The 72,089-nt window shown below is 37.7% G+C and overlaps 3 protein-coding genes and 1 long non-coding RNA gene across 7 annotated transcripts; 3 read left to right on the top strand and 1 right to left on the bottom strand.

Annotated features, from left to right (window-relative positions):
* The first annotated feature begins 21,082 nt into the window (after nt 1–21,082).
* alx3 (ALX homeobox 3) lies at nt 21,083–29,161 on the top strand. Its single transcript, XM_017467405.3, has 4 exons — nt 21,083–21,725; nt 27,328–27,605; nt 27,916–28,041; nt 28,403–29,161. The coding sequence occupies exons 1-4, from the start codon at nt 21,359–21,361 to the stop codon at nt 28,751–28,753; spliced, it is 1,122 nt and encodes a 373-aa protein (XP_017322894.2). The 5' UTR covers nt 21,083–21,358; the 3' UTR covers nt 28,754–29,161.
* Nucleotides 29,162–32,238: 3,077 nt separating this feature from the next.
* Nucleotides 32,239–37,192, top strand: rbm15 (RNA binding motif protein 15). Its single transcript, XM_017468528.2, has one exon. It carries the CDS (start codon nt 32,398–32,400, stop codon nt 34,975–34,977), a length of 2,580 nt encoding a protein of 859 aa, XP_017324017.1. The 5' UTR covers nt 32,239–32,397; the 3' UTR covers nt 34,978–37,192.
* Nucleotides 37,193–39,657: 2,465 nt separating this feature from the next.
* Nucleotides 39,658–45,880, top strand: LOC108264950 (uncharacterized). The gene is made up of 2 exons (XR_006982556.2): nt 39,658–40,860; nt 44,146–45,880. It is a non-coding gene; the product is annotated as an uncharacterized LOC108264950 (long non-coding RNA).
* On the bottom strand, nt 43,999–68,885 carry slc16a4 (solute carrier family 16 member 4). 4 transcript variants are annotated; one of them, XM_017468045.3, is made up of 10 exons: nt 68,595–68,885; nt 59,837–59,971; nt 55,353–55,482; nt 55,056–55,188; nt 54,617–54,760; nt 54,249–54,410; nt 53,527–54,108; nt 49,490–49,701; nt 46,257–46,350; nt 43,999–44,561 (listed from the first exon to the last, which is right to left on the bottom strand). In XM_017468045.3, exons 2-10 carry the CDS (start codon nt 59,857–59,859, stop codon nt 44,356–44,358), a joined length of 1,686 nt encoding a protein of 561 aa, XP_017323534.1. In that variant the 5' UTR covers nt 59,860–59,971; nt 68,595–68,885; the 3' UTR covers nt 43,999–44,355. The 4 variants fall into 4 exon arrangements, with proteins under 4 accessions (XP_017323534.1, XP_017323533.1, XP_047011625.1 ...); XM_017468044.3 differs by lacking the exon at nt 68,595–68,885 and adding an exon at nt 60,359–61,096; XM_053680327.1 differs by lacking the exons at nt 43,999–44,561; nt 68,595–68,885 and adding exons at nt 44,867–44,993; nt 60,359–61,098.
* Nucleotides 68,886–72,089: the final 3,204 nt, after the last annotated feature.

Below are 72,089 nucleotides of genomic sequence, written 5' to 3'. Positions count from 1 at the left end.
TAGCTATGAAGTGTTTAGAGCACAGATACAGCATTATAACCAGAGTGAGATGGTTATAAATAATATGCAAATTTTCCATGCATTTATCCATGTTCCATACCGCTTATCCTACACAGGGTCATGGGGGAGCCTGGAGCCTATCCCTGGGAACTCAGGGAACTCAGGGACAAACTGGACGTGGTGCCAACCCATCACAGGGCACAACTGCACACACAGTCACACACTACACAATTTGGAGATGGTTCATGTCTTTAGACTAGGAGAGGAAACCAGAGCACCCGAAAGAAACCCCCAATGCACAGGAAGACCATGCAAACTCCGCACACACAGGGCGGAGGCAGGATTCAAACCCCCAACCCCAGCGATGTGAGGAAAACATGCTTGTATCTTTACTTTCAATCTTTTAGACTGACAGTTACTCTAACTCCTTATAGTAAAACCAGTCCTATTCCCATTTTATTGCTTGTTCAACAAGGACTCCGGTGATAAATGCTGGCAGTAGACAGACTAGTAATTGGCTTTCTGCCCCACGAATCTTATCTCCCTTTAGGCCGAAGCTAGAATTAATTATAGCGATATTCAAAATGTGCAACAGAAATGAACAAGTCCTCTTTGTCTGACTGTTATGAGCATTGTTTCAGAAAAAGCCAGAGATCAATGATCTATTTTTGGGCCTGTTCAGTTGAATCTCACATAAAAGCTGTCTAAGATTACTAGTTTCAACACAGATCCTGTGCATTCACTGAGATGGGCCTGGTCTGTAATGAGATGTCTGGGTGTCAGGACAAAGATTCTCTCATCCTGTCTGCCTCTTTTTCAATTAAGCCGACATGGGAATATGCATTGTCTGAGAGAGGATGAGTAGAGTACTAGTCATATATGCTATAGCTATTACAAGGACAGTGTAAATCTAAGGCCGTTTTTGCAGGACCTACAGTATTGTCACAATACAATGAAAGTACAAACCCAGGGTCTTGGGTTCAATCCTGAGATTTGGTTACAGTCTGTGCAGATAATTGTATGTTCCCGTGAGTTTGGCTGGGTTTTCTCTGGGTTCTCCATTTTCCTCACACCGTCCATAAACATAGACGCTGACAGACCGGCTAAGGTAAATTGTCTGTAGGTGTGAATGAATGTATGAATGTTTATGCATTGTTCCCTGCAATTGTCTGGCATCCCATCCATTGTGATGTCTCCTAACTTGCACCCAGTGTTACCAGGATTGACTCTGGATCCACAGAGCCATAATTAATGCTATACTTATACCTGAATCTAACTCTAACATTAACATCAGAAATCAAAAAGAAATACTTTGGTTCGTTTAAATAAAACTTTGTCCACACAAGGTCAAACCTTCCAGATATTCCTATACTTCCTATACTATGTGGACATTTGGTCCCTATGCTGCTATTGCACTAATACATAATACAAAAAGTAAAGAGACTTTTGTATTTATTTAATTATTTGTTATTATTTTGAAATAAAGGCGCATTAGGAGACATTCCCGCTTAATATTTTATGTTGGTTGGATTAGACAAGGAGGTAAAAGGTCGCAATTACAATAGACACAAACTCAGTAGTACATGCTTTAGTGCCCTCTTGTGACAGTTTTTGAACAGTTTTTATATCCCAGTGGTTCTCAAAAGCAGTTCTCAGGGACCTCCAGATAGACAAAGAACTGAGTTGGAGAATCACTACATAATTTGAACCTCACGTTACATGAACATCTGTATCTATATTCAATTAAAGTTTATATGTGTTTAATTTAGGGTTTCGGGTGTTCACTCTCTTAAACAGCCTCTTAATAACCAAACTTAACATATTTACAGCAGTTTCATGCTCTATCAGGTTCTCCTTCGGATTTGCATGTCTGTGAAATATTCTTCCAAATCCTGTGCTGCTGCTGTTTGATTGTCTCAGCCTTAAAGGTCACTTCAGTGATTGAGAACATCCACACCAGGGAACAGGCATTTACATCACTCATTCTAATCTGTGCCTTGAGTTTCCACTGCAGCAAATACATTGCTAAAGCAGGGCTGCACCTTACAAGATTGGACATGGTCTTGTAAGAATTTATTTAGGATTGTGATTAACAGGCATTTACAATGACTATTTAGTTTAACCTCTTAAACTCCTGACTAACATTCCTCACTCTTGTAACAACATACCATTCCTATTAGTGTTACTGTAGTTACTGAATTAATAATATTGGAACTCTGTTTTTGGATGAATGACAAGTCGAAAGAGGTTAAATTGTACATTCTCTAGATTTCAACATTACGCTGGTGTTCAAGATAATAGACTTTACTTCAGTGTCTGTTTTGCGATGTCAAGTAAATGTCAGGCTAGATTTCATCAGAGAATTCCATTGTTTATGTGTGTTTTGTTGAGCTTCCTGAAAAATTGAAAAAAAAATTTCCTGAAAAAAATTTCAGGATTACTTCCTGAAAAATGACAGATCCGCACACACACACACACACACACACACACACACACACACACACACACACACACACACACTTCCATATGTTTTTTTTATTTCTTAGTATCCACATCTCTCTCTTCCCTCTCATCCATGACAAATGATAGTGTCACAACATGGGTGATTTGCCATCCCTCCTCCGCCCTCTTTCTCTTCATGACTTATTGTGCTATTGATTTCACATCTACTCCTGCAAATGAAGACATCCCCTAGTGTCTTCTTTAGGCTCTGCATCTCAGAATTACACCCTGGCCCAGGTTCAAAGACTTTTATCAAATACAATGACATTTAAACTCAGACATCCATTGAAACCACCGTATTGTTTTATGATTCATTCTGAGCACATGGATGAAGATCTCCTGGCTCAACTTCTGTGAGCTGATGTTTGTATTCAGGATATGATATACTATGGACAAAAAAAAATGGTAAACTTGGAACATTTATAGAGATGGCTTTCAAAGTGGGGAAAGAGGGGGAGAAATAGGGAAAGAAAAAAGTGAAAACAGCATCTTTTTTACATTAGACCTTGTCCGCTGATGTATTCATGAAAACAGGCAATATTGCACCATTATGGTTATAAGCGACCTTTGTCTATGTGTTGCGCATAGTGAAAAGCACCATAAAGAACTCAATGGTCTTTTAACTGATATACAGTTTTATGTTTCGTAAACACCCAGCTTCTTTACCTCAAGTAGGCTGGTCATTATAGAGAATGATTATAGACATATATCTCATGCCTGGCTCGTCTCGCTTTTTGAAGTAGCGACTCCTGGGTTTTGGCCTTTTCAGTTTAGAAGATTCATTATTACTCAAAGGCAGTGACAAAGAATAGGCTTTCCATCATAAACTGAATGGTTCCAGTGTATGTATGGAGTTTTTTAGGCCTCAAATTGAAGTTAAAAGTTAAAAACTGCAAACTAACCTTTTCACCAAGCCACAGCATAGAATGTTTCCTTAAAAGGTGCTAATAACAATTATCAGCAACATGTCAAGCTGCATGTTTTATAATGTTTGATTTCTGTATGTAGGGAGTATAAGGTGTGGTGTGTTCGAAATTTAGAGAAATGGCTGTTGACATATGTATAAGTCTTACTGAGTGAAGATTTATGGTTGTGATACAGTCTGTTAAATGAATGACTGCAACCCTGACCTTAGGTACAAAATATACCAACATTATAAGCTGAAAGTGTATTATAGTATTATAGGTACAGTATATACATTACAGTCAGGTACATAAATTTTTGGACATTGAACAAGTTGTTATTTTAGCTGTCTACCATTATTATTGGAGCTGAAATTAAATAATTTAAACAGCAGACATTCAGCTTTAATTTGAGGGTATTCATGTCTAAATCAAGTGAACAGTATAGGAATTACACCACTTTTTATATGTGCCCATCCCTCCCTTTTTAAAGGACCTAAAGTCATTGGACCAACTAAAAGAATCATAAATTAAATTGTCATTTTTAGTACTTGCTTGCAAATCCTTTCCAAGTCTGGAACCCATAGACATCACCAGATGCCTTTACTGCTGTTTGCAGTTTTATCTATCTATCTATCCAATATATATATATATATATATATATATATATATATATATATATATATATATATATATATATATATATATATAGTGTGTGTGTGTGTGTGTGAGTGTGTGTGTGCCCCATATTCAGCAAGCTGCGATGCGCTGTGTGTTCTGACATCTTTCTAACATAGCCAGCATTAGCTTCTTCAGCAATTTGTGCTACAGTAGCTCGATGGGATTGAACCAGACAGGCTGGCCTTTGCTCCCCACGGACATCAATGAGCCTTGGGTACCCATGAATGCTAGCTCACTGCTTGTCCTTCCTTGGACCACTTTTGGTAGATACTAACCACTGCATACCAGGAACACCCCGCAAGATCTGCCGTTTTGGAGATGCTCTGACCTAGTCATTTAGGCATCACAATCTGGCCTATGCTTGCCCATTTTCCCTGCTTCCAACACATCAACTTTAAGAACTCATAGTAAAATCCCATATTAAGCCAATTCTTATACTTTCGACTTTCTAAAAACATTGTTGTTTTTTTTCATCGAAAAGTAGTAAAGAACCTGCAAAGTTATATTCAGCATGCAGTGTGAAGTGTTATGAAGTAGGGATGGGTGATATGGACTTAAAATTATATCACGATATTTTCTGGTATTTATTGTGATAACAATATCAGTGACGATATAAATAAAGTAGTATGCACAACTGTTTTTGGCTACAAGTGATAGCTGTGATCTTGACAGCCTCAGAAACACAAACATTGAACTAAAAATAAAACAGATTTTCTGTAACCAAACCAGTTCAAGATTGTAGAGGTAGCTCCTCGTTTAGTGATAAACTCCTCCTCAGCTTCACGTCTGCCTGCCGCCATACTTTTTTTCACTCTGCACGTGAGCTGCGAATGGGTCACAGACCGTCGCTCACAGAAACATGTCATCACGGAAAGACTAATTCTTATTGTGGGGAGAATTTCTACCGGTATATTGCAAATGATAAGATATCGCCCATCCCTATTATGAAGTGTTACTTTGATAACGTTCTGGCTTAACTTTTCACATATATGCAGTTGTACTTTATATCTAGTATAATAAATCTCACCACATAGTGTCCCTTGTTCCACCTGCCCAATACTGTCTCTCCTTGGTATGAAATGTTACACAATACTAGTGGAGAATATGTATAATGAATATATCTTGATCAGTCTAAATCGCAGTTAAGGGGTGGGCTTGTGAAAAAGACTACATTTGCAACCAAGAGTCATACACTTTGGTTACTTTTGGTTAATTTTGACAGAATATCCGAAATGAAAGGACCAGCAATAGATTGTGTGGGTGTATAGTAAATTATGGAATAGTTGTTGGTGCAATTATTGACAGCTGAAATGCCAACATTTAACTATTTTTTTTCAGTGGAGGTCAGCTCAAGACCTAAATACAGCTAGGATATTCACAGTAAACAAATGGAATCCTCTCCCTCAAACACTGTAACGTATAAAAGTGTAAAATACCTGGAGGAGTCGATTTCTAGAAGAGCATTTGTGTATACTTTTTTTTATACACACTTAAAATGAATTCTCTGAGCATCTCCAGTTTCAGATTGAATGTGACTCTCTTGAATGTTTATGGAGGGATTGTCCTAAGAGCAAAATACATTTGTCATAATCTGGGAACATATCATAAAGCAGATCCATTGAATGGAAGCTTATGATAGGAAGATTGAAGCATAAAATGCAGCTGTGCCCAGAGTTGTTACAATGTGCAAGTTTACAGATCTTTAATAGATTGAAACCAGCATAGAGATGCAGACTGAAAATAGAAAAAATCTATAATTGTACGCTTGTGTAGTGCCAGTTGAAGATCATCCAATTGTATCAGTTGTATCATATTTAAATGAATGGTCTATACACTTAATACATAAGGCTATGATTTAAAGTACTGCTTTGTGAAGGTCAGTGAGAGTCTTGACTCCACAAGCTCAACATGCCCTTACTAATAAAACAATAAACATGAGCTAAAACCAAGGATTTACCCCCACCCAAGCTACCATTCCAGAAAACCAGGGGTCATCCCTCAGAGACCCCTGCCTTTCATCCTTATATCAGTTCACTGCCACACACCAACACTCGTAGACACATTCATGTATGCATAAATGCACTAAGTATAACTTGAATGAAGGCATATATTTGTGCTACCAACACATGTTACCAGTCATACACTGGTCATGTTACTATAGTCATACAAACATACAGTGTATACAAATGTCCTACTTCTACCTGCATGTTTTCAAAGGTCTGCAGTAAACCTTTATTTACGCTTTGCCCTCCATATGTGATATCCTAAAGTGTTTGAAATTGAAGCCCATTCATGGAGGGGGGCCGATACACGGTCCCAAACACCAATATTCTGCGCTCCAGGGCCAGCTTGAAGAAAAAGAGTACAATTGGATTAGATACCAAAATACGACCCGTGTTTGTTTTAATCAATCTGGTGACACAGGGAGCTTTTGAAAGCACTGGGGAGAGAGAGTTTCGAGGGAGGGAGAGTTGAGGGAAGTGTAGGGGGTGTCCACCCTGCAGGTCTGATACAGCATTTGGAGGCTGGAAACTGAGGCCAGCCGTCTGGGGGGTTGCTGGCCATTGAGAGGTCATAGACAGTGGTCCTCCATGTAGGACAACTTCTGAGTGTGTACCTACATGACTACATTTAGTGCCAGCTAATGATATTTAACAAAAAACTATAATCACTATCAAGGCAAGTAATGTGATCTATAAAACTATTTTCATTAATGTTGTATTTATCAGATTTTGTATCAGCGCCAAGACATTCCAATCAGTTGAAACATGAGGTTGAAGATCTCTGTTGGGTGACTTTTTCCTGTGGATCTGATTGCTTGCACTGTTTTCTTTTCTGTCATTCTGTCAAGTTCAATGGATTGGCAGTTTCAGGTGGCCATTACTCACTATTCCTTATCAGGGGTGAAAATATTTGAGTAACTGTACTTTGATACTATACTTAAATATTATTTTGGCATATTTTACTTTATCGATGTTGAATACTCTGAGTACACTTACTTAATGACATTCTAAGAAAAAACAACAACTACTTTTACTTAACATTTTGTTTAGACCTTCAAAGTACTTGTTGTAAATCTCAAAGGCCTGTGCTTCTCTCATTGCTATAACAATTCATCATCTGCTCTGAATTTCTCATGCTAAACATTGTACTTAGCATTATAGCAATCCATATAAGCATAATCAAAGATTTTATAAAATGACGTGGCTTCTTTGCCTCCTAGGAAAGCATGAATTCCATAAAATTTGACAAAGAATGCATTTTGTGGTTTGTTTTGCTACTTTTTAGCATTAACTTGCTATATTTCATTAAAATAACCTGTTTTGTTAGCTAATGACAGGTTAGACTAGCATTGATTAGTCTAATATAACTGGATAGGTAGCAAGCCAAATTCTAGCTGACGGAAAATGTATTCAGGCAAAATGGCATAGTTGCTTAAAAGCAAAAATCATCTAACATCATTAAATTAATTATAAGCAAATTTAGCAAGTAGTAAAAAGTAATAAAAGCTTATTTTCACATAATGTTAATTTCATCATTTAAAAATATTTTCGTCTGGATAGTTGTACTTTTAATTAAGATTTTGACACTTATCTATGCTTTCATCCATCCATCCATACATACAATTTCTGTACCGCTTATCCTTACTGGGTCATGGGGAACCTGGAGCCTATCCCGGGGGCATGGGGTACAAGGTGGGGGAGACTCTGGAAGGGGTGCCAATCCGTTGCAGGGCATCTATACTTTCACTTTAGTATAATTTCTCAGTACTTTGTCCACCCCTGTTCCTGATGCAGAAAATAAAACACAACAAACACACTTTAGAGTATTGTTGTTTTTTGAGCATTCAGTGAAGAATTCCTGAGCCTCAAGCATTCACATCAATGTGAAAAGCCTCTCAGAAGACCTTTCAGGTACGTTCTGCTTGCATGCTTGCTCAGAACTCCAAAACACTGAAGCCACAGTCCAGGTTCCGCTTGGTGTAACAGTATCCTTTCTGCGGAAGTGCAAATCCTGCTGCTGCAGAGCTTCCATAAATTAGATTTTCTGCTGTGCTCCAGGCCTGCAGATCTCCCGAATGCTCTTAGCAGTCTGAGGCCTTATCATTATCGCTATGCCTGAGAACCCCCTCAGACTGGGTTGATGATACTTTGCTTGCTGTATTGCATGAATATCCTGGATTGGACTGAGAGTATTTACAGATTAGTTGACGCCAAGAGAATTGAGGAAATTTTTATACAGTGATGGCTGTGTATTTATTTTCAACTCTGTGTAGAAAATGTTCCACCATCAAAGCTGCCTTTCGAACGGCATCTGCTTCCAATATCTCTAAGTGCTGAGTATTTCCAAACAGTTTACCTTTTGGTACGACCAGTATGAAACTTAAGGTCAGCCACTGCCTTTTAGAGAAAAAAGTAGATGGGCAGATTCAGACAGTATGGTAGTAATGTTCCGCAGCCGAGTTCTTTGATCTGGCTCTCTCTGTTACTCCAGTTTATACTCTATCTGGACAGTGGTTGGGGTTTATGTGCAAAGCATCTTCCTTTGTAATATGCTTAAATTGTGTGTATACTGTATACCCAATACTCATCCATATCTGGCTTGTTCGTTACACATGTTCACACAGAGAAATGCATTTTGGTTTCATTTTTTGTCCCTTCAGTCATTGGTAACTTGCTGGAGTCTATCTCATGCTGTCTACATCATGTCTTTTGTAAAAGAATAAATAAGCTATTTTTCACAGACCTATGAATCTAGTACTTGGGCACTGGATACATATGAAAGGTTGTATTATGGCGAGTGTCTTGGTGGCGCTGTGAGGGGTCATACTGAGCAGTTCTGCCCTGAGGCTTTCAGGATGAGGATAGGCTGCAGGGCCACTGAGGATGACCCACACTGTTCTTAGGCAGCTTGGCTTACACAGCTGCCATGCATATTGCTGAACTCCTATTTTATGCTCTCTCTTACACATTAAGGTATCAACGCATTACATTATTTATCAGTTCTGTTTTTTTTTTTTGTAGTTGAGGGTGTTAGTGTATTGTAGAGTTTTATCACACTGCAATGCAGTGGATTAGGGGTTGCTAGTTACTACTAGTGCGGAGCTGTCAACTAGCTGGGTAGTGGGAAAAAAACAGTAAGGCAGATGGTAAGGAAACTGATAGAAAGGACAGAAAGTAGGCAAAATGTACTTTTTTAGCCTGTGTGACTGTGTGCTTTTGGAGCCACAAGTTGCACATTACTATCAAATCCCACTCAGGTAGTTTCGAGTCAGATCAGCAGCAGCTCAAAGATGCCACTGAGTGGGAAAACAAATCAGACACTGCTCTAGACATCAAATCATCTATCCATAATTAAGGTGTAAAGAGCTTCAGTGCTGACTACACTCAGTTTCTGAATAAATGATTTCTGCTCAGCCACCAGCTTATCCATCTGAATGAATTTTAAGAATTGGTATGGCCTTACATAATGTGATATGATATACAGATTTATTCTTTTGCACATTTATTGCACCAGTTTATTTAATTTCATGGTTGACAGTGTAGTCTAAAAAACATTGAAGCTGAAAATACAATTTGTGGCCTGTGTGTGGCTATTAATTGGAGGGGGGGTTGACGCATTCTTTGCTGCACAAATTAAACAGTCTGAAATAGATGTCCTGGGAAAAGCTTTTGCTTTAACTTTGGAAAAATGACTAGTAAAATACTTTTATGACTTACTAGGTCGACTAGGAAATATTAGTAGTTGTGCAATCCCTAGATTGGATATCCCATTATAAATGTAACATTTTTGTTGTTTAGCTCATACAAAGGCTTAATCATGTCATTAGAACAGGAACAGTTTTCTTGTTATAATAGTAATAGTAGTATGAGTATATTAATAATAGTACAGACAAATCTCCTAGCAAATTTATCAAGCAATAAATTTAATGATAAATTTGTTAATCAGGCGGCCAAAGTCAGATCCTGAGCCCTGATGACTGTGTTTCACATGCTTTCCCTATATCCACCTGAATTTTCTTGTGGTTCTTCAGTTTTTCTCCAACCACTCAAAAAATCCCGGTATGTGGAATGAATGCTCTAAAATTGCCCCTAAAATGCCAATGAGTGTGTAAATGCGTATGTGCATGGTGCCCTATAATACACTGGAATCCCACCTCCTGCCCAGTGTTCCCAGCATACTGTAGGACAGTGGCACTGACTGGGATAGAAGACAATTGGCTCACCAAATTGTCATTTCCTGAACTTCTTTTTTTGTAGTTTTCAATTGTAAATTATTAAAACAAGTAAATCAAGTAAAGGTAAAGTGCTATAATTCCAAATTATATCTGGGGATCATATCTGACTGCACATAATTCTGTTGATCATGTCCTGGAAAGTGCATTTACCAATGCCAACCAAACCTACTAGAAAATCAAACAGACACCCTCAACCTCCTGCACATCTGGAAGATTATCAAACACAATATACAGATTTCACTTACAATGCACAACCACAAAGCAACAATTCTAATTTAGCCTCATATGTTCATCATTAGCACCCCAACCTACTGTGTTTTCCACCTCATTGGGCATTACCCAGGCCACTTACATCATCTGCCATGTCCCCCAGAAATGGCCCATAGTGCTGTAGGGCCCTAGACCATGAGCATGTTAACTTAATTTTTACCCTATTAGCAAAATATGTCCAGATACAAACATATCCATATAACTAGGGTAAATTTAAGAAGTAGTCTGAATTTTCTGTAATAAAATTGTCATTAAAGAGGATAAAACATGCACACTCCATGAAAACAGATTTTGTACAAAAACAGAAACACAATAATGGCACATTTCATTTTGAAACGATAAACAATGCTTGATTTTCATCTTATTAAAGGACTAAACAATTTTCCGTCATGGTAGATACTGCACTACCCATCAGCCTCTGCATGTCAGTTGAGCTTGTCAAGTGCCTCACTAATCACCCTCACCTGTGTCTTGTTAAGCGTTGTTAAGCACCCTATTTAAGTTCTGTTGGCTGTGTGTTTCTTTGTCTAGCTTTTGTTATGTCTCACCCATATTATGGTTTATTTCTTATCTGTTGTCTAGAGTCCATGTTCATGCTAGTCTAGTTCATGCTATAGTCTTGTTTTGATTATTTGTTTGTGTATCATTAGTTATTTTATTTATTTATTTTTTAAAGAGGAAGCCTGCACATCCACCTCAACTACCCATTCCTGACACATTCACTAAAAAGGCAATTGATGATTACTTAATTTTTTGAAATTAAGATACTCTGGAATTTATACTTTTCTTGTAGCCCACTATACAGGAAACAACCCACCCCTTGACTGTCAATTTGGAAATTTGTAAGTGGACCAGCAATTGCTTATCGGTTATTCAGAATCTTCCCTCTGAAGCCTGTTCCAAAAACACCAAACATTGCTTCGGAAAGAATGAAATAACTAACTTCTCCCAGAAGATAAAAAAAAAAAATTCTTGGACTTGTCCAGTATTAAATCTCAACGTGCTACAGCTCTGAAGACTGTTTCCACAAGAGCTAGACAGGGAAGCTGTAGATATTCTTTAATCCATTTGGAAAGGCCTATGGTTTAGAAGCTGATCTGACAGCAAAGGATGATGAAGAACAGGCATATCCTCACATGACAGGCATCCAACTACCTATGTTCTTGCAGGAACAACTTAGTCTAATATTGTAATGGTTCCTATGTGGCTTTGCTTAGATACATACAGTAAGTACAAAATCTTTGTGGTTAACCATGTTATTGAGATCCTCTCATTCTAATTCATTCATTCTTCATTCATTTTCTATCTGTTCCCTTTCCTGGGAACACTGGATACAAATTGGTGGAATTCACGAAGTTTTTGGATAGTGGGAGCAGACCAGAGAATTCAGAAGAAACCCATATTAACACAGGGAGAACATGCCACACAGATAGTAGCATCGGGATCAAGCCTGGGATCAAACCTGGAGACAGCAAATTACCTCGTCTGGTCATGGTTGCAGTGTATCTAGAGCCTATCCCAGGAATACTTGATGGGAGGTGGGAATACACCCAAGATGGTATTCTAGTCCATCACAGAGCACCATTCATACACACATTCACACACTGACAGTACTCCTAGGGCCAATTTACTTTAGTCAATACACATAGCAGCGTGTTTTTGAGAGGGTGGTGGAAACCAGAGAACATGGAGGAAACTCACACACAGACACAGGGAGAACATGCAAAACTCAGCACAGTAAGTAACCTAAGATCAGTGTCATACTGGGGACCCTGGAGCTGCGCAATACTACCCACTGCACCAGCATGCCCTGACTTTTCAGCATAGATTTGGCAAAATTCATCTGACTAGATGCTAGAATTCATAGAGATACATAGTTAGACCCAAAGCATCATATCTCAATAATTGAATAAGTTATTGTATCTACATATCTTTTATAGTTACTGAATATATTCATAGTAGTACTAAACAATATTTTCAACATGAATAACTGATTAATAAGCTGGGGCCTAGTGGTTAGTACACTCCAAAATAGTGGTGAGGTAGTTCAATTGCCTCACTGCTTATTATGACTACTTAGACATTTTGTTTCCTAATGTCCTTCCAGCATTTTGTGGAACACCTTGGTTATCCTCTTGAGTACAGTCCTTTTCTGAAGTAAATTCATTGAGGGTACCTGAGAATTAGAGAAATCATTTGTGTGTGAAAAGAATCAGTTATCATGAGGGAAGGTTTACACTTCTAGGAAACACTGATTGAATATACCCACCCAGGTCTTTAAATAGAAGCTAAGGAAACTGAGGGACTAAGGAAAAAGAAAATGTGAGAGCAGTCTTTCTTTCTTTCTTACTTACTTTTTTGTTAGTTACTTTTTCTAGCATATAATCTTCATATAATTGATTTGTAGTGGTTTAGAGTTACAGTATATTTAGGAATATATAAAATTTATTTAATAATAACGTCATTGTGTATTATTTATTAGACAGAATGCATGCATTAATGCCTAAAATGTAATTCAGTGACACATATGAAAAATATTGATTATTATTACACCTACAGTATGCTTATACATCTTTGTTTCTAAAACTTTATCTAAGATTAGAATGAATGCATCTTAAAGCTACAGTGTATATATATATTTTCTTAAATATAAAAGGAAAACAGAATTCAGTCAGTGGAGTCCAATACTACACTGTAAGAAGAAAAAAATTCAGGATTGATGGAGTTTAAAATTTTTTCCTGCTGAGCAGATAATGCATTTATTTGTTCTCTAATTTGTTAGAGATAGTGAAAGATAAATGATAGGCATTTGATTTTTCCTTGTTATGGAATTTGTATTTGTAAACCAGTTTAGACATGGTTCAGCTGGAGAATTCATGATAGTATTTTTGTATTTCAAACTCAGTTATATTGGGTGAGAGTGATTGATTTGATCCCTCTGCTCACCTAATCTGAGTCTTTTAACCGCTGATTTGGGTTGTACACAGTGTGCTAACATTTCTCGGTTTGTGCCAGTTCATTACAGTTTAGAAACAGGGAAAGCCTGTTACATTCACCCTATGGTCTAGTGCATGCAGCATGCAGTGAGATTTTCCCTTCAACCATAACTTATATTTTAGCTAGCAAACAAACTTTATGTGACTAGTTCAATACTTTTGCTCACCTAAAAATGGGTGATCTGCCACCAGAGGTGTCATGTTCTAAGTTGTTTAACATGTCTAGATGTAAATATCAGGAAATTAAAGTTGAAATTCTGATCAATGATCTCATTTCACCTTTTGATCTTAAACCCAAATGTCTTCATTTTATGGCAAAAACAAAACAATTGGCCTTGCTGTATATATCTTATAAAGTTATAACATCTCATGTTTTATGAAAACATTCAGGATACTTGAGATATTAGAGATATTGGTCATACAGAATCTGTAGAGCTATGGCATGTGTATTTCATCTAGCAGTAGAATGCTGTTTAGTGGAGGTGTTTGGGAAGTGGTTGGCTTTTTACTGTGGAGGGCCAAAATGGGGAAAGATGTAAACTGGGAACCTGAGCCAACTCTCCAGTGGTTAGCAGTATCTAAGGAGAGGTTCCCAGCCTGAGGCTGCAGCTAATGAAAATCCCATGGCCTTAGCATCCGCACTCCAGAGTAGAAACTTCATGGTCATTGTACAACCACCTTTAATTTAATCAGGGCCATAGGTCACAGGGATGCTTCACCACTCATTCTCCAACCACTATAAACACATTTAGGGATTATTTATTTTTAGCAATGGCGTGCGTCCACAGCAGGTCAACTGATACCCAGATGGTTTTGCTGAGGTGCCTGTTTATGGATTCCTGCAGACTTGAAGGAGGTAAGTGAAGGCTGTTTGGTCTGTCACTGATTAGTGAGTCAATTTTGCATATGAGAATGTACATATGCACAGCATTGCATGGGTGGATGAAATGGATGGATGGATGGATGGATGGATGGATGCATGGATGCATGGATGAACCCTGTGTCTAATTCTGATAGAGCCTTTTGCCTCATTTCAGACGTTTAGGAGGAGCTTGAGAGTCCCAGTACTTGTATATCCACTATAGTGATATTCAAGTAATTTAGACATAAAACTCTCTCTATCTAATCCTTGCAAGTGATATTCCCAAAACATTAATCATATTGATTATATTATATTATGTGACTGAGATCCATTGAGCCTTTTGTGGCTAAACGTAGGGTCAGAGAGAGGACAGTCACCCAACTTTCACCCAACACCCCCTTCCCACACAAACAAGCACACATACACATTCCACCTCCTAAGGTTCTCAGAAACAAACTCAGAATAAAACCGCTTCCCAGACTGCTTCTGTCCTGTCTTATGACCCAGGGGTGATCAGCTGTCAGTCAAACCCTCAGCTGGTCAGCATGTTGGACAGCAAGCACGAGAAGGAGAAAAGCCTTCTGAGGAAGAACCATCCCCTTTTTGTATGGGATCAACTCTCTGCATTCAGGTCATGTAATTGAATTACTGCCCTTCCCTTTCCTCCTTCACATTTTAATGCAAACCTCAGGTTAGCTGGCCGTTTGGAAGTACTGATAGAACAAAGACCTCTACATATGTTCAGAGCGTGCATAAATCAGTTTGCTGAAAGAGCACAGTGGTTTCATTGTTCAGAGAAATTGTGAAAAACAATTGGTTAAAACTGCATGTTGAGCAAATATGCAGACCATTAAAGATTATTATATATCACATGGTTTGTTTAGTAACTTTTTGAAACTAGTCATATCCAGCTTTACTTAACGTCTGCCCATAGAGGACAATGACCACTAAACATTAGACATGAGTATCAAATTAAGACTAAGTTGAAGACAACTGTATCTTAGTCTGTAATCTATGATTAATCAATTTCTAAAACCATGCCATACTGTAGGTATAAGTTAAAAATATCACACTGCTACATTAAGCCTCAGGTGTCTCTTGCCTTAAATAGGCTTTTCAGGGAGATAAGGAAAAACAGACCACCGGATACAGAGAAGGGAAAGGAGAGTGAGAGGATGTAAGGAGGGTTAACCCAAGGATAGCAACTTGAGAGTTAAAGAGCTTAGAGGGCTCACCTTCAACTCTGCTTTCTGCACCCAGAGCTGAACTGGAATTGCAGTCTCCCTATACAGCACAAAGAGGGAGGCAGAGTCTGTGATTGTGGACCACAGACTGGACTGATTTCCTGCACAGGGTCATGCCAGGGACAGGTTCAGCAGCCTCAGGTTCAGGAAACAAGAGCAGCTGAGAAGCCAGATTGACCAGGAGGGAGCGGGTCAGACTTCTGGTAAATCCAAAACTGCTGGGACTTTTATAGCTCAAGAAAAAAATACCTTCTTTTAATTCCTGACTTAACATGAGTATGATTCGTGTTTGACATTAATCATATAAATTGTGCCTTTGATCAACATTAAAACATAAGAACAAATTTTTAATAGAACTATTTCACTGGATATTGTGAATGCATTTGACCTCATTGGACCATTTTCGTGGATTAGTTATAATAATGTGCATATTATAGGTCAACATGTGTAGGGTGTTTTCAAAATCATTATTTTAAACTTCAGTCAGTTACTTGAGTTGCTGTAATGGAGAGTTGGCCTGAAAATGTCAACACAGCCCTATTTTGGAAAAAAAGGCCGCATTTCCCTCTGCCATGCCAGTATCCAGGTTAATGGTGATGAAGCTGTTAGCTGTTGTTTTGACTCTAGGTAACCTGTCGTTTCACATGGCTGTTTGGGAGCCAGCCTTGTCAGTGTTAAAGAGAAAATGGCAGGCCAAGAACTTTTAGTGGCATGTCTGCATGTGCTAGTCTCAGAAATGCATTTTCTCCACTGGGGTTTTGATTTTGAACACATTCCATTAACCCAAGTCCCAATCTGAGTAATGTAATCCGAGTCAGTTATGTACACTGAGTCAAAATCATAGATACAGACATTTTATCATTGTTTTCATAATCATGTTTGTGTCATTTTGCATCACTCAAGCTTTTAACCAATTCAGTAGCCCCAAGTGAGCCTAAAAACATGTATTTTGTGTATTGTTTTTATTGTAGCACATTGCTTACTATTTCCCCTTAATCACTGAATAGTAACAGAACAATACACTCTTAATGCAACTTAATCCCTAAAATATCCCCTAAAAAGTACATGTATATTTCTTCAACATTGTAAATTAATTGAAGCTCAAGTACAACACAAACACAAATTATGCTATATTACCAACACTGCCGAATCTAAATTGACTTTACTAAGAAAAGCTATGATAACGAAAAAGTCTCAATATTTTAGAGGGTTTAAGAGCCGTCAATGTGAAGTTGTTAATAGTTTACTACCGTGTAATTTGCGGTTCCCCTTCCGTCCCACAGAAATCTCAAATATTGAGAGGTAAATAAATATATGGGCTACGTCTAAAACCGTTTAAAACCGTACTATAGACGTAAATATGCGGTAGTATACGATTTAACATTGAGCGAAAAGTATAGATATTAAGGCAGGTCAGGACACCATGGTGCTGTACTCCAGTACTCCAGAGAAGTGCACGTGAATGGGGACAGCGGGAACACCGCGTTTTGCGGGTATCCGCGCGGTTTAGTGAAAACAGAAATATTCCCAAAGTACTCCCAATATTCCAGATTAACATTGGGTTAAGGATAACGAAAAACGCAAAATCAAGCCATAACAAAACAAAACAAAAACACAAAACAAAAAACAAAAACAAAAAACAAAACTAAACTAAACAAAAACACTTCCTAATGGCCTAATGGTTTCAATTATCTAGGTCTATATTCCCATCAGTATCTAATGATTTTAATGGCAATAAAACCCATTAAACAAGTACACATTGAGGAGCTTCTTTTCAGCAGGATGTAACACACACACACACACACACACACACACACACACACACAAACATATATATATATATATATATATATATATATATATATATATATATATATATATATATATATATATATATAAAATGCCTCAGAATTAGCCTCACACAATTTTTCTTTTAAATTTACATTTAATTCACAATTTTACTCTAAAGCAAGTTGACAGACATTATCAAGGTTTTAATCCATCTCTCTGTGTTTAAAATGTCTTCAGAAACCCTGCCAAATTGTCAATGGTTATGGACATAATAAACACATTATAAACATATTATATGTATGGACATATACATTTACATTTTATGCAGTACTAGTGTCAGTACAGGCTATGTGCTATTGTTTGTGTTGGTACTGTAGTCAGTTTGAGCGCTGAGTGAGAGAGGCGCGCTTTCTGGCATCCTCTCTGCTCGGTCACGTCGTTTCCATTATAATCACAGTAGCGTCTAATTAAAACTGTATTTTTAATGTTTGTTTTTTATCCTGCTTCAGTGGTTTCTTGAATTTGTTTACCGACTTCCTATGAATAATTTCATCACTTTTAAGTGCAGTTCCTTTCCACTCCTCATTTTGAGCTAATGGTCTGACCTTTGACAAATCCGCCTTGATCATAATTCATCATTCATAATTTGTTAATTCGCTCATTCATTCATTCATTCATGTACCTGTTCATTTAAATTACATAACCAGACCATGTATTATGCGTTTAGGCCTGTGCTAGGACATCAGGAAGCCTATGAAAATATTGCAAACCATGAACAAATACATATTTACTATTAGGCTATATAAAGTGTTTCGAATCAATTAAGGCTCAGCTATAACATCCGTTAGTCAGTCACACACACACACACACACACACACACACACACACACGTTATTTCTATTAGATAAAATCAATTATTTTCAGTAAATTATATGCAGAGTGTCGGTTAAGACAGTCAGTGTGTAGCCTATAAGTGCGACATGAAGGTTATTTGCTAGGCCTATGTATTCAACAAATTCCACTATTAGGACGTCATAGGACATTTGGGGAAAGGTTGACGATCCAGCACGGATAGACTGGCTCTTATGCTCCCCACGGTAAATGCCTTGCTGTTTATACACTTGTCCATCAGTCTGTCTCCGTGTGGCCATACAGGTATCCAACGAAAGTATAAGACGTCTTTAAACCAACGAAAGCTGTGTAAGTGCCTTGTGTTTGGAGATTGCGTGCAGAGATTGTAACAGCAACGTCAATATCAACAGTCATGAGTTACTTGAAGAAGGTCTTTACAGAATTAATCAGCTCTGCATGTGTGTGTGTGCAGAAGGTGAGTGGGCTACAGGCTGCGTGTGGGTTTCTGCGTATAAGAGGAAGAGAGATGTGTTTATTTGTGGGCTGGATTTTAGACTTAATAATGCAGATAGCGATTAGATCAAATACTGCAAATGCTAAAATGTAATAGGTTACTAAAGATTTCCATGGAGCTAATTTTTGCTTGTGATACCATGAATTTGCACGCTAGACTAACCATGATGTGTTCTCTCTCTCTGTCTCTCTCTCTCTCTGTCACACACACACACACACACACACACACACACACACACACACACACACACAGTAAACCTTACATAAAGCTCTTTTGCATTCTTCTCTAATTAAGTACAGCAGTATTCATTACAAATTATTTTGTTCACAACAACCTGAGTAAAAAGTAGAATCTTAAAATATTTACATGAATTTAATTATTTTTATTTATTTATTATTATTATTTTTTAAAGCATTTGGTAGGCTATGTAATGTTTTTGCTTTAATGACAGTGTGCACTGGAGCTGGCATGGACTCCACAAGTTTGTGCAAAACCCTATGATCCATTTTGGATTAAATTAATCGGAGTGTCGTCTGAACACGCTTTAGTAGAAGAGATTAGCCATGAGGAAAATCTGACCTTTTGTAGAAAATCTGTTTTTCAATGTCACTAATTTGATTACATTTAAATAAAGGCATAGAAATAGTGCAGTCTTGAATAGTCAATATGTTGAACATTCACTGACTTTGTTTTAAATGTCTCGAAATTCTAAAACCTTCTCTTTATTTATAGTTTTAAATGGAAAAATAAATCCCAGATTTTCAGCGTGGTCTCAGACTATTGGACCCCACTGTAGCTACTGTATGTCCCAACATTTGATAAATACACACCTTACCAACCTTACCAGTTTTAGTGTTTATATTGGACCCAATTTTCCAGACCTATTTTAACAGTTGTTTCAGTGAAGTTTAATCCTATTGAGATTAAGGATGTTGCTCTTCGTGATATTAATCTTATAAAGTTATATTTGGGTTAAGAATGAATGAGAGATAGAACCATATTATATTTTGTCTAATCGTCTAGGCAATACATTTCTATCTCTAACATTTATTATTTTGACAAATGTTTTTATTTGTTAATCGTTTGCTTTATAACTTGCCGTAGCTTATTGTTAAATTGCCTTTCAGATATTTAACGGGCTGATGTATATTTAGGCTAGAAGATGCCAGCGCTAATTTTGTCGGGCTTTTTATATGAAGTAAATTAATATGTCAGTCGGAATATCAACTTCTCCTTCAGTTCAGAAAAGTAAGAAAACAAACGGACTTTGCTGTTGCAAGTTCAAGAGCTTTTATTTGTTTTGACAGATCTAACAGTTGTGCTTGAACATGCGCGCAACATGTTACTGCTTGGCGCATTAGCGTTGTTCAGTGTTGTATTTTACATAAAAGGGAAAATATAATAAATATGCAACCTGAACAAAAAACAAACAAACAAAACAAAACAACCCCACAGTAACTACTACTACATTTACTACTTCGACTAATACTAATACTACTGCTAGCCTATTACTACTACTAATAATAATCGTTTTATTATTATTATTATTATTATTATTATTGTTATTATTATTATTATTGTTGTTGTTGTTGTTGTTGTTCTTCCTCTTCTTCTTCTTCTTCCTCTTCTTCTTCCTCTTCTTCATCTTCTTCTTATTATTATTAGTAGTAGCAGCAGTATTGTTATCGCTGCAGCAGCTGCTGTCCTTGTTGTTGTTGTTGTTGTTGTTCTTGCTGCTGTTGTTATTGTTATGTTCACATTCATAATGGCTCCTTATGCCACTAGTTGCCTGTACAACTCGCCAGATTGGCCTACTATTTGAAAACAAATACATGATTTCGGATTCTCTTTTCTAGAAAATAATGGTATGTCTATAAAAATGGTTGAACAGAAATTGTGTTGTGGTTCTGCATCTTATCTAAATGTTTTAAAATATGAAACTATATACATGTAAAATATATCTGTAAAATACAAGGTTTTATTCATACAAGGATTCGATTAATTATAATGAATATTAGAAGATTATAGCCGGTTGTGCTTCTTGTTTGACAGTCGGGATGTGAGTTTTGCACACCGCTTTGATTCAATGTTGTTGTTGTTGTTGTTGTTTTTTAATAACTCTTATACGCACATCTCGTCACGTTTGAAACAAGGATCCTGACACTCATTGTTCACCACCATTTTTTATTATATAAGCCTAGGTGTGATTTTCTTGTCAAAAACGCATTCACAGGCTCATGGTGAGCCCTTGTTTTAAATTTCTTGCTGAAAATGTTCTTGAACATTTGTTTCGACAACATCTGCGTAGAAAAATAGTTAATTGGACAGACAGGAACTCCACGTGATTGAATTCTTGCTAGATTGAATCAGACCGCTGAATTCTCTCTCCCATACTTCTCGTTTCACGGCTCTTTGTTTCTGATCTCTGAAATCCCACCCACTTGAAAATGGAGACGCTACAGGGGCGAAAACGTCTCCCTCTCTCGAGCGCGCACAAACCTTCTCGATGTTAATAGCAGCCAGCGCGCGCGCTCGGAGCGCCACAATGGAGACCGAGAGCTGTTTGTCTTTCGCTTCTCCTCCGAACAGGACGACGCCAGAGCAGTCTCCAGGTCTGGAACATAATTCAGCCGCTTTCTTCCAGTGCGACGAGCTGCAGAAATCGCCACACGCTCAAGTCGCGCAGAGGCACGCTGGGCGCGCGGACTTCTTTACTGCGCGCTACGCTGCGAACGGCGCGCACGCGGACTTTACGCACAGCCTCGGTGCTTCCTCACCTAGAAAACACGGCAAGTACCTGGAAATCACCGCGACGGACCAAGAACCGTTATCCATAACCGAGAAGAGCCCGTTTTACGACAGCAGTTCCAATGGTGAGTGAATAAAGCAAGAATTGAAGGCTCGGCTTTGTTGAGACTTCAACTGTTATATCTAGAGTTATAGCACATAACGACGTATATACACAACAAATAACAAACAAATAAAATAAAATAAAATAAATAAATAAATAAATAAATAAATAAATAAATAAATAAATAATAATAAAAATAATAATGATAATGAACACTGATATATTTGTTTTGTTGAAAGTTGCTAAAAGTTTATATTTCTGCTTTTGAACACATCATTTTAATGTATTCTCTAACATAGGTCTCTAAAGAATGAACAAAATGTATTACACGTAAACCCAACATCTCATAAGAATATATTATTTATGTGCTAAAAGTTCAATTTAACGGTGTCTTTGACAACGTGGACAGTTTTCTGTGTAGGCCTGCTGCGGTGCGCTTATAAATAACACCTCATGAACCGCGATTACAAAATGTTGAAAAGAGATTAAACACTTTTAAAAAGTCGTGGTTGCATGGCCGTGGTATACGCTTTTATTACTTTATTAATTAATATTCAATTTAAAACATATATTTTATCATTGTATTTTGTTTAAAGAACGTGCTTCGTTTTTCTAACACTAATTCTTTGTTAAAAAACAAAAACAAAACAAAAACACAAAATACACACCACGATTTGTTTTTTTATCATATAATAGATGCTTTAATAATTTGTACTGGTGAGATTTAAATTATGAGATCGAATTTTATGCCTTACGTAAAAAAATATTATGGATTGGAATTAAGCACGCTTTGGAAATAATTAGGGTGAATGAAATACAGGCTATAATTGTTTTAGTGCATTTTAAACTGCATCTTACGATTCGCGCATCTTTTCAGAGAATAAACTTTAGCAGATATCTACAGTAATGCATGTGCATTTAATGCCTGTTTTTTTTAAAAAGACAAGACAATCCTTCTGTCGGTTTATTGATAAGGTTTATCTGAAATAAAATGATTTGATTGGTTTGATCAATAAATTGTTTATTATTATTATTATTATTATTATTATTATTATTATTATTACTACTACTACTACTACTACTTCTACTACTAGGCCTACTACTACTACTACTACTACTACTACTAATAATAATAATAATAATAATAATATATGGTCAAGTATTTAAAATGATCTAAAATCATTGATAAAATCTTTGGCTATTAAGGCAGACTGCGCAATACATTTGTGGTCAGGACCAAAATGCGCATTGTACGTGTAGTTAATAAGGCATTAAGAACTCAAACTTTGAAAAACTATCAACTTGCTCCATTTTCAAACTAACAAAGCGGCTCGCTCATTGAAACCAGGTCCAAAACCTGCAAATCAGATGACTCGAGGCCATAATTTATTATTTTTCCGAATTGTCTTTATTAACAAATTAAATGTCACCCAATTTTAGGATGAAATTGGGGGTTTTCAATTATACCGTAATAATTATTTTTTCATTGTTATTCATAGGCTGTATTTGCTAAACCAGTTGCGCAGTATTGTGGACAGCGGTGTCCTTCCTGTTCAGCTCTGACACTGTGTCACACCGGGCATGTTCTGAACACAAACAGCGACTTCCGGTCGTTTCAAATTACGATCTGTAGGAATCTCTGTAGGAATCTGTCAAAGGGAACTCGGTCAACTCTAATACCCCAATTTCAGTTTATATGTTGAAAAACAAACAAGGAAATCTTTTTGAGTCTGTTTGAGCATTGTTTGGAGCATTAAATGTTTAAATCTACCAATGGTAAATTTGTCTGTGTTGCTTCAACGGACAGAACGACAGTCCATACTGGTGATGACCGAGTTTTTATGTACTTTTAATTGGGCAGTATAATTAAAACATACCTTATTAATGGAGAGTATTGGCTGATATAGCCTGTGCAGTAATATAAGAAGCTCAGAATGAAGATCTCTGAATTTAACCACTGAAACAACACGCACTCTCAGTGGACTCGGATGTGCTGTGTATCAGCCTGATAAATATATCCACATTTTTAAGCAAGGGCAAAGATTCAATACATCTCAAATCTGCTGAACTTCTCATTCTTTTTTGAACTTCTCATTCTTCCTCATCCATTTTTCATAGGCTATCACTAACAACTTTCTCCGAGAGTAGCCTTACATTGGAACATTAGCAGAACCAAAATGATGGATGATTAAGGCTTTTTCTTTACAAGAAATAAGGATTATTTATAGGTTTCCTCCATCCATCCATTTTCTATCCTTACTGGGTCGCAGGGAACCTGGAGCCTATCCCAGGGAGTATCAGGCACAAGGCAGGGTACACCCTGTACAGGGTGCCAATCCATCGTGGGGCACAATCACACATACATTCACACATCCATTCATACACTTTTTTGGACATGCCAATCAGCCTACAATGCATGTCTTTGGACTGGGGGAGGAAACCGGAGTACCCGGAGGAAAACCCCTGAACCACGAGGAGAACATGCAAACTCCGCACACACAGGGCCATGGCGGGAATTGAACCCCCAACCTTGGAGGTATGAGGCAAATGCGCTAACCACTAAGCCTATAGGTTTCCTGTTTAATGCACACACACACACATATATATATATATATATATATATATATATATATATATATATATATATATATATATATATATATATATATATATATATATATATATATATATATATGCATTAAAGTAAAGTAATCATACTTCAGATTACAAAATGTAATATACAATCTGTCGGTTAATATAATTTAGACACTGGTGAATAATATAGCTTACAGAAACCAACAAAAGAACAAGAATTTGGCTACATGCTGTACGGATAGCCTGCAACAAATAATATTGTGACATTTAGCCTACCAAATTATGTAACACTCTTGGTTAATTTCAAATGCAAATACTCAGTGTTTGATTGCGATCTTTAGTGATTTGAAATGACTAGACGTGTTATAACATTGAAGACATTTTAGCACCTAAAATTTATTGATGAAAAATTTCTTTGTTACTTGTTAAAATCACAACCTCTCCTGTTCTTAAAAGAATTATGCTATATTTTCTGGATATGATGCACGGACCTGTCAGGAAGTACTTTCCTAATATTATTAAAATTGTTTTAACAGAAACAGCAAGCAATTTTTAAAAATGGACAAATGACATACAATGACCTAGAAAAAAAGGCTATTCAAGAATGTTTAAGTGTTTATTAGATATTTAAGTGTTCCTAGCTTCCTTAAAGGGTTCTATACGGAACATTTTACTTGGTTCTCCATTAAACATTTTAGCGTTCACCCAGAGGGACAACTAGAGGGTTCTACATTTCTATAACTGCACATAAAACTGTACTACATAACAAGCAACTTGGTTTCGATACAAAATCCGTGCTATTGGATGAACAAACCTCATTCCAGTCTGAAGTAAATGAAAACTGAAAAAAATAAACACTTGTGAATTTGTGTTTTGTTTGTTTGTTTCTGTGTTTGTTTTTAATTTTGAGCTTAAATGCGGAATCAAATCAGTGTCAATTCAGATATCACTGAGTGGTAATTTTCTACTATAAATTTATTTCTCATCACTCATCTACTGACTCATGGAAAATGTAAGCCCTAAGGGTGCAACATGTATGATTTGTTTATGTATTAACTGTTTTAGTATTACAAATTACCTGGAAATATATGAAGGGTCAGACAACATGGTTGTGTTTACGTGTACCTCCTAGTCTTGTTACGGACACTCCCCCAAGGCCCCTTCACTTCAAGGCAAACATGGGGGAATCTTTTACATAAGGAACAAGCAATTTCCAACATTTTCAGATTTTTATTGTCATTTATGAATGAGTTTATGTGTCTGTATTTAATAGCAGAAGAGCAGAATATTGTATCGAAGTTTAGGAATTACAGTTTATTGCTAAATTAGCAATCATGTTCATTGTCAAGAATATCTAACATATATGTTGGTCTAACACAGAGAGATCAGTGAAAGTCAATAAATGTTCTCTAGCAGGCTAGAAAAGCAACTTTATTTTTTGGCAAACACAGAAATATTTATTCACCTCTCATGAACACAGTGTTTTTGGACTCAAGCCCATCGATCTCTACATATATGAAGATAATCTAGTCCACTTTAGGGGACAGTTTCCCTCAAAAAGCACTAGACATCTAAATTAAAAAACAAACCCCAGATATTTCTCCCCCACATTATAGTAAACATTATTTTATGTTTATGGTTGTGCAAATCCTTTAGTTCTGTGTTTATGCAAACCAAATACAAAACCACATTTGTTTGTTTATCTTTGAAAATCATTTGTTCTCAGTTCTCTGGAGAATCAGTGCCAATAGACAATTCATATCACTGCATACTTAACATCTGAATATAGTCCGTTTGCATCCTATTTATAAGTGAATATATTATTTATTTAAATAATAGTTTACATGCATTTACTTTATCAAATTCAAACATTCAAAGAAATGATCAAAATGACAGTAAAATATTATTATACTATTCATTAATATAATACAGTAATGTACTATACCATACCGTGCCATACTATACTATACCAAAATAGTACAGAGGTGCAGTTTGAAGCATTCTTCACAACTCCTAGTTTGAACCTGAGCTCAGGTTACTGTGTTTCACAGGTTTCCTGCTACTTCCCAAAACATTCTAGTAGATGGATTGGATACTCTAAATTGTCATTTGTGTGATGGTGTCCCATCCACTACACTACACTACACTATACTACACTACACTATACTACACTACACTGCACTAAATGATACTACACTACACTACACAACACCACACTACACTATACCACACTATACCACATTATACTACACTACACTACACTATACCCCACTATACTACACTGCACTACACGATACTACACTACACTACACTACACTATACCCCACTATACTACACTACAGTATACCCCACTATACTACACTGCACTACACGATACTACACTATACCACACTATACCACGCTATACTACACTACACTACACTATACCACACTATACTACATTACACAACACCACACTACACTATACCACACTATACTACACTACACTACACTATACCCCACTATACTACACTACACTACACTATACCACACTATACCACACTACACCACACTATACTACACTATATCACACTATACTACACTTCACTACACTATAGTATACTATACATTTTTCTTACTGTTCATCATTACATTAAATTTTACAAAAAAAAAAAAGCAGTCTGCAACTATTTACTTTACGTCTACATTTTTGTTGGTTAGTACGGATTATAACAAACGGTACAATTTGTATAATGTTAAGAATAAGTTAAAGCACTTCAGCTTTAAAGTTAATACACTGACGTATGGCCTTCACAGGTGGAGAACTGCTTTCTGTCTTTGTATATGCATTTAGCAGTGTTATAATTATATGTGTTATATATTGTGAAAACAGGCTGTTTTTTGGGTAAGCTTTTACACACACACACACACACACACACACACACACACACACACACACACACACACACACACACACACACACACACACAATTTATATCTTCTGAAGGTTTATAGAGAACCAAGTCTTGCCTTGTCTCTTCTGTCCTCAGTGGGGGAGAAGTCATTGCCAAAGCCTTTGGCTTATCCTGTTCTGGACTCTGAATGCTGTGGCAAACTGAAAGAGTCTTCAGATGGACTAAATGAAGGAGACTCCATCGCAGACTCAATCAACTTGTCAGGCAAGAACAAGAAAAGAAGAAACCGCACAACATTTAGTACCTTTCAACTGGAAGAACTGGAAAAGGTCTTTCAGAAGACACACTACCCAGACGTGTATGCACGGGAGCAGTTGGCCCTGAGGACTGAGCTCACTGAAGCACGAGTACAGGTACTCTATGAGTCTTTGGTACATAAATCTATCTAAACACACTGACATTTTGTTTATTTAAAATCAAATTATGTAACTGGAGTTACAAAAATATGTCATCTGATTATTTTTTGTGAAAGGATCAGGACCATCAGTACCATAGCCTTTTCAAATTTATACATTTAATGTTAATTATGTATAATGTAAATTATAAATTTAATGTTATAAAGTTGAACAATTTTAGCATTGTAATATAAAATTTATATTTATATTACTTTGTAAGATAAAAGTATTTCTATAATCTTTTGTCTGTTTTGGGATACTTTGACAGGTGTGGTTCCAAAACAGAAGGGCTAAATGGAGGAAGCGGGAGCGATATGGCAAAATGCAGGAAGTGAGAAATCATTTTGCTGCTACATATGATATCTCCCTGCTCCCTCGCTCCAATACCTACCAGGTACACACATACAATGAGTACACCATAGATGTGTTATGAAGATGACACCCATTTTCATACTGCTGATCATACAAGATTATCATGTTAAGATATTTAGTGAAATATTCTATAGGTTATTTTATAACGATAATTTTTTCCTACCAATAAAGTTGTGCAACAAAATGTTCATGGACAATACTTTGGTCTATTTGATTTGATTTGATTTGATTCAACTGATTCATGTGTAGATGTGTGACTGATCACTCTGTGCATTAATTAGCCAGAGTTGAATTGTCTAGGACATCTACTGATTTCAATTCTGTCTGAGCTTAATACTTTTGCATGTGTATTTTTAACATTTATCATCTGTCTCAACTCATAGATGCAGGGTAACCTGTGGCCTGGAGGAGGATGTGCAGGAGGGGCCAGTGGTGGCTGTGTTCTGGGCACAGACAGCATGCCTTCTTCCTGCATGGCTCCTTACCCTCATCCCCATGCACACCCCCATGCTCATGGGCTAATGGGAATGTCTACATCCCCGACTCACCCTCCTCATCATCCTCATCCTCACCATCCAGGCATCAATGGCCTGTACTCCCTGCACAGCTTCCAGGGAGGTCTGGGGGCTCATTCCTTTGAGCCCAGCCCTGAGTCTGACTACAAGCCTTCAGGCCTGGTGGCACTGCGCATGAAACCCAAAGACCCTGGCAGCCTCTTGTCTTGGCCAACGTGACTGATATTTAATTAGGACTGTGCCAACATATAATCAATGGATTCACACAGAAATCCAAACATTAGAGTTTGGGACAGAGTCCATCTCTGATCGAGCAAGAGAAACAGTTCCAGTCCTAATCCTTTACTAGATTTGCAGTTGATGTAATAGTAATAACATAAATAAATGCCACCTGTATATGCTGTTTATATGTTTCCATATGGGAGCATGTATTTTGTTACTGTCAATCCTTTTAAAATATGCAAGGTTGCTTTAATGTTCAATTTTTAAAGAATGTATTCTATGAAATTAGCATAATTGTCCAAAGAAAAGGGTGACATTTTTATTTAAAGTAGTTAATCACATATTTCCAGTGTATACTGATTTTTATTGTACTATGACAGTCAATAAGTGGCTTTCATGTTTCAGTTGTGCTGCCATTAAAGTTAATTTGTAACTACAAAAATCCTATCCCCCATCTTCCCTGTTAATTCACAACACACAGATCCACATGACACATGATAACTGTATGCTTATAATATTCTTGTATTATTAGCAAAATTTAAGCACTTAGCAAATGGTCTTTCTGCATAATGATAATAATTGAACCTTCAGTATTTCCAAATATTATGGTACAATGGATTCAGAGCAGGCTACTCTTTATTTTTTTTTACTGTATGTAGTGTGTACTGCATGCCCATATCATTTTACAGTGAGGACAATCCTTAGTCAATGTAAAAAAGGAAGTAATGTGAGCCTATCTTAGTTCAGGGGGCCTTCAGATATCAGCCAATATAAGCAAGGGCCATTAAAAAAAATTGTTTACTCTTTAAACAGTATTGAACTTTATAAAGCTTCATATTTAATATCAGTGATGCATTTCAGGGCATCTTTCCTTTCATTAACAATGCTTTCTCCCAGCAGACATTTACTGCAACCTTAACGAATGATATATTTACATTTACGGCATTTGGCAGAAGCCCTTATCCAGAGCGACTTACCTTTATCTCATTTATACAATTGGGCAATCGAGGATTAAGGGCCTTGCCCAAGGACCCAGCAGTGGTAGCTTGGCAGTGCTGGGGCTTGAACTCCTGACCTTCTGATAAGTAACCCAGAGCCTTTAACCACTGAGCCACCACTGCCCTTATATAGTAACTTTTTGTATAATAACAATATAGTTATATACCATATTTCAAGGCGTTTGTTCAAGACACAAACTACAACCCATACTGAATGAAATCTGACAATCCTGCACAACGTGGTATTTTGCATGAGGAATTATTATTGGTGCTTCTGGAAAAATATTTTCTTCTTTTTCAAACCTACTTATATAGATCATACATTAACACTAAAACTCATTTAGAAATCCATTATGATTTCAGACTGTTAATACTCTTATTTTAACCATGACACCTTAATCATGCAACATAGATGCAGGAAGCACCTGGCATCCACTGAAGTGCAGCATGGCCGAGTAGGTATGTGGTACTGCACAGGACAGCTCCATCTGGATCTAATGACTGCATGCCAGTCCTGTCAGCCACTATTTCAGTATAAAGAATAACTAGGCTGTAACTCTAAAATAACATACTACAGTTTTAACATGTTCATAGCCATTTTCGTTGTTCTGATTATCTGAGTGAGCCTTAAAGGAGGATTGCTTCAGTATTTCCATTATACGTTAAACATCATATCTGTGCTGGACCACATTACGTGCCAGTCTGGCATACCATGTAATGCTGTAGTGAGAGAAAGGACATGTGTTTCCAATAGAGGAGAGAGAGAGAGAGAGAGAGAGAGAGAGAGAGAGAGAGAGAGAGAGAGAGAGAGAGAGAGACACACACACACACACACACACACACCCTCCACACCCACGGCTTAGAATTCCAGCCTGGTCCTTTGAGACAGACATGCTTCCCCCAGCTACACAGGCTTTGCTCCTATTAATGTAATGATTTAAGAAAAATAAAATACAAAAACAAAACTTTTGTGAAATCATTTCTTAACAGATATATGGAGTAAAAAATACTTTTTTAATGCTATTGCCATTAACAGGTTGTGCTTGCAGCAAAATAACTCTTTGTGCTTAGGCAGTAGCATTGGCCTACTGTACATGGCCTCTCATACTAAATAGTTTTAAATCTTCAAATGAAATACAACATAAAACAAAGGCAACCTGAGTAAACACACAATACAATTTTTATATTTATTGAAGCTAAAAAAAAAAAAAGGTTATCCAACACCTATCACCCATGTAAAAAACTAATTGCTCCCTTAAACTTAAAATCTGGTTGTACCACCTTCAGGAGCAATAACTGCAACCAAATGCTTCTGATAACTGGAGATCAGTCTTTCACAAAGCCGTGCTGGAATTTTGGCCCACTTTTCTTTGCAGAAATGCTTTAGTTCAGCCACACTGGAGGGTTTTCAAGCATGAACTGCCCGTTTAAGGTCCTGCCACAGCATCTCAATTGGTTCAGGTCAGGACCAACTAAACCAACTTCATGCTGTTGAAAAAATTCTATTTAAATGTTGTTGATTGAACAGGGTTTGTAGTAATCAGGCCTGGTTGAATCTAGTCCAACTGAACCCCATTATGAATGCAGTTTCATAGATTTGTGGAATTAGTAACTACGGGGGCAAATACATTTTCACACAAGCCCAGTTGGTATTGGATAACTTTTTTTTTTTTTGCATCGATAAATAATCATTTAAAACTGCATTTTGTGTTTACTCAAGTTGCCTTTGTTTTATCTTAGATTTTATTTTCTGAAGCAATTTAGTATGAGATATACACAAAAACAGAAGTAGAAAAAAGCAAATACGTTTTCACAGCACTGTACATAAGCCTATAATAGGTCACCATAAACCTATTTTTGTATACTAGTTTGGCTGTTTCTGGAAATAAACATTAATCAAATATTTGAAAATGATCATTTTTGCCTGACAGTTCTTTGAAACATTAGTTGAAAATGAAAGAAAAATAAATACCAATTTAGAAACATAAAATCTGCATCACAAAAGAAGAGACAGAAAAAATAAATATATACATTATTATTATTATTATTATTATTATTATTATTATTATTATTATTATTATTATATTGTATTTACAGTATATAAGTACGTGCATATTTGCAAGTCTTTTTAAAACTAAAAACACAGGTGGCGACATCTCTTGGACATGAGATGAACATGCTGAATTTGCTTCCCGTAAAGGTCACCGGTCTCAAATGTAAAAAAAAACAATTTACCCCATTTTTTGCAGAAATGTCACGCATTATAATGACAAAACGTTTTAATTCGCAGTGTACGTATATACCAATCAAAAGTAACTATTGTAAAATCCATAATAATTATTTTTTCAGTGTTTATTTCCGCATGCCACGAGGGCGAAGCATCTCTATGCGAAGAAAAGTCATCTGGGCGTTTACGGACTTCCGTGATTGACGTGAACTACAGCCATTAGAATTACACTGTGTCAGCTTAGTAAACCAATCAAATTCCTAGGGCGAGGAACGCTGTAGTCTATACAAGATGGCGTACGCGGTTGTTTTCCAGCTACACTATTGAGCGAATTGCAGAAATTTGTCGTCTAAATTAATTAATTACAGTAGTGTAGTCCCTTCGTAATTGTTTGTTAGAGACGCCGAATATCCATCATGAAAGGAAAGGAAAGGTCGCCAGTGAAAAAACGCTCCAGGGCCGTGGACGATGTTCGAGACAGGGGAGGAAGCCACCCGAGCAGTAAGAAAATGGGGGTTGTGGCGATTTCTGGCGGAAGCAACAATGGAAATAGCTCTTCCAAAAGCGAAGGAGGTTCGGCGAGAAGGAGTTTACTTGGAGACAAAAGGGATAGTCGGGACTTTGACGGACATGCTTCTAGTCGCACGGGAAACAGTCACAGCTACACCGGCCCCGTTGCTAGCGCTAGCAGCAAGAATCACAACTCGAGCCTGTCGCTCGAAGCGGCCGCGAGAGGCAACTCGCGTTCAGACCAGCGCAGCCAGCTCGCCGCTAACGAGAGTGAGTACAAAACGCTCAAAATAAGCGAACTGGGGTCGCAGCTGAGCGACGAGGAGATCGAGGACGGTTTGTTTCACGAGTTCAAGAAATTCGGCGACGTGAGCGTGAAAATTAGCCGCGTTAACGACGAAAGAATAGCTTTTGTGAACTTCAGGAGGCCCGACGATGCCAGGGCGGCGAAACACGCTCGAGGGCGCCTGGTGCTCTATGACCGCCCTTTGAAAATCGAGGCGATGTACATGAACAAAAGGAAAAGTCGATCACCCGTGGAGAAAGACCACTTTTCTGCCGTGGCTGGCCACAGACATTTGCACACCCAGAGGCCTCTGTCCCCTACTGGACTAGGTTATAGGGACTACAGGCTCCAGCAGTTAGCACTTGGTCGACTTCCTCCACCCCCACCGCCTCCCCTACCCAGAGAGCTGGAGAGAGAAAGAGAGTTTGCCTTTTATGAAGCCAGAGCAAGGCCCACCTACATTGCTGAACGAGCTGCTGCCTTTCGCGAAGAGGATTTTATTTCTCCCGAGGACGACCAAAGAGCTAACCGGACGTTGTTTTTGGGTAACTTGGACATTACAGTAACAGAAAATGATCTGAGGAGGGCATTTGACCGCTTTGGGGCCATCACTGAAGTGGACATCAAGAGACCCACCCGAGGCCAAAACAGCACGTATGGCTTTCTTAAGTTTGAGAACTTGGACATGGCCCACAGAGCAAAGATTAGCATGTCAGGAAAAGTGGTTGGCCGAAATGCTATTAAAATTGGTTACGGAAAGGCGACCCCAACAACACGCCTCTGGGTGGGGGGCCTTGGACCATGGGTTCCCGTTGCTGCGTTAGCAAGGGAGTTTGATCGATTTGGCACTATTAGGACTATAGATTACAGGAAAGGGGACACGTGGGCCTACATTCAGTATGAAAGCTTGGATGCTGCTCAGGCAGCTTGCACAAACATGCGTGGTTTTCCTCTTGGAGGCCAGGACCGACGGCTGAGAGTGGATTTTGCAGACACCGAGCACCGCTACCAGCAGCAGTTTCTGCAGCCGCTCCCGCTCCCGCCCCACTACGAGGTCATGGCTGAGTCTTTTGTTCACCGTGCAACCCCTGAAGCTATCAGGGTCCGAGAAAGAACTCCCCCACCACTGCATTTTAGAGAACGGGAGCTCTATGCTGGTGTGGAGTGGCCAGCCCCTGCCATCCGTGAACGTGTAAGAACTCCTGCATTTGAACCTCTGGAGCACTTGGAACGAGATCGACGGCCCAGAGAGCCATGGTCCCTGGAGCGGGAGCTCCCGAGCAGAGATGCTGCAAGAAAACGGCGCCTTCTAGAGGATGGACGGCACCTAGACTGTTCACCCGACAGCAGCAGTGAGTGGGCAGTCCGGCGCCGGAGAGCCCCATCCACTGAGGGCAGCCCAGGAGGTAGTAGTCGCGACGGCCGCTTCAGCGACTCTGAGCGTCCAATGAGGGCAGAGCGGCTGTCACCGGCACGAGAGCACCGCAGCAGCCTAGACAGGGTTCCTGGAGAGAAGCGCCTCAAGAGCAACAGCAGCCTGTCTGAGTCCAGCATTGGTGCAAGCCCGTCAGAAAGAAAACGTAAAGCAAATGAAGCAAGCAAAGGGCCTTCAAAGAGAGAGCGAGCTGAAGGTAGCTCCAAGGGCAGTCAGTCAACCAAGCAGGACACTGGTGGGAAGCTGAGCATGGCCTGGAATGGAATGCTGCTCCTGAAGAATAGCAATTTCCCAGCCAGCATGCACATCCTGGAGGGAGACCCGAGTGTGGCCAACACCCTCCTGGTCGACGGCAGCACGGGAGGGAAGGTGACGCAGCTCCGCATCACACAGCGCCTTCGGCTCGACCAGCCCAAGATGGATGAGGTGTCACGCCGCATCAAAGTGGCAGGCCCAGGTGGGTATGCCATTCTCCTTGCTGTTCCTGCCAGCTCCGAGGATGCATCTTCATCCTCCTCATCGACAGACCCAGCGGCTTCGACCCAGCGTCCTCTGCGCAACCTGGTCTCGTATCTGAAACAAAAGCAGGCAGCCGGGGTAATCAGTTTACCCGTGGGGGGCACTCGCGATAAGGACAACGCGGGGGTGCTGCACGCGTTCCCACCCTGCGATTTCTCTCAGCAGTTCTTAGATTCCTCTGCAAAAGCTCTTGCCAAAACAGAAGAGGACTATCTTGTCATGATCATTGTCCGTGGAGCATCCTAACAATCAGAACACAAACAAGAAAAAAGCATTGTTATAAAAAAAGAAATGTCTCATTTGCATGCTCTGTTAAGCCTGGTGCAGCAACCATAGTTTAAACAGTTATTAAAAGGGTATGTGTCATCTGTTCTGCCAAATGCAATGCATGAAAAACATCTCATATAGCAAAATTGGTTTTCATATTGCAATATTTGCTCACCATTGCAAGTTGAGTTTCCAAACCAAATCATTGTGATACTGTGCAACTGTTTGAAAGAGTGAAAGATAAAAGGTAGACACAATTTGAAAACTGAAGATTTACACTATACACTGTACTGCTGAAAATCTTATACATGTTTGTTTAGCCATTAGATTGTAAGCAGTTCCCTATATGGATATTAACAAGAATGTTGTTTCATGTAGGTATATTCTATATATTTTTTATTTAAAAAAAAAAGAAGAGGTTATTGAGTCATTGTGGTTTAACGCTCGGAACAATCAGTTAATGATGAAGAGAAAGTGTAATATAGGCCTAGGTGTGTAGTTCTATAGTTCACCTAAACAGTCCAGGTATTTCTCACTTAAAACTGCATGTTGACTGTTGTCCTGTTTTGAAACCGTTACGGGGTAGTTCACAGTCTAAAGTTTGCAGACTATAAACTAATGTATACACAACTGTACTTTAGTATTGAAGTGTTTATCAGTGTGTAACTGGGCAAGCATTTAATGAGGCTACAAATTGTTTTCTCCCAGTTTTTATTATACCCAAGGCATCTTGTAATATGAATCAGTGATTATTTTGGTCTTTTAATTCTAACATGCTTCAAAACCACCATTTGCACAGACAATTGCACATAGCTTATCCTTTTTTGTATTTGACAAGATCATCTGAAAAAGTAGTTCTATTGAGACATTTTCCATTTTTACGTTGCTTTTTGCTCTTCCCTAATAATTTCTGTAGTCATCCACTAGTTTTTACTGATTTCAGTGCTTTTTATTGTTTTTTTTCCTCCTTCCTTCTTTTTTTTATTTTATTATTATTTTTTAAAAATAAATTTTAAAGTAATCTTGCCCGTAGAACACAGTACAAAAATCAAAGAACACTTGATAGAATAGCAGTATGTAATGCATGTGGCTTTTTTTCCGTTTTTGTCAGCATTGGCCTCAGTTTTGTTCAATATGCCACATTAAAGGAATTGTTAAATTGATGTCCAGGTACTAAAATGTGAGTGGAAACGTGTTCCTTCCAATTTGATAAACATAATAATTCCTATGGTGATGTAATTCTTCTATGATCTATATTCCCCCATATATTAACACACTTTAATTGTCAGCTTTAGGCATACTTGAAGCAGGGCTGTACAATTAGAAGTGATCAAAGTATTTAGTATTTTTCAGTACATTAATAATGACTATGGTTCAGTGCAAAAACACAGAAGCGTTGTAATTGGTCAGCACATGTGATTGTGCAGTGATCATACCACTAAAGAGCATGCATTAATTATTGAGTCTACTTGTTTTAGTATGCTTAATTGTGCAGCCCTAAACTCAAGTATGTTTTAAGTTGAATAATGAGCTATGTATGATTAGTCTGAATAGACATGCAACATACTTTTATAACCCCCATCTGAAATTTTTAGCATTTATATCAATGTTGAGGGTTTTTTTTTTTTTTTTTTTTTGCAGTGTCTTGAGTCTAATTATTAACATAAGTGTTAATTCCATCTGTGTTATGCCAGCTATCATTTTAAAATCACACTAAATTACATTTTTAAAGCAGATTTAAAAATTGGTTTGTGAATTAAGATTATTAAGCTGTTCTATATGTATGGATGAGTAGGAGATACTGTACTTTCAGTAGCCATCTCTCAGGATGAAAAAGGACCGTTGCAACAGAGGACTTCCCATGGCCGGAATCAAAAAGATTGACAGGAGCCCTTTGGATGCAGAGGGGCAAGAGCTTTCCGTTTACTGATTGTGTATTCTCGCTGAGAGAGCAGCTTCACACTTGTGTAAATGTTTTTGTGCTTACACTTCCCATATTTAAACGGAAATATGACCGTCTTGCTTTGTGGTGTGTTTACCTGGTTTCTTGAAGGAGAGGAAAAAAAAGAGGAATCGCTCATTCACATCTTGCACAGCTAAGAAATAGCTGTCCACATACACACAAAGTGCACTGGCACTTATTTGATTTTGTTTTACTATCAATAAATTGTTTCATTTGAGGGAGAAATGTTCATTCGTTGGAAATGAATCGAAGACCAGCTCCTGCTGTTTTGCGGTTGTATTTCAATGGAATTGTTGCTGATTGTTTCTGCTCAGGAAAAAAAAAAATTCCCATATGTGGATCAGTGATGACATTAAGAGCCAAGAGCGAGAGCGTTTTATTCCCGCGTTGTCAGTGTTTTCCGACCTTGTGTCCCGGAGTTGCCTGGCTTTGCTAATTAACAGCCCTTGCACACTCCTGCCCTAAACCACCCCCTTATTCCCGAGGGAAGCGAGAGCAGAAAGAAGGGGGCTTTTGCTACTGTGCTCTCTGTAGCAGGCTTGTGCTCTGCTGCTGACCAAAGTCAGAGGGGAGATGTTGATTGCACAGACCTTCAGATAAGATGCGAGTTTTGCTCCAGCACTGCCACTGGTGTCCTCCACGGTTCTTCCCTACCTGCATCAGCTGGAAGAGGTCAGGTCTGCCGTAACCCAACTGCTTTGCATTGGCAGCACAACCACCTGCGAATTAAAGGTCAAATTTGAATGCTTTCTATTTCGGTGGAGCAGGCATTTGTTTACCCCATCCTTTGGTTTTTGCACATTTGATTTTATTTTTCCACTCCATTGAGATATCAGTACAGGAAGAGGATTTCCATGATCAGGAAAAAGGAGAGCGATATAGAAAGTAAAAAAAAAAAAAAAAAGCCCTTCTAGGCCCTGAAGGAAGGCTGATAGTTTTGTCTTCCTCCACTTTGCATTTGTGACAGAAGTATTTAAATCCACACCTGTCTTAAATTGACCCGAAATTCAAGTGTTGCCAACTAGACTGCCGGTTTCCTCAAACAGCACAAGAATTAACACACGGAGGAGGCACTTGCAAGAAGCTTCAGATGGAGAGGAAAAAGACCTCCTTTCTTCCTTAGTAAGCTGTTGTGTTCACCTTCATCACCTTTCCATCAGGTCATCCAGCAGTGAGTGCCTGCCTGATGGTGGTGAGTAGGGCTAGTGGGTTTTATACTGGGGCTGCTTCTCAAAGCCTGGCAGCGAAAGGTAAGTATCAGTGCAGGACAGAGTAACTCACTCATGTAGGATTTGACTGTTTACTTTTGCCACTAAACTGACAGTTCCACAGATTATATGACCCCATGTAGCGCCATTATTAATATGACTGGAGATGATTTTTGTCCAGTAAGTTCTGCATTTTCATAAATATGTATTTAAACATATGAATTCATGAGCTGAGTTGACATGTTTAGTAGTAATTAATAAAAAAGAATCTTCAACTTTTAGCTGTAAGTTAAAAAAAAAAAAAAATCTGGTTTGCCAGACAGGTTTAACTTGCACTGTAATTTCTGGCCATCATATATCACCAGTTTATGGGATTGTGGGACTAACATGCTTTAGAGGAGGTAAGTCTTGGACATATGGGGATTTTCATTGGTGTATCACTTTCTGCCTTTTAGTTCAGGTCTAGGATTAATTTTCAGAGATTTGTCTCTGGATAGTGACTAACTGTGGACAATTTGTTTTTAAAGGTAGGTTTGACTGCTTGCTGGGAAGCTCAATAATATAAGAAACTTTTAGGATCAGACTGAATTGAAATATTTGAATACACAAGCTCATAAATCTTTCCTCTGTCCATGTGAATATTATCTCTAATATGGAATTTACTGACTGGAAGGTGGTAATGACAAAAATCCCTAAGATAACTGAACATGAGTGCTTCAGTGCCTGGTCAATTTCTTTGGAGCTGTTTTAAAAAAAAAAAAGGCCTTGTTGAGGCACCAGATTATAAGAGATTTAGCATGTGGAAATTTCTTCGTCCTCTGAGCAATAAAAGAACATTTAGGGCCTGATCGATGACGGTTCGGCCTATGATTCGGTTTTAAACGTAGACATGTTAGAAATGACTAATCAGAAGTTGTGCTCCGATAGGCTTTTAATTTGCCATCATGTCACCTACCAGTGGTTCCCAAACCTGGTTGTGGATTCCACTGCACTGCACACGTTCAACCGCTCCATGGTGTGTGTGTGTGTGTGTGAGAACAGGGAAATTGGGAAAGAGTGATCTATTCTTGTTTACTGAGCGAAAATGAAATATGTAGCAAAGCCATAGCATGCTGAATAAAATAATCTACTGACCTGATCTACTGACAATGTGCTGAGTAATGCGCAGGTCACAGTTTATTATGTAAATATTTAGACCAGGCGTATTGTTTTTCTTGGCAGATTTATGTGCAAATCAGAACAACAGCTGGTTGGCTTCAAATTTCTTTGACCTTGGAAGGTTATAAAACTAATATAAATACTGTATTATGTACGCAATGTTATTAGTCATGATACTACCAGTAATAGGATAATAGTAATAAAATAATAGGATTTTTGGACAGTATATTAACATTGATGAGGTTAAAATATATATATATATATATATATATATATATATATATATATATATATATATATATATATATATATATATATATATATATTACATACACACACACACACACACAGGAGTGACAAATTAAAGGAAAAACAACATAAATTGTCGTAATGGGATCCGAGCAGCTTCAGTGTGTTCCTTGTCATTCTACAGGTCTCTGGATTTGTACTGGAGGGATGAACATCATTCTTCCAAAAGATATACCCCTACTAGTGTTTTGGTCATGGTTGTGCAGAACACGAACACCACAGTCCATAATCCTCCATAGGTGTTCAGTTGGGTTATATCTGGTGAATGTGAAGACAATAGCATGTGATTTACTGCATTTTCATAGTCATTAAACTATTCAGTGAGCCATCCTGGAGGGGGGAAGGGTCATCCTGGAAGAGACCACTCCCATCAGGTTAGAAAAGTTTCCTCATGGGACGAAGGTGATCAGCCAGGATTGTTTTGTAGTGTTTTTTAGGGACTCTTCCCTGTTCTCAACCCTGGTCATGGAGTACCCGTTGTCCTGTGTTTTCCTGGTCTAAAACAACTGCTTAAATCAACCTGATTAACAGCCCTTTGTGAATTGAAGAGGGTGTGTTAGAGCAGGGAAAACACTTGAATGTGCAGGACGCCATGACCGAGACTGGGAACCTGTGTTGTAAGGGGGACAAATGGAGCCAAGCACTGCCAGCAAAATGCCTCTGACAGCAACAGTTTTCCTGTTTTCATCTGTTTGCATGTGTATATATGAAGTATAAGATGTTAGATTTGACATCTGCATAACTCGGGCAGATTTTGAAAGTTTTTAAAATCAGACCTCTGTAGAAAACAAGGAAACAATTTGGGTATCAATCAGTTTGGTGCAAGAGTAAAATGGGGTTTGTGTCTGGGGAAAGCCTGGACATTCTGCTAAAGGCAGATACTGTAATATTTGCAACTGTAGTAAACAGTTATGGAGTTGTAGACTATAAGATTATTATTGTTAACATTAATACTTCATTATTGTTCAACTGAATCCTTTCTAGGCTGATGTGGGAAATGTGACAGCTGCAGTAGTGAAGTGGTGAGCAGTTTGTCTCCGTAAGCGCACTGTGGGTAATAATCTTCTCTCTTCATTTTTGATATGACGGTCAGTGTTTATTTGTATTTATTCACTTATTTTTGTAACAGTACCAGTGGTGGTATTGGATTGTGAACTTCAGTCCAGATCCAGTTCATCTCTTAGTCCATAAAGAATCATGAGCTACAATTATTACTTCCAAATGGTGAGTAGTTGAACTTTAGTTTATATGTGATGTGTATTTAGTGGAAATCTTACTAGATTTGTTTTTGCAATTGCTAAAAATATTATGATTGTATGTAGTATTATTTGTGAATCTTGTTTAAAGGTGCACAAAATGTTTGGAATCTTGCTGATACCATTTATAACTGCATACATGTATCTGAAATCACAATAAAAGCAGTATTTTTCTATTGGTTTGTGTTGTTACAGTCAAGAAAGCCATCCTTTTGAAATCCCTATCAGAAACCTCATCAGAATAGTGTATGTTGTGAACACAGTTTATATGAAATTCAAACACATTTTCCATTTGTTTTAATTTCAGTTATGGAAAACTTCACAATCATAAGAAGTCCACCCTATTTTTTTTTACACTTCCAAAATTTACACAGTAACACACATCCATGTATAAAAGACAGACTTCATGTTCACACACTGAGTGGTGAGACTACACTGAGCTGACACATTTCTTATGCTACTCTGTAATTGTTTTATTCTTAAACTTCAATCTGTGGCTCATAGAGATACCTTTATTGCCATTAAATATTAACTTCCATGGCCCCATGAGAAAAAGTCTTGGGAGATTGAATAAGAAGTGCTTCCCAATCGCACTGAGATGTTCAAACATGATACAAAACACTTTACTAAACAGTCAGTCAGAACAAACTCAGATTTTCAACAGGAGTGTATTTAATTGGTGCTCCTATAAATGCTACTTACTTAGTTCAGTTTTTGCCACTTTTTGATCTTTGTGAAATTAAAAAAAAAAAAAAAAAAAAAAACCCACACTTGTAGCACTCCAGCATACTCACAACAATTAGCACTGTACAGTAATTAATGCTAGCTTTCAGTAGTAGTACAACGTCTGCACCACTAGAGGACTCTGTCACAAAAGAAACTATATGGCATATAAGAAGCAACCATTAAATAAACAATTACTAAGAAAAGGTTTTGATTTTAAAAATAAATGAAAAAAGTCCAATTCTACACAAGCTTGAGGGTAAAATGCAAAAAATAATAAACAGTCTCTCTTGCATCTTTGGCTCATATCTCAATAGTTAGTACAGTTATGCGGTACATCAAAAGCAACTACTACAGAACACTACAGTTATTTCAATACAAATGAATGTTTTTGAAAACAAAAGGTCTAACAATAGTGTAGCTATAAGCACAGTGCCCTAAATCTTTTAGGCTGAGCCCTTGAAGTATTTTTACTCCTATCAGGTTTAAAGCGGTTTAAAGCCGTTTTGTTTTGGAAATTCTTTTAATCTTAGTCAGTGGTTGCTGGCACAATTGTAATTTGGGACCACCAGCTAAAAAAAAAAAAACTATTTCCAAGATCCAGAGACACAGTCACCCAAATACACCTTCCAACATACCTTAAAATAATTATAATCCATTTTACGTAGTGTTTAAGCCTCATATATGAATATGAAGATTGCAGATCGGAACTTTGCTGATGACTGAGCATCAAAATAAACCAATCTGATTTGCTGCTTACGAGGAAAAACTTTGACCTTGGACCAGCAAGCAAATTGCATAGAGAATAATCAGCATTTGGTACATTCAATTAGTTAAGCGTTTTAAGGGTAATTTTTATAAATATTGTCATATGCTCTGATCAATAGTACACATGCTATTATAGCAAGCGAAAGGAACTACACACCAACTGTCTGCCTTTATTTATATATATATATATATATATATATATATATATATATATATATATATATATATAAAATTACACAGTGCCCTCTACTAATGTTGGCACCACTGGTAAATATGACCACAGAAGCCTGTGGAAAAATAGTCTTTATTGTTTGATCTTTTGTTCATAAAATTCACAAAAATTATTTGCTCTCATGGATATCAAACAGTTGCAAACACAAAACAGGTTTATCAACAAAAAAAATGTGTGTGCCACAATTATTGGCACCCTTTTGAGGTCCATGCTGGTGGACTCTCCTCTTCAGCTCACCCCACAGGTTTTCTATGGGTTTCAAGTCTGGGGACTGAAACCCGTAAACCATTTTTGTGTTGATTTTGATGTATGTTTTTGGATTATTGTCCTGGAAGATCCAAACATGGCCCATTTTAAGCTTTCTGGCAGAGGCAGTCAGGTTTTCATTTAATATCTGTTGATATTTGATAGTCCATGATGCCATGTATCCTAACAAAATGTCCAGGTCCTCTGGCAGAAAAACAGCCCCAAAACATTAAAGAGCCACCACCATATTTAACCGTGACATGAGGTACTTTTCCATATAGCTACCTCTCTGTGTGCACCAAAACCACCTTTGGTGTTTATTGCCAAAAAGCTGAGGCTTTTTTCCTTCTTCCAAACAACTTGTGGTGACATCAGTGACTTCAGATTGTAGATTTGGAGACTATCTGATCCCAAGACAAGAGTAACTTTTGCAATTCTCCAGCTGTGATCTTTGGAGATTTTTTGGCCACTCTAACCATCCTCTTCACTGTGCGTTGACACAATATAGACATGTGTCCAGTTCCAGGTTGATTCATAACATTTCCAGTTGACTGGAAGTTCTTAATTATTGCCCTGATGGTATAAATGGGCATTTTCAGTGCTTATGCTATTTTCTTATTGCCACTTCCCATTTTGTGAAGCTCAACAACCTTTTGCCACACATCACATATAGCTATATTCTTTGGTGTTTCCCATTGTTATGAATGACTAAGGGAATTTGGCCCATGTTTTACCTCATATTTATACCCCTTGAAACAGGAAGTCATGGTTGAACAATTTCCTCCTCCTAGTCACCCAGATGTACTAAAATAAAAGTAAAATATCAATGGGAATATACATTAAATATATTTTTCCTCACATGAATTCCTCATATAAATTCAATATTTATGGCACAAATATATTTAAAAAAAATTTTTTTTTGATAAACCTGTGTTGTGATTGTAATTGTTTGATATCCATGAAAGCAGAGTATTTTTGTGAATTTTTTTTAACAAAATGTAAAACAATAAATTTTTCACAGCCTTCTTTGCTCTTATATACCAAGGGTGCCAATACTAATGGAAGTAATGTGTGTGTGTATATTTTATTTATATATATATATATATATATATATATATATATATATATATATATAAAATACACACACACATATATAGCTATGGACATTAATAGAAAAGTTACATATTTTCTTAAATTTTCAGTTTTGTAGTATGGTAAAAAGTATGTAATCTAATATGAAGGTTTTTTTTTTTGTTTTTGTTTGTTTTTTTTGCTGGAATTTAGAGACCACATCATGTGATCCAAGATCACATCAACTAAAATGTTCCATGATGGTGTCTTCAAACTTTGTGACTAAGTTGGTCATACTCTGTGCCATTCACAAAAACCTTCTTCCCTCAAAAGGCTGGTGACATTGTGCTCTACTAACAGATTCAGGTCCACTTTAGGAGGACTAAACAAAAAAAAGGTCAGTGGCATAGCCATGCGGTGTAGCTATACCAGCCCATTTCTCTGAGGTGCTGGACAGAAGCAGCCGCTGCTCCACCCCAGCTCTTTATTGAGCAGCTCCTGCTGCTTTTTTCTGGCCTGCCAGTGCTGTGCGAGTGGCTCCAGGAAGAGAGAGACTGATGAGAGCAGGTAACACACACCAGCCAAGTAAAAGGAGCAGTCGTAGGTTCGGGTGTAGTCATACAGAAAACCTGGGGGATACGAGTGAGGAGTCAAACATGTGCTGCTGTTGATACAGTTCATGGAGGACATCTTTGAGCAAGACTATATTTAGCAAGGTTCAATTTACTGCTCAGTAAAAACTGCAAGATTTTCCTCACACCATAAAAAAGATATTTCATTACAAAGAATAACACTACATTTATTCACATAAAATAAAATTAAAACAAATTTGAAAAAGAAAAATGCTTGCATCTAAGAATGTCTTTCTGTTATGGTGATTGTAATTCTATATGATGTACTGCCCAAACTGAGTCAGCACTCCCTAACTGAGGCTCAGGTGTACATGGTTTGGGTTTGTGTGACTGTAGGGCGAAGGTCAAGGAGTACACTGCCTACAGGATACAGGATTGAGAGGCCCAGCATGTAAGGCTGCATACCGCCCTAAAAGACAGCCAATCTCACTGAGGGATTTAAAAAAAATAAAAAAATAAATTAGAAAGCCACTAGTCTGTACTTCATTAAAACACTATGATGTTCTCCATGCAATGGATAATGGTGTTATCTATACAATCTTACTGTAAGGAAAACATTTAGCTCATCAGACCCGAGCAGTGTGAAATGAAGGTAATTAATTCACATTTGTATTATCCTTGCAATACAAGAAAGGTATTACTTTTCCAATTTTTATTTATGGATTTGTTATTGTTGTTGTAATTTGGGGGAATAGAAAATAAGGGATTTGGTTTGATTTCTGTTTGTGTTGAATTGAACTGATTTTAATTTATCTAAACCAAGCAAACACTTGATATGACATTTTATTCAGTTTCTTTTTAGATGGCAGTTGCACAGAAACCTCTTGACAGCTAGCTAATATTTAAATAGTAGCAGGTAGCTAGCTAATATAATTTTTTTTTACATTGGGCAGGTGCAGGATGTGTGACTTTTTTTTTAGAATTATTTTTACACACAGTTTTTTGAAAGAAATGCAGACAGCCAGCTATGACTGTATTTAAAACAACCTCTCTCTCTCTCAGGAATGGTACACTGCCTTATAACCAGCTGGTAAACGCTGCCTTTCTCTCTTACATACACTGCCTTCTCCCATTGAGATCCTACACTTCCCCCACTTAGAAACAGTAAACATACCCCCCACTGCAAATAGGGCCTGCACAAGCCCCTCCTAAACAGGGGGCCGTTTAAGGGTGAGTGTGTACAATTTCTAAGAATTTTATCTATGACCATCAAGGCATATCCCAGGCATGTTTTAAGTGGACATCGTGGCAGTACAACCAAACAATTTTCTCAACTTACTTTATATTCACGAACCCTGAATTAAATAGAACTGTGGTTCTCAAAGTGAGGTTCCTAGGTAATTTAAAAAAAAAAAAAAAAAGATTTTAGCTTTTTACATTGTTAAAAATCACATGATGAAGGCCAAAGGTCTGTGGGGGGGGAACAACTACATGCAACTGAGCAAGTTAACATGCTGCTAAATAAAGAGAAGTGACATGATCTGCCTGGCAATGTCAAAAGGAGATATATTTGTTCCCCCTTTAAGAAAGATGACACACTTACACAGTTCAGGTACCAAAGTTGTATCTCCCAAGTCTAATAAACCATGCAAAGCATTTTAACCCTGGCTGTTTTGAATCACTCCTCCTTCTCTGACAGCATGTGTAGTGTTAATTAATCATTTACTTATTATGGGGGGAAGAAAAACTTACCTGCCAGTGGAGGACCTGTTAGACAGCCAAGTCCCACAAAGAACATGGAAAAACCCATAGAGTTGTTCACCTTTTCAGAACCTACCAAGTCAACCTGTAAAAGATGAACGGTAACGCTTTAGAATACAGATCTGTCATTAATGATTAACTACATGGGAAGAAATGAAGAATGCAATATTAACTTTCTAGTAACTACTATTATCTAACTAGAAACTTAGATTGAGTTAGTAAGTAATAGCACACAGATGAATGCGGTAGTTCACTATTAGCTAATCAGGAGCTACTATTTCTTTCATGCCTCCTGGAGAACTACTAATAAACTATATACAGTTTCATAATTAATGTGAAACCACTACTGTTAACTCATAGTCAAGATTGTTTACAAAATAAATAGGTAATAGCGGACTTATGATTTGTGTAAGCTGTTTGTGAGGGACCAGGGCAGTCAAGGCACAAGTGACAGTTTCCCCCAAAAAGTTTGATGAATCAAAAGATGTATTTACAAATAAATCAAATTAAATTAAAATCAAAATCAATATTTGAACCTATAAAAGATGAGAACTTGTAACGTGGGCCACATCATTATCAATTCATTACAACTGAACAGAACTAAACTGAAATAACGGAGGACAGGACTGAACAGAGCCAAACAAATAATTCGACATAGGCGGCAATACAGATGGATTAGTCCATTTTAGACACACGGGGAAAACAAAACACTACAAACTTCAAAGTACAACATTAAAGCCAAGGCCAGCTGAATAATTGAAATAATGATAGAAACAAATACATCAAGTAAAAGAAAGAAAAAAAAAAAGACATAATTATGAATAAGAAAGTAAAGAAAATAAACACAAAACATCCCACTCTTCCCACAGCCAGTCTGCCTCTTGGTACCAGCAAGCGGAACTAAAAATAGCAGTGAATGCGGCGTGTCGGCCTTTAATGTGCACCGACCCCATCGGAGATTCCGCAAGGCAACTATACACAAACCGTCCACTCCTCAGCTCATCCCACACAACAGTAGCTCGACTCAAATAAAACATTGTTAACAAAAGTGTGTACAGTTTTGTTAACAATGTTTTATTTGAGTCGAGCTACTGTAATAATTTTTTCCACATTATTACAAATAAGGGTGAAGTTCAAAGGCATGACGGAAAAGTGGCCACAGGAGTAAGGTCCCGAAATGTGCATTTAAAAAGCCATTTCTTTACAATTATCCACAGTTTGTAAATAGTTCTCTAGGAGGAATGATAAAATGTACTAATTATTAACAGCTTACCTAAATCACAAGTCTGCTATTACTTATTGATTATGTAAACAATCTTGTCTATTCATTAACACTCGTAGGAGAAATCAACATGAACATGTCTATAGTTCAGAATGTTCTAAGTCTCTTCAGTCTGTTTAGAGAGTGGCCAATACGATAACAAAATGTCCTACCAGTGTCATGAGGCAATGTTCACAAAGTTCAAAAACTGGGATTCACCACTGCAACAGGTATTCCATTGCAATGCCCATATAACAACTTTGAATATACTGTATGTTTTAATGTTAGCTTTTTAAACCTATCATTGAAGATCCTCTATAATTTTATTAACACTTTCCTTTGTTCAATTCTTTTTGTTTCTTTCTAATACTTCACTTTCTTCATCTGTCATTTATTATTAGTGATGCAAAATGTAAAAAAATTTCTGCGCCGATTCCGATATCAGATTTTTTAAGAATGACATCCGTTGATACCGATAGTTTGGTGGTTCTGTTTTTTAATACCTTGTTTCAAATGACTGATAAGTAATTTTGAAAAGAAAAGCAAATAATAACTTTATTCACTCGATCTACATGTTTTCCATGTTTCAGAGTAACTGGTCTCAGTTATAAACAGAAAACACATCACTTTCCATCATGGCTTTAGCCTTATTCCTTGTATTGTCACGTACAACAAAGTGCACTATTGATTTGTCAATTTTCCGTCTATCTAACGTCATTTTTTAAAAGTTTAAAATCACGATCGATCCATTGAGCAGTGAGACTGAGCATGCTCATTGGGCTCACACCTGAAGGCCAAATATCTGTGGTGAAACTCATTGCTGAGTCATTCTGAAGAAGCTTGTGAATATGATCTCCTACACTGTTGTATGTCTCCAGTAAGCAGACTTCTAGGAAATAACACAGACTCTATCAGACTTTATTGGACTTGCTGTTAAATTGATTGACTATAGCTTGTTCACTGACCTGCGAAGCTACACAAGCCACCACATTATTTGTCTGGCCTACTTGCTGATTACTGTCTACCACACACCCACACACACCATACTCTCTTAGCTGTGGCTTGCTCTCTGTTCTAAGACGTATAAGACAAATAAAAACTCAGTAGGTGAGAGGGCTTTTCTTTTATAGCCATTTTATGGAATCAACTTTAGGAACTATTAAGAGGCTTAAACTCACAACATTTAGGCCTAAAGGTAAATTACCAATTAGGAGAGCTTAAAAACAGCAGCAGCCGCAGGTTTACAATCTGTTCTTATTTCTTTATTTTTCCCTATTTATTTTTAATTTTTTTTTAAAATTGTTATTATTCAACCACGTCTTATTTCAGCTGTTACTTTATCTCGGATCATATGTGTATAGTACCTTTCATAATTAAATATAGGGATGTATCAATACCAGTACTAGTATCAGTATCTATCTAGGCAATAAAAAATGTCTACAGACAACATTAAATTAACAGCTCTCATCCAGTATGTATCTTTACCATCAGCCACTACTAGTGATTGAAAATGAAGGATTCCAATGCAATGGAAGAAAACCCCCCAAAAAACTTACACATGCACAAAAGCACTTTTCCAAAGTGAAACAAAACCTGCTCTTCTCCACTGCAACCCTACTCAATCCAAGATAACTAAATGTATCTAGCAAATGCACTTCATTTAAAACCAAATAGTTAAATGATAAAGAATGACCCTAGCTGCCTAAGTGCTTGAATAAGCATGTGTGTTTTTCACGGCCACTATGTAATTACAGACTGATATCGGTAGCGTATACTAAACAAATGTATTCATACTCAGTACAAAAAAAATAAAATTTTAGTCATGAATCTATAATTAAACTATTAAATAATATAATACAGTAGTATTCTACAACATAGAAACCTGATCTTCTGTAGGTTTTGTTTGATGCTAAATTCTGATGACATAAAGTGTATTGTTTCTGAGTGTTACTTCATTACTCACCAGGACTGGAAGGAGCAGAGCCATGTATCCTCCACAGAAGATGGCAAAGAATACAGCGTAGATCATGAGCTGAATGAAGGAGGTGGCGAGGGGAGAGAGCAGGTTGACGATCCCGCACAGGATCAGATAGGCCTTGTGATAATGGTACTTATGCACCAGGTTCCTGTCTGTCACCCAGCCAGAGGCTAGCTGAGCCACAGTTTCTGTTATACCTGTGTAAGACAAGAACCCAACCATCACACACTCCCACGCTTTATCTGCACAATGCATGAATAAAAATCACTGGTGTGACGAGTTCGAGAACAGGGTCACTGATGTCCCCTACATGAACATTATTGAGTCAGTAATGTTGCTAAAAGCATCAATCGACAGGGCTCAGTGAGCAGTGACTTCTCTGCTGTGGTGAATGAGCGTATGAAGGTATGTATAAGAGGCCTGACATACACATGGGTTCAACCATGGATGACTGGCTCCATTACTCTCCAGCCTATTATACTCTAGAAGTAAACAGTTGTCTGTCACGGCAAGGCTTTAAACCAGCTTTATGCTGTATGATTTTCAGCTGATTTTTATCACAATCAAAAATCATGTAAAATTGTCCTATGTTCGTTAGCTGAGATTAAAACGTATAAATAGGGACATTTAGAACCTAGTTCTGGCAGTGTCAGGATTTTTTAAATTAATATCCCAGAGTCACACTGCTACAATGCTTGTCTAAAATCTACCAATAGGAAGAGAGTATAGGATTACAAACTCATGGTACAGCTACAAATACGGTAGGCAAAATGTCATCTAAATTTGCTAATGCGCAGAAACATTATCCCTATTATCTCAATCTCACTTTGAAGAATGTTTCTATTTTTCTGTTCAGTTTCTGCATGAGCTCATATTGCAGTGATGACACGAGTAGAACATAGTAATTTTCTTTAATCGCAGGAGGATCTTCACTGTTATCGCGTCTGTTATAACGTCTGTTATAAAATTCGGCCGAGATTTTATTCATCATCTCGTGCAATGTGAAAAAGTAATCATCTTAAAAGACTGCTGAAATTACAGTGCAACACAGGCTTTAAACAAATTTACTTATATATATATATATATATATATATATATATATATATATATATATATATATATATATATAAAATATATAATATAAAAGCAACTTTGCTCTTTCCTTGAAGTCTTTGGTCTTTTCCTCACAGCACTCAGCTGTGAGTACAAGTTAGAATGATCTGATTCATCATTATATATATATATATATATATAAAAGGATACAATGATGGATTTATTATTTTGCGTATGTCAGCTGCATACATTGAGCCATAGAAGTTAAATGAAAAATTTCAGAATGCATTTAAATCATTTAAAATATCATTCCATCATAAAATTTACTGGATGTGTATGTTGTGATGTGTTATCTTACATTTTTCTTTCAAGCAAACTATTTATGGATCAGTGGTACTGATCACAGCCATGACTGCACACTAGATACACAGCTGTGTACTATATCATGGACTATTTGCAGTTTGAAAGAAGAATAATGCATTAAAAATGCATTATTTTAGAAATGTATGCAATGGTTTTAACTTCAGAACCATTCCAGCATACTATGACCCAAGTAATTAATAGGAGGCCAGGAGAATGTGGGAAACTTGCCAAATGTGCACAGAACACTGTATTGAATAGACAAGCAAGTCAATAAGGTCAACCATAAAATGTAGGCCACTCTTAATGCAGTGGCAGTATTGAAGCACACACAGTGATGTTCTTCGTAGTGGTCAGGCATGTAGCGAAACAGCTGGACAATGTTTGTCTGTCCTCACCACACCACCAAAGGCTTTATCCTGGCGTGCCCCTACTTGAGCACAGAGACTTTTGGGGATTTGCTTGTGTGTTTAAGGCACAGCAGGTCCAGTGAAACTCACAGCTGTCTTTATCATGTACTACACAATTACACTTCAATAGCAAGGAACCAAAATGGAGCTTTTAAATCCCTTTACCATTCTGCTATCTCACAATTAAAAGTATAGCATACAGGAGGCTCAATTCAGCAATCAATTCAACAGCACAGGTGTTTGTGCTTTTATCGAGTCACCTAAACAACCACTGAAAATGTAGGAATGCAGGGTCCCTACTGCATAAAAAAAAGAGACAGTGAGCTCATGGTGGGGGACGATGGACCAAATGCATGTCCAATTTCCCAGTCCTCTCATTAAGAGCACAAGCGTTTTTGGCCGCTCTCTTCTCCTGCTATTATGCCCCAGTGCTCCCCAGTACAATGTCAGCCACTTTAGAGGCGGTTGTGGAATTGGGAAGCCTTGCCGTTGCTTAGCGACTTCCCTGGCTCGGTGACACAGAATGGCCCATGATGAGGAGACGCTTTTAGTGTCCTGAGTCGCACTCAGTTGCTCAGGCTGTCCAACTTGAAAAATAAATAAATAAATAAAAAGCTCTGAATCAAGGTTGAGCCACTTTTCCATGAACGTGTAATCAAAACGAGACTGACATACAACTACTACTTACTTTTAATTATTAAAGCAACTGATTAGATGCTTTGGATACTTGCATAATCAGGAAAATATTTGATCCCCTTTTGTGGGCGTTTGTTTAAACCTTGCATTTTGCATTATTTATGACCATGCATTTTCTGCCAGTTTTCAGAAAGGGAAAAAACTGGCAGCTGTGTCCTAGGCACTAAAGCTGACAGGCTTACATGCTGCGGCATATGTTTGGGTTACAAAATATAGTAAAAACCAATGGATCCGCCATGCTGTAATGTGGTGGGGGGAATTTATTTTGTTGCTACGGTTTGGGTCCACCTGTTCCCTTAGAGGAAAGTGTCACTGCAAATCAATACAAAGTTATTCTGACTGATTACTTTATCCTATGATGAAACATTACTATCCTGATGGGAATCCCATGCACAGCTGTGACAATGACAGCTGACTGAATGAATATCTCATCCCAACTGAACACTTATAGGAGAAATTGAGCGATATATTAGACGGCATTCTCCACCGCCATCATCAAAACAACAATTGAGAGAATATATTTTGGAAGAATTGCGCTCCTTAATCCAATATAATTCCAGAGACTTGTAGAACCTATGGCTTGCAGTGAGCCAATGCATTACTAATGCACTTTAGGTTACTTTTTCCTTTTATTTGTCACTCCTGGGTGCAGAATCAATGTCAAGGCACATTACTTTATGTTGGATTTTCCTTCATTTTAAATATGAACGTGTTCTACTATAATTATTTTAATGCATCCACACACACCTACACACACACACACACACACACACACACACACACACACACACACACACACAAAACACCATATACTGGACATTTTGAGAGGAGGTCTTTTTCTCTGATGTAGTCTCCCCATTGGTATACTTCTGAACCCAACAGCTCTGGCCACTGGGATAAAGTTCATCTTTTATGTAAGATTCATTACATAACTCGCCACATTCGCAGTAGCCTACAAATAATTAATGTGCAGACACTGACGGAGGCTTTTTGCATCTACTTTTAAACTATTCATTCAAATATGGCTCAGTGTAAAACATAATAACATGCATGACAAACACAAAACAAAATAAAACACAAAGATCAAACTTAGCCCCTCTTATGACTTTCAACTGTAGCGGTCACAGTTTGTCCATTGTTTGTCATATGCAGAGGTTGCTATAGATGTCATTGAAAGTTAGCTTTTTTCCTTCTCTCTCTTAGGACTAGAAAACATCAGGTCTCAAATATTCCTGCTCTGCGATTTCCTGTACAAAAGTAATTATAGTGCAGACTGTACAACGTGGGATCGGCAACATGTACCTTATTTGTCCACTTGACTCATTATTTGCATTAGAAAATCTTGTAACTTTCACTATGACAGCCTTAAAATATGAGAATCTATTAAGCCTCCCTACTGACTGACTGGAAAATATAATTCCTACTGTTCCAAATTATATATCGGTAACATGATTGTTAAATTACAGAGATGTCGAGAACCAGGATCAATTTCCTGATACTCACCTGCCACAGATATGATAAATGATGCATCCATTGGGTCAATGCCCAAAGTCCTGGCTCTTGCTGACAGGTGGAAGTAGGGGATAAAGTAGGCTAACTGACTGAAGACAAGCGACCAGGTATATATGCAAAAGAAAGGATTTTTTAGGAGCGAGAAGTCCAAGACTTTGGCTTTTTTGGTTGCAGCCGTCTCCCATATTAAGGAATTCGCAGTCAATTTGCCATTCTTTTCTGGACAAACCTTTACGGTGCAATTGTCCAATTCATTGCCACCATTTTGGACCAGGTTCGTTAGCTCCATAGCCTGGAGGTTTCTGTGACCAAGAGATGTGTTCTCAATAATAAGTGTATCCCTGGGAAAGGAAGGCGCTCCTGTTTTGGTGATGCTATTAGACATGGCTGGAGTCGCTTTTTGACTGTTCTCAAGAGGTTCCTTCTCCGTTTGTGTCAGAGAAGCAGGCAGATCTCTGCTGAGGCTGGAGGAAGAAGGCAGAGGGCAGGCAGCAGGCTGCATTTGGATGGGCCGCAGCAGCATTGCAGAAGCCACCAGGTTCAACATCAGACCACCCAAAATCAACAGAGCTCCTGCACAGATTAATTTAGTTTAGATTAGTTCAATAATCAGCATTAATGAAGTTTCTTGATTGTGTGGTACAGGCAGTTGTCCACATATTTCTGTCTTTGTGTCTTTTAGCTTTTAATAGAAAATCTCAAGTCATATTTACCCTGCCATGCATACTGATCCAGAAGCAGCTGTGTGAAGGGTGCCAGCGCAAAGGTCAAGCCCATGCCAGAGCGGCCAATGGAGTACGCTGTGGCTAACCTCTTACGGAAATAAGTTGCAGTCACAACAGATGAGGCTTGGTACAGCAGTGCAAAGCCAAGACCTGGAGAATAAGTGTTTAAGACATGAAAACATTGTTGATAATTTTATAAAGTAAAAAAGAACATCTAAGTGAGTTATCTAATCAATTGACAATAAATTATCATCTAGTATAATAGCATCTAATTATGGAATGTCTACATGTTTATATACTCATTTACCAAACTTCAATTGTCCTGAATTAAATATGCGCAAAGACCTAAGACTCACCCACCACCAGCCCCATGCTAATGTATAAATAGATGAGACTGTTGGCGAAAATGCTGATGAGAAAGCCTGCGGTAACCAGTAGGGCTCCCATGATGGAAGTCACTCTGTTCCCCAGCTTAGCACAGGCTACAGACGCCAGAGGACCTGATGGTACAGGGACAACACTATTTGGAGGTATGCAAAGACCAGAGTAGAGGAATGAAGGCAAATGCAAGCTACAGATCCAGGTTGCTAACATCGTATACACAGCTGGTAAGCTATTTCAGGGTTGCGACTTTACAGTTCCAACAACTACACAAGGAACTGTACCTTGTCATTCTTGCAAGGCTACGCAACCCTCATATTCGTCTGAGTTCCTGGATGCAGTGAGTGCTACAGAAATAGGTGGAACTGTTTGGCCGCGTGTAAGGGATGGTTGTTATAGGGACAGCAGGTCTACCTCCTGAGAGTCTGATGCTGGACATGATGGAGCCGATCCAGCTGATGCTCTCAGACGAGCCACCAAACTCGTCCTGCAGCACCACGAAGAAGATCCCAAAAGTCTTCAAGGTCCCCATCACTAGCACGTTCACCTGGTAGACAGTAAACAGCACAAATCAATCAAATGGAAGAATTACTGTGGTAAGAGATCATTAGAAATCATTTTCAGGAATCAGGGATCATCAATTTGTAGACAAATCTGTTGCTGCAAGAGAAAAAAGCAGTCTTGGGGTAGGTACTGCTGTTGAAGACACACCAGGAAGCAGTGCAGAACCACCATCCAGCCCCATCCTCCATCTGGTGGCTCCACATAGCGCAGCTTCTCTTCTTTCTTGGCAGTTCTGATCTTCTTCTCAAACTGCATGAGTTTGGCTGCTTTACCCTCACTGAAAACACAGCGATGCTCATTTAACATCAACATCCACTGACAGTCAATCACTGGACATACCACTTTAGTTTTCATGTACATTAGCCACTTTTTTTTCCAGTATGTTTGTGAAAAGCTTTGTTCTTCGTTGAACATAGCTGCCTTGGCGTTACACAGCTTTAAATTTAATCAGTGCCAATAAAAACCACAGTAAATGTGAAATACAAATTCGAAACCTACCTTCAAGAAGTTCTGGGTAAATTTTTATCTTTGAATCATCTTCATAAATTATCAGTTATCACAGTTAACTATGAATCATTGACCAGTCTTTAGCAGATTCTTGAAAATGCTACAGTGTTGGCATAAATGCAAACAAACAGGCCATATAGCTGACCAAAGCAAGCCAATGTCCCTACCCTCCAGTGTTTGACATTATTGCTATGAGGCTGCTGAGTTTGGTACAGTCCTCATGAATCTTTAATCTTTGTCCTTCTCAGATTGCATTGGGTCACTGTAAGTTGTTATATTTGTAGTTAAAATCTGAGTAGAGAGAAGAATGTTTGTCTGCACTTTGCTGCCACGTACAAACTGTGACATTAAATTAACACTTTGTTTAAAATAAATAATTAACAATGGCAAGATTAAAACTCCTGGTTCTCACAATTGCCTCAAGAGGCAATTTTGACATTTACATAAATCAAGCATCTTTTGCAGTCTGGTTGCACAAGTTATAAAGATATAAAACTGTTTTTTACAAAATTACAAACTTATACTACTGCAAAAAGTGTTTGTTTTAAAAAAAAAAACTAAATTCTTTATCATTACATTTCATTGTCCTGAAAGCATATTCACAGAATTTCTTTGTATTTCAATAAACCCATGGCATTGTTGTGACCTTGGAATTGGTGACCATGGAAAATATATTAAGTTATTACGTTATAGCTGATAATTCTGTGATTTTAGGATATCAAGCTATACTTTTTTACTTAATCAAGTCAAGCTGATATACCGTTTCATATTTTTTAAAAATGACTCTCTTTTTGTGTGAAACTTACAACTACATTATTTTGCCTTAAAATTCAGAACCTTATAATTCTAAGGTCTTAATGGAAAAAAAAAGATAAAATAACCAATACAATAATGGAAGTGATTGGGCAAACAAAAGGTACTTATGAGGTGAATTTCAGTAAACATTTCAATATAATGACCTCTTTGTAACGGTGTATTTTTTAGATATATATTTCCCAGGCATGGCAGAAAGAAAGTGTTTGTCTTTATTTTACCTTTATTGTGTTTTCTTTTTCTTAAGTTCAAGAAACAGGGTGTAGAGGTGTGGAAAAAAGCTGCAGGAACAGGTGGTTTTTACTCTCATGTGGATGGGATCAGGTAGTCAGAAATGAAGTTCACAAGACAAAGATGTGAGCATACTGGATGTGGCGTGGGGTCTCTGGAGTGGCATTTTAGACACAGAACTAGAGTGTAAATAAAATGTTTGCTACTTAATGAAACTTATACAATGAAGTAAAGCACATGCTACTTTTTCCCCACAAAGCAGGCCGATTTTAGTAAGTGCATCTTAAAATTAAAGGCCTATTCTTTGGAGTTTTAGGGTAATTGTAATTGTAAAGAAATTGATCAAATAACTTCTTGTATCATTACTACTTGTGTTGAAGTGCACAAATCAGTGTGTTTTAAAACTAACATTGCCTAGAAGCTGCTGTCAATGCTGCTTAACATTTTCTGCTGGTATACTAATATACACACCACTGAGCAGAAATGGCCATGTTTAGAGGCCTAGCCCAAATCTGTCAAAAACTACTTAGCGGATTAGAGAAGGATGAATTGTGACTGTGTTTCAGGCAAAAGTATTTCTTTACATGTGCTACTCAATGACTGCCACAGAGTATGTATGTGAGTGTGTGCATATGTGTGAGTTGTTGTCATTGCATTTAGTTCAATTCAGTAACTCGTCACTGGACTTAAATTTGACTGACTTGCAACTTGACTCGGATTCACTCTTATTTTTCCAAAAAGTTTGGAAAGTTTGAGGTTTCCAAAAAGTTCTCAAAAAAGAGTTATACTTGATTACAGAAGGTGTACAATCTCCAATTATTAAAAAAAAAAACTATTTCCAAAACACGCTACACAAACAGGGGTTTTGTTTATCCCTTTATACAGTATAGGGTGAATGCATTATGAACCTAACATTAATACAGCTACTGAAGTGTTCATTAGCACCATGTCACTTTATGACAAGGACAGTTTATTTATTAGGTTTTTCTGGCTACACAAATTTTAACTGTTACTGTTATATGTCTTCACAGTAAGTGAAATGTGCAGATATTTAGTAATTAAATGATTAGCAATTAAGATAGTGAATCACAACAAAAACATGAAAAACCATCAATAAAAGAAGTTTGAGTCTGTTGCACTTTTTAAACTTGTCATTTTAGATAATAATAATAACAGTAATAATAATAATAATAAACAATTATTATTATTATTATTATTATTATTAGTATTATAAAAGACATGAAAACAGACAAATAAAATTAAGTAAGAGAATGTAATTCAGAGAGTGTAAGTGCAATGGATAACAGAAATAAAACATGAATAAATATGAAGCAAAAGCTAAGCAGAACAAGTCTTTAGTCTCCTCTTTAATGAACACAGATCAAGAACTCATTTAGGGCCATAACAACAAAAGAGTGCCTCACTAATCTTCAGCTAGATAGCAGGTATTACCAGCATATTTCTGTTTGTTGATCAGAGAGCTCTGACTGGAACCTCTCTAACAATCAGTTTGCTGAGATACAGTGGAAAAAGACCTTGAATGCATTTAAAAATCATTAAATGTGTTTAAAAAGAGGGGCTCTTGAATGATGCAACTGAAAATAATTTGCCCTGTTGTCCAGAGATAACAAGCTTGAATCATGACAATGCCACAGCCACACATTCTTGGGAGTCATTTTGGTAGAGATGGCATACTCTCTCCCTTATCAATCACAACAATACTAGCCAATCATGGGCATCTGTAACCCAGCATGAGCAGCAGTTCGAAAAGATGCTGTTGGCTGAGTTCATGTGTCTCGGAGGAAGCATGTTAGGATGAAGCCCATTTGTTTTAATCAACTCTCTGTGTTCCCAGAAGATGCTGAATTTGTCTATGAATTTGACCTGTGATAGGCACATGTAAAGGAGAGCCAAGTGCTTAATGACAACTGTATTATCCTTGCTAACATGTATGGTCTGCAATACAATTCCAGACCAATTGAGCCGTCACTAAACAGCTAAAATAACACAGTAACCATAGTATCAACAGACAAAAACAGTATAAAAAGGTATAAATACTCTTAAAAGGAACAGAAATTCTGATAACGTTTCTTCGCACTCAACTATCAAGTAAGTAATTTTAAGCAGAGATACCACAGTGCAAAGTAGTTAATCTGAAACCGATGTAAAAAATAAGTTACTATTCTGAATGCACTTCATGAGAATCATTAATGAGAAACATAGTTTGATATTGATAGCCTATAGGATTTGACCGGATTCCTTGAATCTTTTAATTATATTGTGCACTGTAGAAGGTGAAATGCCCAAAATCCTACTGATTTGACATTTGGGAATGTTGTTCTCAAAGTGTTGGATTATTTTCTGTTGGCAGACTGCCGAGCCTCAACACATCCTTGCCTTTTTGGAGGCTCCTTATATACTATGATTAGATGATTGCCTCACCTGTTTCACATCACCTTCTTATTTCAACTTGTGACATTGCTATTAATCCTAAATTGCCCCAGTCCCAACTTTTTTGGAACATGTTGCATGCATCAATTTCAAATTAATGTTTACCTTCAAAAAACTATGCAGTTGATTAGGTGAAACATCAAATACCTTGTCTTTATACATTTTTGTTGAAATACAAGTCAAAGTACATTTACAAATCACCCCTCTTTGTTTTTATTAGCATTTTCCATACTGTCCCAACTTTTTCAGAATTGGGGTTGTAATTTAATGCAGTCTCAATTAAATGTAATTACCTGGCTTAATATAACTTGCTTACAGTCCATTACTAAGGACTGAGAAGAATCATAGAGGGAAAACTGAGCCCTTAATGTTCCCTTTTGAGTAAGATTGAGTATCTCTATATTGAAACAGGTCCTATTAAAAAACTATAAAAAGACTCTGATATCTCATAGTGCTCACTTAGATAAACAATGTGAACACATCATGCAAAATCAATAATTGTACACTCAGTTACCACTTTTTTTTTTTTTTTGCTCTTGCTGAAAGACTGAACTGTTGGTCCTGTGACTGTCCTGTCTTTCAGCCAGTGCAAAAATTATATGTGAGTACATTAGTATTTGTGACTTTACCTGCTGTTTTCTTTAGGCAGCATATTTGATGATTTGATGTGGGAGAAATGAAGAAACTTTGCAGAACCTATTTGCTTGGTGTCATCCTCAAGATAGACTTAGCTGGAAAGCCTTGGTCTTATATTCCTGTTAGATCTGAAACAACAGAAAATGGTTGATTCTCATAACAACATTAAAAAAGGAAGATTCAGTAAAAGAAAGAAAGAAAGAACTTAAGGTGCCTCACTTTGCTCACACAATCTTAGGTTTTAGGTGAACTTTCAAAAGAAATTCAGAGAAAAATCTTTACAGGGGTAATTTCTGTAGAAACAAAGTGACTGTAACAGGTATCTATGAGCAAAAATACAGATTTTATTGATTTTTTTACTCTGTCTGGGTATTTTGGTGATTTTCACCAGTTTTCATCCCTCCTTGTAGAAACACCATTCAAGACCAAAAAAAGTACTGTATTTGAAATAAGTGATTAAAACAACTTTTTCCTTCAGTGACGCCAAGGTGGAGCAGAACAAAATCTTGGCTTACCTATTTCTAGACCATCCACTTGCAGTATGAATCTCTTTGCTAGAATTACCAAAACAGGACTGTCAATTCTGATTGTCTTTTTAGTTTTTTTTTTTTTTTTTTTTTTAAAGATTTGAATACAAATTCTAAAATTAGTATACCCCAGGCTCCTTTTTACTTCTACCCCCTTTCTTGTTGTAGCACTTTGCAGCTGATGTGTTGCAAAATATCTAGCTGATATGCAGTTAGTCAAGCTAAACCAAGACTGCACTAGAATGCAGGTAATTTAGCAGTCATCTCAGTGCTGCAGTGCACATGGACAGACTGCATGTCCATGCTACAGTAAATCAAGACTTTTCCAATGGGAGGGAGAGAAGGAGGGAGCAAGGGGGCAAGGGAGGAAGTAGGTGGAGCAGGAGGCTGTGCTACAGCATTAGGAGAGATGCCTTGTCTTGTCACCTTACTGCACTGATGACCTGTGTGTGGTGCTGAAGTGTAGCCTGAAGTAGTGTGAAGACTCAAGACTTATATTCACTTTTACAGAAGCCTTTCATTTAGAGCCTGTAATTAAAATGTGTTTCTTTTCTGTGACCTCTGGAAATAATTAGTAGACACACAGTCCGTAGTCCACTTTACAGTGTCGCTGAGAAATAATGATTATGATTTTCTGAGTTTGCGGAAAGGATTTACAATCCTCCACTCATTAAAGACGCACATTTGTCAGTATTATCTTGTATGTGGAATTGAACACTTACATCATATTTACCCCCAAATCCATGTACAAATGGGTTAAAGCAGCAACAACAACAACAAAAAAAGAATACCAGAGCTGTGAAGGTTGTCCAGATGGGGAGAAGAGAAAATGTGCATAGTATCAGCGGCATGCCAAAACATTGCCTTCCTCCCCCTCAGGCCATAGTGCAAGTTCTTTGAGCAGGCAGTATTTGAACAGAAACAAATGCCGGGTTCATTTAATCTGTGAGACTCATTTCCACATCAAGAAAGTTTGCTGGTGATCAGATAACAATCTACTCTACTCACATGCCACTTATAACCTTGTGCATATCTGTAGAGATGGATTAGAAAATATGCTCTGAATGTAAACTGACCACATAATGAGAATGTAAAGCCTTCTAAATTAACAAACTACTACACTCTTTTAATGCTCTTTACAGTTCTTTTAATGTTCCAGGGCAAAACACATAAAATGTTAAATGTTTGTATGACCACTAAGTGATATATTAATCAAACAACAAAGATTGAAGGGGGAAAAACAAGACAGAAAAAATGATAAAACACTACTCAAATACCAATCAGAATTAAAACCTCAGATTCTCAATTTCAGAACTGGATCGGTTTGGTCCTAATATTTTAATGAATGTGTTTGACTGATATCCTTTTGTAAAGGATTTCTAGCCCAACAGTTTTATTTCACTATCATAAAAAATACAATCTAGTGTATTATTTATATGCATACATGCATTACTTTTTAATATTTTAATATTCTGGTAAATCCTATTTAATGATGAAACCACAGTTTTGCTTGCATTATGTGCACCTAAACCCAAGGTAGGAGCTGTACCAAAAAAGAACTGGACAGAGCAATTTACTAGACAGTCATTTGTTGCTTTAACATGTCTCATTTTAATACAATTTTTACCCAGTATTTCAACCATCCAATTTATACTACCATCGAAAAGTTGGGAATCACTAAAGAAATATCACATTTTCCATGAAAAGTCATACTTTCATTCAACAAATATGTTGAAAAATGAATAAAAACTATAGCCAAGACACTGACAAGGTTAGAAATAATGATTTATGCTTGAAATAAAAAAATTTAGTGCTTCAAACTTTCATCCAAGAATTATCCATTTGCAGCCATTACAGCCTTGCAGACTCTTTAGCATTCTGGCTAGGATGTTGAGGCAATCTGCATCAATTTCACTCAATGTTTCATTGAAGCACCTCCCACAAGTCGGATTGGCTTGATGGGCACTTTTTCATACCATCCAATCAGATTGCTCCCACAACAGCTCAACAGAGTTGAGATCCGGTGATTACGCTGGGCAATCCATTACTTCCAGCTGACTACTTCTTCGGTAAATAGGTCTTCCATACTTTGGATCAGTGCTTTGGGTCATTGTCCTGTTGTAGGAGAAAATTGGCTCGAATCACGCACTGTCCACAGGGTATTGCATGACATTTACTGATAGACTTCCTTGTTCAAAATACCTTTTACCCTGTACAAATATCCTATTTTACCAGCACCAGAGCAGCCCTCAGACCATCACCAATTTCTTCCACCATGGCTGACAGATGATGTTAAGCACTCCTCCAGCATCTTTACATTTGTTCTGTGCCTTACAAATATTCTTCTCTGTGAACCAAACACCTCAAAATTAGATTCACCTGTCCATAACCCTTTTTTCCCCCCAATCATCCTCTTTCCAGTGTCTGTATTCTTTTTCTCATTTTCATTTTTTTCCACTTATGTACCATAGCAGACTGCCTGATGCAAAAAGACGTCTCCAAGAACCCCAAAATTGAATCACAGTATCTGCTAGTAAGTCTTGCAACTTTTGGTGTCAAAGCGCATGTGTCTATAATCAGAAAGAGACTTCAGAAATTTGACCTGCAAGGGAGGCTTGCCAGGAAAAAAGCCTTTGCTACCTAAAAAGAACATTACAGCAAGATTACAGTTTGCAATGAGCATATAAGCAAAGACCAGGCTTTTTGGAATAATGTGCTCTGGACAGACGAATCAAAGATAGAGTTGTTTGGCCACAATAACAGCAGATATGTTTGGTGCTGAGCAAAGACTGCTTTTCAGGAGAAGCAACTCATATCAACTGTGAAGCACGGTGGTGGAAATGTTATGGTTTGGAGTTTCTTTACTGCCTCAGGGACTTGCATTCATTGATCCAACTATGGATTCTGCACCATATCAAAGAGTGCTTGAAGATAATGTGAGGCCATCTGTCCAAAAGTTGAAGTTGAACCGAAAGTGGACCTTTCACCAGGTTAATGATCCTCAGCACACTAGCAAATCCACCAAGGAATGGCTCAAAAAAAGAAATGGAGTGTTATGGAATGGCCTAGTCAAAGCCTGGATTTGAATTCCATTTATATGTTGTGGGAGGATTTGAAATGGACAGTACATGAACGAAAACCCTCAAACATCTTGCAACTACAAGGATTTTGTATGGAAGAATGGTCAAAAATTCCAGCAAACCGATGTCAGAGACTGGTGGACAAGCTATTTCTGCTAAAGGGGGCAATACAAGCTTCTGAGGCCAAGAGTGTACTTACTTTTTCCACAGAAGAATATAACATCTGTTGATATTTCTGTTGAATAAATGATTGAAAAAGCTCATTTCCCTTGTGGTTTTGTTCAAGTATATCAACTTTATTAACAGGCACCAAAAATTATCAAATGTTTGCTTGTCCAAATATGTCAAAAAAGAAAAGGCAACATTTTCCATGGGGTGTGCTTACTTTTTCACATAACTGGTTATAAATTAGGGCTGCAACTTATTTTCATAATTGATTAGTTGGCTGATTATTTTTTACACTAATCGATTAATCGGGTGGGGCAACCTGAAACAATGAAAGCTAACAAGAACAATTTGTTCACTTATCGTACCGTAGGTTCACTGGGTGCGATTTTGATACAATCATAAGATATTCAATGATAGAACACTACACTTTGAGCTCGATTCAGAAAATTAAGTTTCACCGGCAAGAAAAATATTTAGTCACAGTTTTAATCAAATCGGTCTTAATCGGTCTTAGCTTATACCGTTTACCTCTCAGTTTATTATAGACAGTACTTCTGTTTGCACACATCAAAGCCAAGCACTCAGACACGCTCAAGAGACTGCACAATCATAACAAATGGATAGTACCTACTTCAAGGTCAAAATAATGTTGTTCTTTTATAACACTAGTCTATAAAGTCAAGCACATAATGTAATAACGTTTAAAGAAAGGCAATAAACAGATTATTGTACCAATATTACTCAAATCTGAACTTACCACCATCTACAACATACTACAGTCCAAACTTTTGTTATACCATTAAAGGGTCATGAAATTGCCCTATTTCAGCACCAGTCAGTTCTCATCACAGTTTTGAAAAATGCTAGAAAAGTAGACATAGTAATCTGCAGAGTGGAGGGGGAAGAGGAGAGACAAAACAACAACAGCTTTTAAACCAGTCAGTTTTATTTCACTTTAACTGAATTAAAATCAACGATCCCACAAAATGAACAAATATATTACACATGGTTATACAAACTCGCAGTACATTACACAAATTTAGACATATCCTCTAAAAGCACAAATAAATGCACAGCCTTTTGCACTTGTAGTGCAACTTGACTCTGCATCAAAAATACATATGGACATGCTATTGCACTTCTAATAACTTTTAAGACAAATATAGAAGCCATTTCCTCGGGTATACTGAAGGAGTGCTACCGGTTACACTCACGGTAGGGGAGGATTGCGTTTGTATACGAGACTTGTGTGTATGGAAAAGAATTTATACCATTGGGAAGTACAATCACTACACAGTAGGGCTGGACGATATGGCCAAAATGTATATCACGATATATTTCTTAATTTCAGTCGATACGATATAATTCCGATATCGATATGAACAATATAAATCCTCAGAAAAACTGCCAAGGACGCCCACAACAGATGTCTGTACCTTCAAACTTCTGTAAACTTCTCCTCCTATAAAACTATATAATAATTTAGAAATGAAAATGGCATAAATAAATGAACGTTCACCTTTTATTTGAATTTAACTTTCATACAAACAAGAAATGTGAAATCACCGTCAAATAAACATAAAACACTCACCTTTGTCAATATTAATATCTTTCACTTTAAACTACAACATAGGCTGATTATTTTATTCTTATAGACTGAAATTAAAGTGCTTCAGCCAGGATAAAAAAAAAAGACGAAAAATGCTCAGAGTTGCTGAAGAAAACAGCAAGTGTGAGCAATAACAACTGCACGTTGCTGGGGCCGGGACATTGTTGGGGGTTGATGACACCCTATGACAGGCTCTAGAGATTTCTGTCCACTCGCTTGTCTTGGTGAACTATCTCTGTACACAGAGAGAGAGAAAAAAATATTGCAATATATAGTTCTCATTTGTATTTTAACTACAAAATTTGATTTATTTATATTATTCTTACAGCAAAATCACAATTCTTCTGCTTATGTACATTTTGTTGTTTTTATTTCACACCTGATTTGGCGAAGTAAACATCTGTTTCCATGCCAGTAAAACACCTTTGAATCTTATTAATATAACTGCTGTATGTATAAATCCATATAAATATGTATGTCTTAATTAAAGAATAAATGAATAGCCTATTCAGTCACTTAAACTGGGGGAATGAAATCACATGAAATCATAGCCTACACAACACAGAGCACCTCAACACAAGTGTTTTAATTATCAAATCAAATGCACATTATAACACATGCTCAATGAACTTCTTATGACATGGCATGCAACAACCACATAGCGAGCATAAAACTGTGTGAACACAAACATACTATAAACAAATATAAAGAATATAAAAATAGCTATCAAAACATACAAGCACTGATAAGCTACATTTAGGTTAGGCCTATTTTGTGTTAAGCATATCGCCTATTTGTTACTGCAATGATTGTAGTAATATATCCTCATATCATAAGCAAAATAACTTAACATAATACTCAAATGTATATTAACTGTGTATAACTTACCAATAGTGGAGTTCAGTCGGTGCCCGAAGCATTGTAGCCTTGTCCATCTGTTCAACTCAGCGGCTTTGGTCCCGCTATCTGTGTTGATGCAGACCTGGCGCTCCTCGCCGAGTCCCCAGGAGGCGAGCGCGTCCGTAGGTCCGGCTGCAATTGCTTCGCCCGTGTGATCCTCGGGAAAGTAAACCGTCTGGAGGCATAAACTGACAAGCTTCCAATCTTGGTCAATAAAGTGGACCGTCAGGCTCAAGTATGGTTCCGAGGTTCGGCTTGACCACAGGTCAGCTGTGGTCGCAAAATATGACGCTGACTTAAGTTGCTCCTGCACCCTTAAAAAAAATATTTCCGGCCAGGGAGCTCGTATCTGGGGTCAATGACGGACATCATTTTCCTGAAGCCCACATTTTCTACCGTACTAAACGGCATCATGTCCTTAGCCAAAAAGTTCGTGACAGCTTTAGTAATGTCTTTATATCGTTTAGACCGTTTGTCCTGAGGCATGAATGCAGCGATCCGCGTTTGCTGCATCGGTTTCTCTTTTGACACAGCTGGTGATGGGGATGTGGGTCGCGGTGATATTTCAGAGACAGGTTGGCTTAAACCTTTATGATGCCTCATCTTCTGACTCTCAGAATATTCTATCGGGTGGAACTGCTTCAGATGGTGGAACAGATTTGATGTGTTCCGGCTGCTAGTCGGCACCACTCTCCGACACATTTTGCAGCGCACTGAAACCTGAAGTTTATCAGCGCTTAGATAGCCAAACCACTTCCATACCACTGAATTAGTCTTTCCTCTCTTATCGACTATTTCGTCTGCTTTCTCTTCACTTGTGGAAGCTCGCTCAGTCGCATTTGTATTGCGGTCAGGGGTACTCATTTTATAGCTAAAACTTGCCGTGTTGGAGCTTAGCTTAACACTGCCGAGCACTGGCTACGTGCCTGTGGTTTACGTCATCACGCATGTAGCTAACTGTGTTCTGCTCATTCTCCTCAGCTTCAATACAACGAACTGACTCCTGCGCCCTGAACGTCAGTCAGTGACAAATGTTTTAATGTATATCGAAATATCGGAAATGTGTTTAAAAATCATATCACCGTTATTGAAAAAATTTATATCGCGATATATATTGATATTGAATTATTGTCCAGGCCTACTACACAGGAACGATGACCGCGGGGGAAAGCCATGCAACACTCTTGAAGTCTAGTGTGAATGGACCTTTACACCGTGGAAACAAACACTCACCTAGACCGGTGAACGTGTCTCTCAGTACGTGATCCCTCAGTTTAAAGTGTCTGTCACAGAAAAGCGCATCCACTTTACTTGACAAAATTCGTTTGAAATTATAATCTAATTATTATCCATTGCTCTTCCTGTGAGACCCGAATGTGAAGACTTGAATTTTAAGACCCGAATTTTAAGACCTGAATTTTTGCAGCCTGAATTTGTGAGGTTGAAAAATAATGTGTTGAAATATTACCTGATGAATGAGGAAGATGCTATTTTAACAATTGTTTATTTTGGAACCGTATTTTAGGAAGATGAATATGTCTGCATTGAATTTTGAATGATGGAATTTTGTTTTCAATAAAAATATACAAACCCAATGAATTGCAGAGGAAACTAATTCAAGCATTGTTATTGCTTTGTTTTTTTTCAATTTGTGTCAAATTGCTGAGCAGAAAAATTCAATATTGTTATTGCAATATGTCTTTATTACAATTCCTTGAGGACATTTAGCACTATTATACTTCTATAAGCGCGAGTGATCCGTAGGCACCCATGCTCACTAGCAGAAGCAGTAGCCAATTTGCTTAGCTTAGGATCTTAGCGGGTTTAAAGCAAATTTATATATATATATATATATATATATATATATATATATATATATACACACACAACAACAAAAGAACCAGTAATGAAACACTCCCTTTTGTTGCAATCAAGCAAAATCCCAGTGTAGCTCCTATCTTGGGTGCAAATCTCAGGAACGAGAAAAACCTGAATCAGAAAACCTGAAACCTGAACACTCTGAATCAGTTTGTAAAGTACTTTCATGTACAGTAATATGAATTAAAACTCTAAAAGACGAGATTTTATTTATTTATTTTTTTTATTTTTAAACTCTGTTTGGGTCTGTTTTGAAACGGACAAGCCCTTGAGCCACACTGTGTGTATAAAATAGGTTGATGTTTTATGGATCATGTGTATGAGAAAATATTTTTGATTGAATGAGGGTAAATCGCAGAGCCAAAAGTGTGCAAAGTTTTGCTTCAGCATCACATTACTGTGGTACACCAGCGTTAATATTACCCTACACCCTCAGGCGCCTGACTCTGAGTTGAACTAAATTCCCTTGCTCACTTTAATATAATCTTTGCTACATTTTAAACCAAAATTACCTCATTTGGTACGCAAATAAAGGGCTAAAAAGTTAATCAACAACGAGAGAGTTGCAGTAAAAGCAGCAGGGTGTTACCTTACTGTGTGAAACGGCATGAAGGCTTGGTGCAGTCAGTGGTGAAGGATGGAGCTGCGGTGACGTCTGGTCTCCTGAGCATCTACAGCCGCGCGCTCTGCTCCGTCCACACACCCCTTCGACACAGCTAATTCTAAACAATGATATGCCTTAAGGATATCATGCCTGACCATGGCTGGTTTTTATGCCTTCTCGTTTCTTCCCGGAGTTTGACTCAGTTTTACAAGTTTTACAAGCCGAGCACTACACTGATCCAACGCTCACTGCACTGGCTCGCACTGTGGCGCTGGAGCTCTGGACCACGTGGTGAGAACCACGTGACTGGAATCTTGACCATAAGGTTCATAAGGTTATATATATATATATATATATATAAAAAACAACAAAAGAACCAGTAATGAAACACTCCCTTTTGTTGCAATCAAGCAAAATCCCAGTGTAGCTCCTATCTTGGGTGCAAATCTCAGGAACGAGAAAAACCTGTCTGTTCTACAAAGTGGAATGGTAGTTGCACCACCCATATTAATATGGAAACCAGAAGTAGGAACATCTACTGGCAACTTCATAGTACAGCGACAGGCAACTTGCAGCGATATGTGCTCGAGGGTGTGCGGGGGTGTGCTTGAGCGCTGGTTTGGGATTGGAGGGCTGAGCCGGAGAAGGTGAGTGGTAAGGATTGTTCATCTGCGGGTAATAATACTAATGGATGTTCTGTGTTGCAATGAGCCGAGGCAAGAATTAAAACGGCTGAGCCAACTAGTACAGAGCCGTGTCTGTCTAAAAAATAAAACCGGTGAAAAGAGAACGATATAGAATATAGCGCCTTTTCAGTTGTTTCGAGCCTGCCTCCAGCTTCCTCATGCCCTACCTGAATATGGGAAAGTGTTACACTAAGGTTTTAGTCATTTTTTTCTCTCAAATTTCTACGATAATATTTCAGTAAGTTATAAACTGAAATAGACGGAAAACATCAGCTGCATCACTGAAGAAGCAATAATCCCCGAGGGGCGGTGGTCAGATCTGACATTCATCCAATGGCTGTGAAGAAAGTACTGAAGTCTGTCATCAAAGGGCTGCCAGCTTTCACTCAAACTGGGCACACATGATGTCAATGTACAGAAATCCTTTTTTTCTCTCCACTTAATTTTTTATGCAGTAATGTTTCTCTTTGTTGCATTGTTTGACACAAAAGACATGAATATAAATAAATATCAGTGGGCCAAGCGTACATGTTTCTTATTAACTGAGATAGACATCAAAGTGGTAGGCCTTTGGGTATCGGAAATATGTCCCACACAATCTTAATACTTGTCCGTACTTGGTATTTGGTATTAGTATTTGGTCCGTTTGCATCTGGTGACCCTAATCCACGGTCGAAAACATTTAACCCATGGCAGAAGAAGCCCAAGTGGGAAAATCCATGGTTTAAAAGCCAAGCCCACTCACCAAAACCAACCCAAACTATAACACTGCCAAACGATATCGACCAGTCCAAAACCACTTGTCCAAGCCAAATGTGACTGAAAATATCTTGGTGGGAATTCCTTTCATCCTAACAACACTGTACAGAAAATTATAGTGTATAGGGAAAACAGCGCAGACAGTGCTTTTTAAAGATGGTGGCATCTAACGTTCAAATAAGAAACCGCGTTTTTTTAAACTTCTAACTCAGGGGTTCCCAAACTTTTCCAGGGCAAGGCCCCCCAAATGGCATTAACATTTGACCGAGCCCCCGCTTTTGCAAGATGTCTTTAAAACACATTAAAAATACAGACTTCTGAATATACCCCCCACCACTTTTTAAATTAATAATTACATCTTTACATTACATTATATTAGGAATTGATTGATTGTATGTGTGTGTGGGGTTGTCTGAGAGTGAGAATTTATTTTTCACACCAAATTGTTGAGGCCCCCCGGGCGCCCCCTGGCGGCCCCCACTTTGAAAACCACTGTTCTAACTGACCCAATTTAATTACTATAATTTGTTGTTGTTGTTTGTTTATTTGTTTTCAAAATATCCCTTCTTGTAAACGTTTTGCTCGTTACAATTACAACAATGTCTAAATACAGACTTTATTCTTACCTTATATAGCTTCGGTATTCAGCTGTATGAAAATACGTTCTTTAAACCGCAGATCGTTAAACGACATAATTTAACCCCTCACCCTATTAACCAGCAGAGGTGCATGTCGCACTCTGAATCAGTTTGTAAAGTATTTTCATGTACAGTAATATGAATTAAAACTCTAAAAGACGAGATTTTTCTTTCTTTTTTTTTTTTTTAAACTCTGTTTGGGTCTGTTTTGAAACGGACAAGCCCTTGAGCCACACTGTATGTATAAAATAGGTTGATGTTTTATGGATCATGTGTATGAGAAAATATTTTTTGATTGAATGAGGGTAAATCGCAGAGCCAAAAGTGTGCAAAGTTTTGCTTCAGCATCACATTACTGTGGTACACCAGCGTTAATATTACCCTACACCCTCAGGCGCCTGACTCTGAGTTGAACTAAATTCCCTTGCTCACTTTAATATAATCTTTGCTACATTTTAAACCAAAATTACCTCATTTGGTACGCAAATAAAGGGCTAAAAAGTTCATCAACAACGAGAGAGTTGGAGTAAAAGCAGCAGGGTGTTACCTTACTGTGTGAAACGGCATGAAGGCTTGGTGCAGTCAGTGGTGAAGGATGGAGCTGCGGTGACGTCTGGTCTCCTGAGCATCTACAGCCGCGCGCTCTGCTCCGTCCGCACACCCCTTCGACACAGCTAATTCTAAACAATGATATGCCTTAAGGATATCATGCCTGACCATGGCTGGTTTTTATGCCTTCTCGTTTCTTCCTGGAGTTTGACTCAGTTTTACAAGTTTTACAAGCCGAGCACTACACTGATCCAACGCTCACTGCGCTGGCTCGCGCTGTGGCGCTGGAGCTCTGGACCACGTGGTGAGAACCACGTGACTGGAATCTTGACCATAAGGTTCGACCCGAAACCGCGTGCGGCAAGGCGGGCTGTCGTTATGCAAAAACAAGTGTCTTCCTTTTTAGGAGCAGGCCCCCTTCAGGTTAAGGAAGAGGCACAGGATATGGCAGAGTGTCAGTTTTAGGGCAACCTTTCTCCTGTAACAACCAGAGATCAAGTACCAAGCTTACCCTTTACAAATGGGAACATGTCTTGGCCTCTAAAGCCTGAGATGTTTATGTGAGTAATATGTATTGTATGTTTATGTAGACGCGTCATTCATACACACACGCACAGACACGTAGAAACATGTCATTCATACACACACACGTCTCATTCGAACACATACTAATATATATATATATATATATATATATATATATATATATATATATATATATATATATATATATATATATATATATGTGTGTGTGTGTATATATATATATATATATATATGTGTGTGTGTGTGTGTATATATATATATATATATATGTGTGTGTGTATATATATATATGTATATATATA

This window comes from Ictalurus punctatus, chromosome 5 (assembly GCF_001660625.3).
Source record: "Ictalurus punctatus breed USDA103 chromosome 5, Coco_2.0, whole genome shotgun sequence".
NCBI classification, from domain to species: Eukaryota; Metazoa; Chordata; class Actinopteri; order Siluriformes; family Ictaluridae; genus Ictalurus; species Ictalurus punctatus.
The sequence above is the reverse complement of the archived record's forward strand: the minus strand, read 5'-3'. Positions and strand labels throughout refer to the sequence as shown.

Coding starts and splice junctions, on each gene's coding strand:
- alx3 (XM_017467405.3), top strand. CDS start 21,359: ATGTTAATAGCAGCCAGCGCGCGCGCTCGGAGCGCCACAATGGAGACC. Junction 21,726..27,327: donor TTACGACAGCAGTTCCAATG/GTGAGTGAATAA, acceptor TTCTGTCCTCAG/TGGGGGAGAAGTCATTGCCA. Junction 28,042..28,402: donor CTCGCTCCAATACCTACCAG/GTACACACATAC, acceptor CTCAACTCATAG/ATGCAGGGTAACCTGTGGCC.
- rbm15 (XM_017468528.2), top strand. CDS start 32,398: ATGAAAGGAAAGGAAAGGTCGCCAGTGAAAAAACGCTCCAGGGCCGTG.
- slc16a4 (XM_017468045.3), bottom strand. CDS start 59,859: ATGCTGCCTAAAGAAAACAGCAG. Junction 54,109..54,248: donor GGATCAGTATGCATGGCAGG/GTAAATATGACT, acceptor TAATCTGTGCAG/GAGCTCTGTTGATTTTGGGT. Junction 44,562..46,256: donor AACAGGTCCTCCACTGGCAG/GTAAGTTTTTCT, acceptor CGTATCCCCCAG/GTTTTCTGTATGACTACACC.